We start from the raw sequence: 72089 nt of genomic DNA, 5'->3' as shown, positions 1-72089 counted from the left end.
ATTAGACAACATTCCATTGGAAATACTAACGGCCTCGGGAGAGCCAGTCCTGACAAAACTCTACCATCTGGTGAGCAAGATGTATGAGACACGCGAAATACCCTCAGACTTCAAGAAGATTATAACAATTCCAATCTCAAAGAAAGCAGGTGTTGAGGAGGAGGAGGATATTGGTGTTTAACGTCCAGTCGACAACGAGGTCATTAGAGACGGAGCACAAGCTCGGATTAGGGAAGGATGGGGAAGGAAGGCGGCCGTGCCCTTTCAAAGGAACCATCCCGGCATTAGCCTGAAGTGATCTAGGGAAATCACGGAAAACCTAAATCAGGATGGCCGGACGCGGGATTGAACCGTCGTCCTCCTCCCGAATGCGAGTCCAGTGTGCTAACCATTGCGCCACCTCGCTCGGTAAAGCAGGTGTTGACAGATGTGAAAATTACCGAACTATCAGTTTAATAAGTCACGGCTGCAAAATACTAACGCGAATTCTTTACAGACGAATGGAAAAACTAGTAGAAGCCGACCTTGGGGAAGATCAGTTTGGCTTCCGTAGAAATATTGGAACACGTGAGGCAATACTAACCCTACGACTTATCTTAGAAGCTAGATTAAGGAAAGGCAAACCTACGTTTCTAGCATTTGTAGACTTAGAGAAAGCTTTTGACAATGTTGACTGGAATACTCTCTTTCAAATTCTGAAGGTGGCAGGGGTAAAATATAGGGAGCGAAAGACTATTTACAATTTGTATAGAAACCAAATGGCAGTTATAAGAGTTGAGGGGCATGAAAGGGAAGCAGTGGTGGGGAAGGGAGTGAGACAGGGTTGTAGCCTCTCCCCAATATTATTCAATCTGTATATTGAGCAAGCAGTCAAGGAAACAAAAGAAAAATTCGGAGTAGGTATTAAAATCCATGGAGAAGAAATAAAAACTTTGAGGTTCGCCGATGACATTGTAATTCTGTCAGAGACAGTAAAGGACTTGGAAGAGCTGTTGAATGGAATGGATAGTGTCTTGAAGGGAGGATATAAGATGAACATCAACAAAAGCAAAACGAGGATAATGGAATGTAGTCGAATTAAGTCGGGTGATGTTGAGGGTATTAGATTACGAAATGAGACACTTAAAGTAGTAAAGGAGTTTTGCTATTTGGGGAGCAAAGTAACTGATGATGGTCGAAGTAGAGAGGATATAAAATGTAGACTGGCAATGGCAAGGAAAGCGTTTCTGAAGAAGAGAAATTTGTTAACATCGAGTATAGATTTAAGTGTCAGGAAGGCGATACTGAAAGTATTTGTATGGAGTGTAGCCATGTATGGTAGTGAAACATGGACGATAAATAGTTTAGACAAGAAGAGAATAGAAGCTTTCGAAATGTGGTGCTACAGAAGTATGCTGAAGATTAGATGGGTAGATCACATAACTAATGAGGAGGTGTTGAATAGGATTGGGGAGAAGAGAAGTTTGTGGCACAACTTGACTAGAGGTATCAAGGGATCACCAATTTAGTATTGGAGGGCAGCGTGGAGGGTAAAAATCGTAGAGGGAGACCAGGAGAAGAATACACCAAGCAGATTCAGAAGGATGTAGGTTGCAGTAGGTACTGGGAGATGAAGAAGCTTGCGCAGGATAGAGTAGCATGGCGAGCTGCATCAAACCAGTCTCAGGACTGACGACCACAACAACAACAAGGGTAAAACACTGAAAATGTAACGTTTTGTTCATCTTAATTATGCTTGTAAATGTCTGAAGCTGAAAAATTCAGCTAGGGTTAGGAATTTTTTATTCACATGACCAGTTTCAATACTTGAAATGTCTATTCAGTGTTTCATGTTGCCAAAAATTAGACATCAAAGCTATGCAGTATAGTTGAAGCTCTTACGACAGTAAATACAATTCGAAATATTGAAATGAACTGTCATAACTTCATGGACGGATGGCGGTATATTTTGTTTCAGTATGCGAGATTGTGTTAGCAGTCGTAGCTTACAAAAAAAAGCATGTTCATTCCACTACATCACTCTGAAGTCTAACTTTTGACAAAATCACCCATAAAAAATTTGCAAATAAGACAATAGACGTCATAACTGGTTATATGAATAAAAATAGCCTATCCTAACATTGGCCGTGGAGAGATCATTCAGTGTTTTCCTGAAGTAAATACGAAAGTGAGCTGTTTTACAAGTGTAACGTGCATAAAACGGAAGACGAGTAATTTATCGGAACACTAACGGAAGATGCTCATCACATTCAAAGCGCAACGCGTCTGGGATAACAAGTAGCAAGATTGTAGCACGCAGAAGACGTATTTCTTACAAAGTGATAAGTCTAAATATAACTGTCGTGTTTGCTGAACACATACAAAAATGGCTGAGGCTTCAAAACCGATAAAATGAACTAGCAGACAGGTAAAAAAAACTTTTCTTCTCTTTATTATGATTCAGACACCCGAATACGCCCAACTCTAAGCTCCATTCTTTCCTAGTTCCACAAAGATTTTCCTCTATTATGGGGTCCGCAGCTCGTGGTCTAGTGGCTAGCGTTGCTGCCTCTGGATCACGGGGTCCGGGGTTCGATTCCCGCCTGGGTTGGGGATTTTCTCTGCCCGGGAACTGGGTGTTTGTGTTGTCCTCATCATTTCATCGTATTTCGTGATAGTGGCTAGATTGGACTGTGTAAAAAATTGGACTGTGTAAAAATTGGGACTTAGTACGGGCGCTGATGACCGCGCAGTTGAGCGCCCCACAAACCAAATATCACCACCACCTCTATTGTTGTTGTTGTTGTGGTCTTCAGTCCTGAGACTGGTTTGATGCAGCTCTCCATGCTACCCTATCCTGTGCAAGCTTCTTCATCTCCCAGTACCTACAGCAACCTATCCTTCTGAATCTGTTTAGTGCATTCATCTCTCGGCCTCCCTCTATGATTTTTACTCTCCACGCTGCCCTCCAGTACTAAATTGATGAGCCCTTGATGCCTCAGAACATGTCCTACCAACCGGTCCCTTCTTCTTGTCAAGTTGTGCCACAAACTCCTCTTCTCCCCAATTCTATTCAATACCTCCTCATTAGTTATGTGATCTACCCATCTAATCTTCAGCATTCTTCTGTAGCACCGCATTTCGAAAGCTTCTATTCTCCTCTTGTCCAAACTAGTTATCGTCCATGTTTCACTTCCATACATGGCTACGCTCCATACAAATACTTTCAGAAACAACTTCCTGACACTTAAATCTATACTCGATGTTAACGAATTTCTCTTCATCAGAAACGCTTTCCTTGCCATTGCCAGTCTACGTTTTATATTCTCTCTACTTCTACCATCGTCAGTTATTTTGCTCCCCAAATTGCGAAACTCCTTTACTACTTTAAGTGTCTCATTTCCTAATCTAATTCCCTCAGCATCCCCCGACTTAATTCGACTACATTCCATTATCCTCGTTTTGCTTTTGTTGATGTTCATCTTATATCCTCCTGTCAAGACACTATCCACTCCGTTCAACTGCTCTTCCAAGTCCTTTGTTGTCTCTGACAGAATTACAATGTCATCGGCGAACCTTAAAGTTTTTATTTCTTCTCCATGGATTTTAATACCTACTCCGAATTTTTCTTTTGTTTCCTTGACTGCTTGCTCAATATACAGATTGAATAACATCGGGGACAGGCTGTGGAAGCATTATCCCAAGATAATAAACGAACGGTAAAAATATCGCAACACCAAGAAGGAGTTGTGCGACATAAATGAAGGAGACGTGTTTATACATCTCTAAGATGATGTCTGTTCAAATCTCGTACCAGTTCCATACGAGTGGCGCTAGTTGCGCCACTATGAGGATGCAAATCAGGTTTACTTTAAATACACGCTGTTACTGTCGTGAGCGTTAGTTACCTTTCAGATTGGACGTGGCAAATCGATGTTAGTCAAGAATGCATTTAAGGTGACAGAGACGCCATTATCAATACCTCATTGAGCTTGAACGAGATCATGTAATAGGACTATGGGATCAGGATGTTTCTTCTGCGATATTGCAGAAAGACTTGGCAGGAAGGTAGCCACTGCACTTGACTGCTGGCAACGGTGGTCACGAGAATGTGTGATGTTACAGAAATTGCGGCATGTAGTTAAAAGAAAAGAATATGCAGTGTGATGTTAAAACCGACGATCAATATCGCATTAATTTTTGATTTTACTTAGTAAAATGCTCTGTATCACTGAGTCGCCAGCAGAACGTTGAACCGAACACTCTTTGATGGTTAATTGGTTGTGTAACTTTAGTAAATCCGTGGATCTACGTGCACATTGCCACCAATACGATGTAAAGACGATTCTGCCTCGGTACCAGTGATGGCCGTTTCTTGGTAAGGAAGAGGACAATTGAGGACCTGTAACCAAGACTGGGCCTCGGACGGCCACATGGCACTACCGAGAGAGAAGACCATGGTGTTCAGTATATGGGTCCGACCCTCAGGTTGCATCTGCATCAACCATTTGACCAGCAGTTGGCACGACAATGGTACAACGAACTGTTACAAATCGGTTACTTTAAGGACATCAGTCTGGAACCGAGAGACCGCTACGGTCGCGGGTTCGAATCCTGCCTCGGGCATGGATGTGTGTAATGCCCTAGGTTGGTTAGGTTTAAGTAGTTCTAAGTTGTAGGGGACTGATGACCTCAGATGTTAAGTCCCATAGTGCTCAGAGCCATTTGAACCATTTTTAAGGACAACTTCGATCCAGACGCTCAGTAACGTGCATTCCATTGACCCCAAATCACCACCATTTGCGACTTTAGTATTGTAAAGAGAGAGCTCACTGGAGGGCAGGGTGGAGGTCTGTTGTGTTTTCTGATGAAAGATGGTTCTGCCTCGGTGCCAGTGATGGCCGTTTCTTGGTTAGGAAGAGGACAATTGAGGACCTGTAACACACAGGATCTGCACCTGGAGTTACGGTCTGTGGTGCGATTTCTTAATGCAGCAGGAGCACTCTCGTGGTTATCCCACGCGCCTTGGCTGCAAATTTGTACGTCAGTCCGATGATTTGACCTGTTGTGCAGCCATTCATGATGAGCAGCGTACAAGGGGATGTTTTCCAAAAAGATCATGCCGCTATTGTAACCCAACATGCTCTACAGAGCGTCGACATGTTGCCATGGCCTGCTCAATCACCAGATCTCTCTGAAATCGAACACATATGGGACAGCATCGGACGAAAACTCCAGAGTCTTCTGCAGACAGCATTAACCGTCCCCGCATTGACCGCCCAAGTGCAACAAGCATAGAACTCCATCCCACAAACTGACATTGGGCATCTGCAAAACTCAATGCATGCACGTTTGCTTGCTTGCATTCAAGATTCCCGCTGTTACATCGGTTATTAATTAACCAGTATTTCAGATTTTCAATGGCATACCTTGCGCTTATATGTTGCTTAAATACGTTACCTAGCAAAATGTAAGCCCGAAATTTCTTTACTGTACATTTGTTATTTTTAGGTGTTACGATTTTTTCCGCCATTGTAGGTATAGTGGAAAGCCTGGCTTAACACCAGCCTCAGGATCCTAAAAGTTACTGCTCTAAAGTTGCTGTTAAGTCATATGCAGTTTACCATATTTTCCTAGTTCAGAGTTGTAACGAATATCAGCATTAATTTGATGCACTGATATCACTTAAGGGGTCCTCTCACGTTCAGTACCGTTGTCAATATATTGACAATGTGGCAATATATATTGACCGTCTGAGGGTGAGCACTGACGTACTGTCAATACCAGAAATATTGTCAAAGCAGTATTGATGAAACCAAAAATATTCTCCGGTTTGGAAATACTTGCTGTTCAGCGGAGTGATTGCGTATATCATAGATCTACTGTTTACATTTGCACTTCCTGTCATTCTTGAATACGCGTTGAAAGTTAGGTCATGATGTCTCCACTGGAGTTATCGATATAAGCTATTATAGTATTAGAAGCTTTAATATTCCTAAAGTGCATGGTCTGATGCCACTAGTAGCATGTACCATTGTTAAGGAGATTGTGGATGGCGTTAGAAGAAGTCGGGTGTGCGATGAATGTCAGCTCTACCTCTACGGCTCAATAAGCTTTGTTTTTAACGATGTTGAGTCAACGTCTAATCAAGTACAGTAACATAGTCAGTGAATTTGATTGGGGCTGACAAAGTATATTTTGGTTTGTGATTATCTACACAAACTTAGACGATTGTAGACAATGAGAAAACCTTATGCCATGCGACACGTCATCACTCTAACTCCTTACGGGAAGTAGGCTAGAATGCACTCTGGTTCTCAAAAAAATACAAGACTTTTTGAAGTCTACCGTCCTGAATGCACGAAAGAAATGCATTTTTATCTTTTCCTGAATAGCGGACCCTTCTTAAAAGCGGACACCTGTATTTTCCCCATAGATGTTCGTTATTCTAGAAGTTTTATATGCACGAGTTTTGTTATTTCGACTGGAAAACAACTGACAGTGAACGAACTAGAGAGCGTATAAAATGCGGATTGGCACAGCAAGAAAAGTTTTTCTGAAAAAGAGAAATTTGTTGACATCGAGCACAAATTTAAATGTTTGAACGTATTTCCAGTAGGTATTCGTCTGGAGTGTGGTCTTGTACGGAAGTTGAATGTGGACGATTAATAATTCAGATCAGTCACGGAGACGGAATTAAAACACGTTTAATAACGAAGAGAACAGAAGCTCGTTAACTGTTGTTCTACAGAAAAATACTTAAGACTGGATTGGTAGATCAGTTAGCTATTCAGAAGGTACCCAAGAGAAAAGTAATGTATGTCACAACGTGACTAAAAGAAGGAATCGGGTGACAGGACACATCGTTAGGCACCAATGAATAGTCAGTTGCATAATGGCGTGAAATGTATGTGGAAGGGTGACGGGGGGACGGGGGATAAAAACTGTAGAGGCATAAGCAGATTAAACCAGTGGGTGTTATACGCAATTCCTTTGAAATGATTCTGGCCTAAATATGAAAATGCACGATGGCTTATGACTGATACATGACTGTTGCTGCGTCACAATGGCTACGTAATAAACGCAGGATGTTGTTAAACCGCAGGCGACGAAGGAAGTGGTTATCAGCAGCTCAGGTTGACGTCTTGCCCCAATTGCGAGACTTGAGAGTCCACAACCACGTTAGTGCTACTGTGCAGGTTTCTTGTCAGACGTTTTACCCTTTATTAGTGCTTAACATCTAGTAACTATCTCTTACTGCTAGTTACTTGGTTTATTTCTTCCGCAGATGGTGTTGGAGTTTGCTCCTTGTAGATACCACTTTTGTAGTCACTATCAATCTGCGCATTTTTTAAGTTAACACACTTTTTTTCATTTAGAAGAAGTTCTACATTTACATTTGCATCAATACCCTGCAAGCCACCTGATGATGTGTTTGCGGAGGGTACTTCTGGTACCACAAACTGATTTCCCCCTTCCCTATTGCACTAGAGAATGGCGCGTGGGAAAAATGATTTTCTTAAGTCTCTGTATTAGCTCTGAGTTCTCGAATTTTTTCGCCGTGGCCATGTCTTGAGATTTATGTGGGAGGAAGTAATATGTTGTCCGACTCTTCCCGGAAAATACCCACCCGAAATTTCAATAATAAACTTCTTCGTGATGCACCACGCCTCTTTTGTAACGCCTGCGACTAGAGTTTGTCGAGCACTTCTGTAACGCTCTCGAGCCGACTAAAGGATCCCGAGACGAAATGCACCGTTCTTCAATGGATCTTCTCTCTCTCTTCTATCAGTTCTACCTGTTAAGGGTCGGAGATTGATGAACAATACTAAGAATTGTTTGAACAAGCGCATGTAAGCCATTTCCTTCATGAATGAGTTATCGTTGTTTCAGAGTCTTTATAAGAATGTCAGGCTTCTGCTTCTCCTAGCATTTGTTTCATGTTGTCTTCCACTTACGATCGCTCTGGTATATACCGTTTTCAGCGATTTGTCATCAATAGCGTAGTTGTATAATATCGGATTTCCTTTCGTACGTATGCGCAATATGTTACATTTACTTACGTTCAGGGTGAGCTGCCAAAGCCCGCAACATCATTCGTCAGTCCTCAGCAGCTCATTCTAGAAATCGATACTGTCTTCAGCATTGCTCCTTTCTTATCGACAACCATATTAAATGCCAACAGTTTTCTAGATCATTTATATACAGAGAAAACAGTGACGATCCTATCAGACTTCATTGGGCTACTACTGAAACTACCTTTAATCTGTCGATTTTGTTCCGTTAACGTGTTGAGTTCTATCCGCAAGGAAATCCTGAATCCGGTCGCAAACTTGGTGCGATCGCGGTAATCTCGTTTTTTTTTTTTTTTTTTTCACTAGACGACACTGCAGGACTGTATCAAACACCTTCCCAACTAGTTTGGAAAATTATAATTTTTTTCAAAATTGCCAAGACATATAATGGATCATATTGCAGATCGGATGAAAAAAATAGGGTACTTAGTTACTAATTATCTATTTTAGATAGTCAGGCAGTGTCTTGCTTGCGTACTCTACGAGCAAGTGGAATACGACATCCAAACATTTGAGATTTGACATCCAATTGTTCTTACTGTTATGTTGGGGATTAATGTTCACTACTGGCCATTAAAATTGCAACACCACGAAGATGACGTGCTACAGACGCGAAATTTAACCGACAGGGAGAAGATGCTGTGATTTGCAAATGATTAGCTTTTCAGAGCATTCACACAAGGTTGGCGCCAGTGGTGACACCTACAACGTGCTGACATGAGGAAAGTTTCCAACCGATATCTCATACACAAACAGCAGTTGACCGGCGTTGCCTGGTGAAACGTTGTTGTGATGCCTCGTGTAAGGAGGAGAAATGCGTAGTATCACGTTTCCGACTTCGATAATGGTCGGATTGTAGCCTATCGCGATTGCGGTTTATCGTATCGCGACATTGCTGCTCGCGTTGGTCGAGATCAAATGACTGTTGGCAGAATATGGAATCGGTGGGTTCAGGAGGGTAATACGGAACGCCGTGCTGGATCTCAACGGCCTCGTATCACTAGCAGTCGAGATGACCGGCATCTTATCCGCATGGCTGTAAAGGATTGTGCAGCCACGTCTCCATACCTGAGTCAACAGATGGGAACGTTTGCAAGACAACAACCATCTGCACGAACATTTCGACGACGTTTGCAGCAGCATGGACTATCAGCTCGGAGACCATGGCTGCGGTTATCCTTGACGCTGCATCACGACAGGAGCGCCTGCGATGGTGTACTCAACGACGAACCTGGGTGCGCGAATGGCAAATGTCATTTTTTCGGATGAATCCAGGTTCTGTTTACAGCATCATGATGGTCGCGTCCATGTTTGGTAACATCGCGGTGAACGCACATTGGAAGCGTGTATTCGCCATCGCCATACTGGCGTATCACCCGGCGTGATGGTATGGGGTGCCACTGGTTACACGTCTCGGTCACCTCTTGTTCGCATTGACGGCACTTTGAACAGTGGACGTTACATCTCAGATGTATTACGACCCGTGGCTCTACCCTTCATTCGATCCCTGCGAAACCCTACATTTCAGCAGGTTAATGCACGACCACATGTTGCAGGTCCTGTACGGGCCTTTCTGGATACAGAAAATGTTCGACTGCTGCCCTGGCCAGCACATTCTTCAGATCTGTCACCAACTGATAACGTCTGGTCAATGGTGACCGAGCAACTGGCTCGTCACAGTACGCTAGTCACTACTCTTGATGAACTGTGGTATCGTGTTGAAGCTGCATGGGCAGCTGTACCTGTACACGCCATCCAAGCTCTGTTTGACTCAATGCCCAGGAGTATCAAGGCCGTTATTACGGCCAGAGGTGGTTGTTCTGGGTACTGATTTCTCAGGATCTATGCACCCAAATTGCGTGAAAATTTAATCACATGCCAGTTCTAGTATAATATATTTGTCCAATGAATACCCGTTTATCATCTGCACTTCTTCTTGTTGTAGCAACGTTAATGGCCAGTCGTGTATTTCGAAGTAATTTTTAGCTGCAGAAGCTCACCCCATGTTTCCCCTCACGGTTGGCTGAATTGATTGACAGGTCGGAAGAATAACTCTGCTGATGGCACAGTTCCTTGTAAAGCAGTGTAGTGTGCAAACTATCTTACGGACTGAGAGTTGCTTTACGTAAGGCGAGGGCTGCGTTCGAGTTTACATTGGCCGGTGGAAATCAGAAGAGCATCAGATTACAAGCAAATTGGCACTTTAGAAGACTGGGTGGTCACGGTTAATAACGTACGTATGTCGAAACTGAGCGAACAGCCGGCATGACAACATTTGACACAATACTTGTCTGCCTTCAGTACTGTACAACTCGACGACATTCTACATGAACATTAAATTGTTGGTGTTAACTCGTGTCGCGCCAGGGAATAGCGTCTGAAAAGATTTTTATTAGTTGAAGGACACCGATCTTTTAGTCCAGTGACATTCTACGCCGCGCGTAGCGCCTTGTCACGGCCGCGTGCCTTCCGCCGTCGGAGGTTCGAGTCCTCCTTCGGGCATGGGTGTGTATGCTGTCCTTAGAGTAAGTTAGTCTAAGTTAGATTAAGTAGTCTGTAGCTCTGGGGACCGATGACCACAGCAGTTTGGTCTCATAAATTTCCAAAATTTTGATTTATGTGCTTTACACTACACTGACGTGAGTATCCGAGAAGTATCTGGGTAGCTGACATGAGAACAAAATAATTTTGTACTGTCTATTCCTGAAGAGTTCAGGAATATCAATAAGTAGCTAAAATACTGTATATAGCCTTTATTAACGTTTTTAGATTTTTGTCCTACTATGTCATTCTAGTCAGCTATCAATTCCGACAACAAAGCCAACAACTTAATACCTCATAGATGACACGACACTTCATTTCTCTTTATATGAAAACGGATGGATTACATCTGAGTGGAGCAAACCAACACTTCAGCAAAACGGCCTGCTTGCTGATGCCTTTCTTCTTATCTATATGCGCCAGCTACCTGAAAAACCCTTCTGGGTATCTCGAAACAGTCGAGTATTAAGATTAAATGAGTAGCTGCCTGTAAGACGACAACCATTACGTCACGAAAGTTATATTACAGGAAAAGGTGTAAATATGGACACTTCTGTTTTTGACTTAAAGGTACCTTCTTTTGTAAAAATTCTAGATTTTATACCTCCATTAACAACCATAACAAGTTTAAGAAATGATGAGAGGTGAAACAATAATTAGTATCCATTATTTCTATTCGAAAATAAAGATTTACAAAAACCTTTTAAATGGAACTTAAAAAAAGTGGGTGCAAATACGGGCATCCACAAAAACGTGCAAGAAATCTTTTGAAATATTTTAATGAAATTGATTAAAACAATACAAAACGGTAGACTAGTCTACAAAAAACAACTTTCGTACATTCATGCATGAAACCTGAAATTATTTATAGTAGTCGCAAACGTAAGTAGCTCCTTCAGCGCCACCACAATTTAAGTGTGCCCACATTTGGCACATAACACATTTAAGCCACACATCTCCTCCCTGTCTTGAGACAATTTCTCATCACAAAAGATGCAACTTGAATAGCTTGAGTCTGGTCCATCACCATCGTTCACATCAAGGTCATTATCGCTGTCCACAAGGTGAGGGCTGCAGGAGCCTGAAGAGTCCGATAATGAATCAGATAGTTTTGTGGAAAAAACTTTTTTTTTAAGGTCTTTGGATTTTGTACCTCTGTCCGCAGCACGGCCTCTAACCCCAGAGAAACTCAACGACCTTTTCTTGACAGCACTTTTGTCAAGAGACTTTGTCAACTGATCTTTGTATGGCGTTCCAGTGATGTGGCAGGCGGTTGCTGCTTTTCGTCACCGCGTTGTGGTTCTCTTCTTAGTGTTGGGAACAGGAGATACGGCGAAACTGCTTTTGTTGAAGTCCCTGCTGAACTTCCCGGTGTTCCAATGGCTTCATCAACTGGCATAGCTAGAGCTTGGGGTGACTGTACATCAGAATAACTCTAAGAAGAAGCAGATGATGTCGGTAGTCAAGAGGTAGCAAGCACAGGAGCATGTGATTCAGAAACATGAGGTCTATATTCCACTGCGGGGCATGTTTTTCCTGCAACCAACTCAGCAGCTATGAAATCAGCTTTGCTGAAGATATAACGGTTCAGAAGGTATAACACAGTTACTTTGAATCCGTTTATTTCCATCTCAGCTGATTGGGTACGAAGGTAGGGTTGGCCAAAATCCTCAATAACGTCGTAAGTTGTGAGAGGATGACCGTTGTGATGCAACCATAGTCTTACTGCCTCGTTGTAGTACGTTTTCAGAGGTCCCATGAATGTCTTATCTAGAGGCTGCAGTTTGTGGATGCAATGTGGAGGAAGTGAGATGATAGTCACGTGGTGTTCTTTCGCCAAGTCAATCACATCTGGATTTCGAACGTGGCTATAATGACCATCCAAGATGACGAGAACAGGCCATTGTTCAGTTTTCTCAATCAAGTGAAGGAACCATTCGGTGAACAAATTGTTTTGAATCCATCCTGATGGATGGGCTCTACCAACTGCACCAGGAGGGCAGCCTTTCATTAGAGCTTGGGAGTTCGTTCTAGAGAAAATTATCATTGGCAGGACATAATGTCCCGAAGCGCTCGTGCATGCGATAACGGTGATTGTAGCCCCTCTTTCTGCAGACGTTACAGCCTTTGAAAGGCGTTGTCAAACTATTTCTCTGAGTAAGTAAAAATGCCATTCTTCTCAGATCTGCCAGAGTGCACCCAAAGAATTTTTGCTCCATATCAAGGAGATAAGAAGCTAGCTGTTTTTGGAGGTCTGCATTTGAAATAGGTTTTCTTCCGAGCTTTGTCTGTTGAACCGTTTGCTCAGGGATTTTATCAAGTTTAATAAATCTCTGCAAAGTGGACGAGTCAATCTGAATGTCCTCGCAGCACCTTTCACAGAATCCTCCTTTGCCCTCACAGCTACTATGGCACGTAGCATCTGAGATTTATCCCACTGATACCTCTGATTCTTACATTCATAGCGCTTCTTCGTTCTCGGCATTCTGCAAGGACGAACAAAACCACTATGATCTATTATCACAATTTGAAAATTATATTTGTTTGTTTGTTGCTGTGTGCGTTGTATATATGAACTTTAAACAAAATTCTGCTAACCATGTCCCCATTAAATTATTTAAATGTTTTGCATTGTGTAAGAGAAGCGACGGTGTAATTATGGGCCCCCCTTAAATAGGGGACTGAGAAATTGTTTTAAACTAATCAGAAGGTTGTAAAAAGAAAACGATTTACATACCTCCCAAAAGTTTGCAGTCCTGAAAAAACACCAGTTTACACAATATCCGGCGTTGTAACTACACTGCTTAAAATGATGCTTCCAACTGTTCACTGCTCCGTCTATCAACAACAGGCACCGTTTCCAGTCCTTGTCGCCAGACTGCATCACTCCCATACCCTCTTTGTGAGGGGTGCCCATAATTACACCTGTGCCCATTTTACACCTTTATTTAGCCATTTCGCCGGCCGCGGTGGTCTCGCGGTTCTAGGCGCTCAGTCAGGAACCGCACGACTGCTACGGTCGCAGGTTCGAATCCTGCCTCGGGCATGGATGTGTGTGCTGTCCTTAAGTTAGTTAGATTTAAGTAGTTCTAAGTTCTAGGGGACTTATGACCACAGATGTTGAGTCCCATAGTGCGCAGAGCCATTTGAACCATTTAGCCATATCACGGCGACACCATGCAAGTTACTGTTTATGCTTCTCTTTCTTCATTTTCAGTTTGAATTAGGAGGGAATTCGCAGTAACCAACCATTAGTTACGTTTTGAAGTAAATTTAACAACCTTTCACCAGTTCCAGGTGCTTTTCGACGCATCTACGGAAGGTGCATAGTTAGACTAACGTTACACAAAGTATAGACGAGCCCCACTGTTTTGTTCTCGTTATTCGCATCACCTTTTTTCTCCTCATCACTATGGATACGGGAATCATAACAACATGTATCGTACACACTGTTTTCACCTCTAGTACACACGATTTTACAGTTCAACAAAATGCAGTGCAACTTTTTGCTTACATATTCACTTTCTAACACAAGTTAAACCTGTTGTTTTATTGAATGTCATAGATTTATTTATTTAGTGTATGGCTAGCATCACATCGAAAACATGTTTTCTCTAACAATACATATACACGTACACTAATAAGCCAAAACATTATGACCAGACACGGACGTAGGATCATCCTAGCGAAGATATTGGCTACAAACGGGGAAATCCATTGAGATAAGCGACAGAGAGCAGACTATTATTACGCAAATCCTTTGAACGAGTATCTCGAAAACGGCGAAGCTAGTCGATTGCTCACGTGCTTCTGTTGTGAGCATCTACGGAAAGAGGTAGAATGACAGTGAAAATAACAATAGGTGCTAAACTGTTGGACGTCCATGACTCTTCACAGAATGTGGTGTTCAGAGGCTTGTCTGCTCTGTAAAGTAGGGTAGACGGTGATCCGTGCCATCTCTGCCGAAAGAGCACAATGCTGGTGCACACACAAGTGTTCCAGAGCACTCCGTTCATCGTACATTGTTGAACTTGGAGCTCTGCAGCAGACCACCCTACGTGTTCACATTTGACGCAATGACGTCGTCAATTACGATTGCGGTGGACACAGAACTATAGGGATTCGACCGTCGATCAATGGAAACAAGTCGGCTCTTTGGGTGAATCACATTTTTGCTACACTAGATCGCTGGTCGCCTACACAAACGCCGTCATCGAGGTGAACAGCGGTTCCTAACGTGCAACGCGCTATGGCCGGAGGCTGGTGGGAGCAGTATTGTGCCATGGGAGATATTCTACTGCGCTTCCATGGGGCCAATGGTAGTAATCAAAGAGACGCTGACAGCTGCGAACTATCTGCATTCCTTCATGCTAGATGTTTCCCCCGGCGGCGATGTTGCCTTTCAGCAGTATATCTGTCTGTGACTCGGATCCAGAACCGTGCCGCAGTGGTTTGAGAAGCGACCAAATTCACTTGATGTAAACCCATTTGGGTCCCTATCGGGCACTATCACCGTGTACGCAAATCAGCGGCCCGTTATTTACGCGAATTACATGACCTGTTGAAACAAGTACTTTTTAAATATGATTGTAACATGTACGTTTTTAATATGATTGTAATTACGTAACTGCCAATAGCCTGAAACACAACTGTTACAATGGAAATGACATTTGAACATGTATTTTATCTCGCCGATTATGAGCTTTGCCCTGTGCTGAACTCTTCTGACTGCAAGAATGTAAATTTCCAATAACTTTAAACCAAATCAAAACTGCATGAATTTACGCAACACAGTAACTGGATCCTATGCAGCATTATTGATTTGAAATTGGCCCTCTTAGTAAAACAAAACTTGATCAGTTTGAAAATAATGGTCCCTGTGCTTAGTGAATGCTATCCCTAAAGTAATAAAATTTCTTATCTTTACCTGCGCGATGGCAACGCTCTTCACACTACTCTCCGTTACTACTTTAAAGTTGCTTAGCACACATTCTAATTAAATCGAATGTGACTGAGACAAAAACTTCTTTTGAAAAATAGTTAATCGCAACACATACATGGATATGGGAACTGGCATTGACTTGTGGTAAGCAACAATATGACACTAACTTTACAACTTGTATTTTGACTCTTTGAAAATTAATAATGCTCACAATTAACACACACAATAAACTAATTATACATTAACAATTAACATTACAAAATCATTGGACGTGAGTGCTATACATTGTCTCAATCATCACTTGTGAATACGCGCATTGAATCAGTAACAAAACAACTTTCTTTACCTTAATTATTTCTCGTATAGTATTTTTGCAAACAAAAAAATCATTACTGCCCGTAGCTAGTACGTATATATCCAGCACATGTCAGATACAACACGTCTTTACACCTGAGAGCCCTCCATACTTCTCTCGATCTAAAGTTACTCTAAGACATGATCCATAATACATTGAATCAGCTATCGCTATCGCTGGTTCAGTATAATACACTCCTGGAAATGGAAAAAAGAACACATTGACACCGGTGTGTCAGACCCACCATACTTGCTCCGGACACTGCGAGAGGGCTGTACAAGCAATGATCACACGCACGGCACAGCGGACACACCAGGAACCGCGGTGTTGGCCGTCGAATGGCGCTAGCTGCGCAGCATTTGTGCACCGCCGCCGTCAGTGTCAGCCAGTTTGCCGTGGCATACGGAGCTCCATCGCAGTCTTTAACACTGGTAGCATGCCGCAACAGCGTGGACGTGAACCGTATGTGCAGTTGACGGACTTTGAGCGAGGGCGTATAGTGGGCATGCGGGAGGCCGGGTGGACGTACCGCCGAATTGCTCAACACGTGGGGCGTGAGGTCTCCACAGTACATCGATGTTGTCGCCAGTGGTCGGCGGAAGGTGCACTTGCCCGTCGACCTGGGACCGGACCGCAGCGACGCACGGATGCACGCCAAGACGGTAGGATCCTACGCAGTGCCGTAGGGGACCGCACCGCCACTTCCCAGCAAATTAGGGACACTGTTGCTCCTGGGGTATCGGCGAGGACCATTCGCAACCGTCTCCATGAAGCTGGGCTACGGTCCCGCACACCGTTAGGCCGTCTTCCGCTCACGCCCCAACATCGTGCAGCCCGCCTCCAGTGGTGTCGCGACAGGCGTGAATGGAGGGACGAATGGAGACGTGTCGTCTTCAGCGATGAGAGTCGCTTCTGCCTTGGTGCCAATATGATGGTCGTATGCGTGTTTGGCGCCGTGCAGGTGAGCGCCACAATCAGGACTGCATACGACCGAGGCACACAGGGCCAACACCCGGCATCATGGTGTGGGGAGCGATCTCCTACACTGGCCGTACACCACTGGTGATCGTCGAGGGGACACTGAATAGTGCACGGTACATCCAAACCGTCATCGAACCCATCGTTCTACCATTCCTAGACCGGCAAGGGAACTTGCTGTTCCAACAGGACAATGCACGTCCGCATGTATCCCGTGCCACCCAACGTGCTCTAGAAGGTGTAAGTCAACTACCCTGGCCAGCAAGATCTCCGGATCTGTCCCCCATTGAGCATGTTTGGGACTGGATGAAGCGTCGTCTCACGCGGTCTGCACGTCCAGCACGAACGCTGGTCCAACTGAGGCGCCAGGTGGAAATGGCATGGCAAGCCGTTCCACAGGACTACATCCAGCATCTCTACGATCGTCTCCATGGGAGAATAGCAGCCTGCATTGCTGCGAAAGGTGGATATACACTGTACTAGTGCCGACATTGTGCATGCTGTGTTGCCTGTGTCTATGTGCCTGTGGTTCTGTCAGTGTGATCATGTGATGTATCTGACCCCAGGAATGTGTCAATAAAGTTTCCCCTTCTTGGGACAATGAATTCACAGTGTTCTTATTTCAATTTCCAGGAGTGTATTTTCTTGCAAAACTTAAATTACTTTACTCTCTGTATGCATCTTTCACCGTCCGTAGACATCTAATGCCATATACCGCCACAAACCTACCAACAAACTGTCGGATGCCTGATACATAGAATCAGTGATGTGCTTCGTTCCAAGGACGGACAAAAAAGTTATTAGGCAGGTGGTCATAATTGTTTTGGCTCAGCAATGTACTTAGCACGTAGAAAAAATTCATAATTATAAGTTAATTAAATTTACAATATGTACAGAGCACAGGTCACAGACATATATCCAGATGCTAAACACATTCAGTAAATGTCTTTGTTGCGATCAGGACCTCCGGATCACCAGCAAAGGAGCCTTTTGGGCACGCTCGTATCATATGCTGAACAGTTTGTCGTTCTGCACAATAATCACAGCTGGTCGATGTTGTTAATTCCCGGTTGTTTAGTGAGTCAGCAGACCAGATCTTGCAGTGCTCTTCAAAGTCTGGTGTTCCAGACGATATTTAGGGCATCTACCGTTCTTCTGGGATAGCGTTCTCCAACCATATTTCGTCCATCGGTTTGTTGTTGTTGCTCCGTTTTCTATCAAAAAAAATTGCTCCTTGTAGAGGCGGGTGACAGAAGCGAAGTCTGTTTTATTGAGTGCAGGAATGTCCTCATTAGAGAGAGGTAAGGATCTCCAGCTATTTCTGTAAATTTCTCGCAATTTTATCGCTGTAGATTTGGAGGAGCTATGTGACTGAGAATAGGTAGACAGGAAGTTTGAGTGTTTCTGATTGTTACTGCGATGATTCGCGTAATCTGGTTCTGTGTATCGACGAATCTGGTGTATGGCCTCTTGATCCAGACTTCAGAGTAATATTGCGTTACAGGATAAACCAGTAAAAGAGCAGGTGTTCTTGGTGTTGGAGCTGACGATCCACACGTCTTTCCACAAAGTTTCTGCAAGATGCTGTGTTTTGATTTCATCTTAGTGGCAGTTTTCAGAAAGTGCTCTTTAAAACTGAACGTCCTATCAAGAGTGGTCCCCAGATAACGTGGACTTCTGTTATGGCTCGGCTTCTTCCCGTCAAAATATACCGTGATTTCCTTGTTTGCGAGCTTGTTGTTAAGGCGGAAACTGCTGACTTCTGTTTTGGCGGCACTTGCCTGCAACCTCCAGTTCCGAAAGTATTTGCCAACAATTTGTAGGTCTTCGGTCGAGGAAGACTCGCCAACGCCTTGGTCTTTGTGGCCCGCAAGAAGTCCAATTAACAGCATGGACTAATTTCCTAGAGATATAGAGATTATGCTACATAAAAAATGAATAAGACCTATCGGTACATAATCAAGTCAACAGCATAAAAAGCCTATGTCCAGACAGTGCAATCCGCTTCGAATCGGTAACTACATCAATTAAAACCAAGATGAGGCTGGTGGCGAGAGCAAAACGGCAAGCTATTATTGGTCGATGAGCAACGCTGATACCAGATTCCCTCTACTCAGACGTTATTTCGCGCGAATGAGGCCTTGTTTGCTTCTACGAAACCGTCGAGCCCCCACTGGCGTATTAATATCTAGTTCCACTAACGGAGAAAAACGTCATTGCGGCAACATTGAGACATACGAGTATATCTACCGACCGCATCCTTTGCGGTTTCAATAGGATGACGTCTCTGTAAGGTGAACGAATGTGCAAGAGCAAAGTACGGCAGCTGAATTAATATTTTCTTGTAATCAAAGACGGTTTGATTTAAGACGAAATGCTTTCCCCTAAACAAGGGAAAAAGCTACAAAAACTAAAGAAAACCATATGTGTGGAAAGTAATTACATCACACACATCAATAAAAAATGAAGTCTCAGTTCCAGACAATCACAAATATAACATAAGTAACAAATATGTCAGTTTCTTATAGTACACTGAGCACTGTAATACATAGACTGTTTCAGCCAAACCTTTCTTCGAATAATTATATACAGCGGATAAATATTTGGAAAAATTATTTTTTGTGCGAACAACTGTACAATTTTATTTATTTTTTACCGGTTCCGGTACTGGCTACCATCTTCACTGAATATATTGCAAGGTACAAGACAGAGTAATACAAGCACATGAAAGTAGGCGCAAAAGTGTTTGAAGCATCGCATACTTACATACTGTATATCAGTTGGTCAAAAATACATCTTTATCAAATACAGTAACATCTGGTGTAGATTACCTAGTCGTAGAATGATAATGATGAAATAGAGAAGAGGGGGGAAGGAAGTAGGGCAGGGGACACCAAAAATTATTGAAGGATAAATTTGAAATGAAATCATCTTTGTGCGTTCCAGTGGCGGTTACAGATGACCTATATAAATTTTTTGAATATGAAATTTGCCAATACTTTCACTGCCGTTACACGTAAAACTTGTTACGATTCACAATAGACACTAGCACACTATTAGATACTTGTGTACAACTTTCATAACTAGTTAGTAATCGTCACAGACTGCAGTCCTCCACACGAGCTTGTTACGCTAATTTAATGACATTTCTTATTAATATGTGTTCTTTCAAATAAAATTAAAAATATATTTTGCACAACGCTGTGTAACACAGTAAACACAAAAATGTATGAAGTATTTGATTACCACAGATTCCTCAAATTTGTGAGTGAAAAATACCTATGTTGAGATCTTATTTAGATTTGTATGCAAATGTGGCTTACATTTTTGGGTAGTGTACCCTTATCACTACTGCTATTAGACGCCATCTTAACTTGAATGTTTATCCACTTCGTCGATCATCAGCGAAACAGTACAGTAGATACACTGCAAACACATAACTGTGGCTGATGATTTTTGATGAACATGTAATGTCTTCTTTTAATACTGTAATTTTATCATGGGACTGTCTTATGACCTGTATGCTGACTTGTATATGTTCATTGATGAACATGTGGTGTCTTTTTCTTTTAGCTGTGTAATTTTATGATTGGGCTGTATTATGACCTGTCTACTATGTTTCGATGTAGTGTCTTCCTGTATAGATCATGTTCTGACACCTTGTTATGGTTATTTGACGTTAAGATTAAGTGTGTACGTAATATCTCACTTCAGCTGGATAAATCTACTACAGTGAAAGTTCAGTGAAACAATTATTGTGATAATTCTTCACATTTTATATTTGATGTTGCCACATTTGGCAGAGATGTACTTTTGACCAATTTATATACATTAAGTAAGCATGCAATGCTTCCATAATTTTTTGCACCTACTTTCATGATGTAAGATTGTAGGAAATCACATGCCTGTCTTATCGTGTCTTGTACCTTACACTATCTCCTGTGAATATGATATCAAGTACTAAAACCAATAGAGAATGAATAAAATTGTATAGCTATTGATACAAAAAATGATTTTTACAAATGAATCAGATAATCTGTTCACCTCACGTATGTGGTTCAAATGGCTCTGAGCACTATGGGACTTAACATCTGAGGTCATCAGTCCACTAGAACTTAGAACTACTTAAACCTAACTAACCTAAGAACATCACACATATCCATGCCCGAGGCAGGATTCGAACCTGCGATCGTAGCAGCAGTGCGGTTCTAGACAGTAGCACCTAGAACCGCTCGGCCACCCCGGCCGGCCTCACGTATTTCCTTAATAGGTTGAGGTAACCCCGAGTGCGGTGACCTAGTGGTTAGCACACTGGATTCGCATTCTGGAGGGCGATGGTTCAGCTCCGCTCCCGGCCATCCACATTTAGGTTTTCTGTGAACTGCCTTAACTGCCCCAGGCGAAGGCCGGGATGGTTCCCTTGACACTGCACGGCCTATTTCCTTACGCACCCTTGAAGAACTCCGAGCTTCTGCTGCGTGTGTAATGGCCTCACTGTCGACTAGACCTTACATCCTAATCTTTCTTCCTTCGTTTTAGGTATCGTAATTCCGCTTTCGTCGAAACGAATTGTGGAGAAGTCCTAACTAAAAGATGTATAGTCTCTATTGACAGCTATATTAATTACGGAAATTTCGATATTTTAAAATGGAACAATACTAATTTCTGTTGCTACTGTCGCTGCTTTATATCTAAAAGAGGCAAATTCAAATGCGTTACACGCTTCAGAATCCCTTTACTAGTTTCGGAGTAATTCCAACTCTAAAACTTAGGTTTTATCTATTTTTAACGGGAACGCGATCCCTCTCCTGCGGAACTCCGTGTTGTTAGACGGTCATCAGTGTGATGTGGTGCTACAGCTTTACGCAACTAAGTCAGTTTACGGTATACACTAACGCGCCAAAGAAACTAGGATAGGCATTCGTATTCAAATACAGAGATATGAAAACAGGCGGAATGCAGCGCTGCTGTCGGCAACGCCTGTATAAGACAACAAGTGTCTGGCGCATTTGTTAGATCGGTTGTTGCTATGTAGCGATGAAATGGGGATTTTCGCGTTCGACCATTTCACGAGTGTACCGTGAATATCAGGAATCCGGTAAAACATCAGATCCCCGACATCGCTGCGATCGGAAAAAGATCCTGCACGAACGGGACCGACGACTGAAGAGAATCGTTCAACGTGATTGAAGTGCAACCTTCCGCAAATTGCTGCAGATTTCAGTGCTGGTCCATCAACAAGTGTCAGCGTGCGAACTATTCAACTAAACATCATGTATACGGGCTTTTGGAGCCGAAGGCCCACTAGTGTACCCTTGACTACCGCACGACACAAAGCTTTTCGCCTCGCCCGGGCGCGTCAACAACGACATTGGACTATTGATAACTGGAAAGGTGTTACCTGGTCGGACGAGTCTCATTTCAAATTGTATCGAGCTGATGGACGTGTACCGTGAAGGCTACGTAATAGTGTGGGGCGTGTGAGTGATATGGGACCCCTGATATGTCTAGATACGACTCTGACAGGTGACACGTACGTAAGCATCCTGTCTGATCACCTACATCCATTCGTGTCCATTGTGCATCCCGACGGACTCGGACAATTCCTGCAGGACAATGCGACTCCACCCCCACACACAGATACACGACCAGAATTGTTACACTTCCGCTGGCCACGAAACACCCCAGACAGGAACATTATTAAGCATGTGATTCTTGAGTTTCTCCCGGCGTATTTGATAATCAAAATATCCACGGGTGTACTGCCCGTCTACAGTGTCCAACGGGCACAATATTTCGGCCCGTTGGACACTGTAGACCGACAGTACACCCGTGGATATTTTGATTATTATTAAGCATGTCTGGGATTCCTTGCAACGTGCTGTTCAGAAGAGATCTCCACCCCCTCATCCTCTTATGATTTATGGACAGCCCTGCAGGATTCATGGTGTCAGTTCCCTCCAGTACTACATCAGGCATTAGTCAAGTCCATACCACGTCATGTCCAGGCACTTCTGTGCGTGCTCTCGGTGGCCCTACACGATATTAGGCAGGTGTACCAGTTTCTTTGTCGTATGAAAGAACAGGCACAACGCATTCATACAATATATCGCCTCTCTGGTCAATGAATCCACGACCTTCGGCGCGCATGCGCAGTTGTGTTCGACCTCCTGTGGGAATCCCAAAGTAGCGACCAAGGGAAACATAGGGACTGCGAACAGGTGGCACTGGGTTGGAATGTGGGTCGTCCAGTAGGCTTGCCAAGACAGTACGCGCAACTGAAATGAACACTGTGTCCGGTGGTTAACGCAACCGCGTAGTAAGCAGAAGGTGCTGGGTACGAGTCCCGGTGTGGCACACATTTTCACTCGTCGCCGCTAATCCGCATGAAGTTCTGATGCCGCTGACATCAATAGTTCCTTCCCTTCCTTTCCTTTCACCTGCCTCCATGTTCTAAAACATAATAAAAGTGTCTACTTACAAAAGCGGTATACTGGAGAAACATTTAATTTAAAACTGATACTACATGTCGTTGGACGGACACACCAACTGGAAGACAGAGGACGTGCCCTCTAAGGATGATTCACCACTGAATTACTGCATCAGTTCTGCTCTGGTTTCTGACAGGGCTTTGAAGAAAAGGTGGTCCCGGCGGAGGTTCGAGTCCTCCCTCGGGCATGGGTGTGTCTGTCTGTCCTTAGGATAATTTAGGTTAAGTAGTGTGTAAGGTTAGGGACTGATGACCTTAGCAGTTAAGTCCCATAAGATTTCACACACATTTGAAGATTTTTTTGAAGAACAGGTGCAAAAAACTTTCTTAAAATTTCATTTGTGTCCTCTCTTGTTCGAAATGCCTATCGTCTACTGCAGTATACGGATGGGGCTGCTGATGCAAGGACGTCTGGACAGACGGGAAAAATCCCTTCAGCATCATTGCACATGCTGCAAAAACGCCACGTTTTTAATTTTTTAGGGTCGTCGGAATTTGTTCACCGACTTCATCCCCGAGTTTACTCAGAAGAAAAAACAACTCAGTGGCGTCAAATCAGGCGAAAGTACAAGCCAACTGATAACGCCTTCACGTCTTACCAGCGACTAGGGGAGAGCTGTGTGAGCGCTTTGCTATCCACAAGTGAGTAATGAAATGGACACCCATCATGCTGGTATGACATACAGCTACGTATTTCATATGGTATTTCCTCTGAAAGAGCAGGTGCCACTTCGGTAAGAAATTATGCATATCTTTTATCTTTTACCTGTTAAAGTTTCTTCAGTGAAGCGAGGACCAATGACGTAGTCTCCAATAATCCCTCATCAAACGTTCACACTCCACTAAGCTGATGTTCAGCCTGCCTCAGCCAGTGGGGATTCTCAGCGGTCCATGGCTATAACTGCAGCTACACACAGAGGCCCAATGTGGGCTGTAATTATGGTATGGCAGCAGAACTTGGTAGACACTTTAATGCGTTAACGCGGACCCGATTCACGCTGGAAACAAATTAGTTCCAGTTTTGGCCACCAGGTGCAAATCTGACGCTATGGACACAAGAAAGACTAATAGAAAGATTTCCCTGTGTGATGGATTAAGAATGGGATATGGGCAAAAAAGGTGAAACAAGTGCGAAAGACGTCAGTTGATTTTATTATTAACTACTACTTACACAATTTGTTCAATATGAACATCGACAAGATGCTGTACAGCGCTAGATTTGCACCTGCTAGCCAAAAATGGAGCTATTTTTTTCCAGTGTAAATCGGTTCCATATTTACTCATTAGTGTGTCTACCAAGATTCGCTGCCATAATTATAATTACAGTCCACGCTCAACCTTGCTCTTTAATTATAACCACCTGGTATTTATTATATCCAGTTTTCCAAGATTTGTAAAGGTAGCCTCATCGTAAAGCGATTTCTTTGAAGAAAGAACTATTGTCCTGACATCGTATCAGAACCGCGCAACAGAATTCCATGTGTCTTATGTATTCCTTCTAGTTAAATACGCCTACTGGTAAAATGAAACATGATACGGATACAAGGTATCTGTGGTTGCTGTCAGCGAGAAGAAGTTTCTTAAGGGTTTGAAATTATGTGTAAAATACTTTGGAAGTCGCTAAGTGTTCTCATTCTGAAATGCTGGATAAATAAAGTCCGGGTATTTGTGCGCCTTCAGTTGCATTGCTTCAAGACAAATACACAGTTTCTAACTGTGGTTCTTGTCTCATTGTGTTAAACTTGTAACATAAGAATATGACTATTAATGAGTAGATTATGTCATCATTTTATATTTTTAATTTTATTTAATAATTACGCGCAGTACTGAAAATAAAATTTTTGTTGCCCCTGGAATCCACCAGCTAGGCAACCCTTCAACTGGTATCGGGTTCCGGGCATTCGGTTAGTATTAGACCCATTGCTCTGCTTCCACCGTTTTTTCTCGACATTCGAAGCTTTAATTTAAAAAAAAAAAACTTACAAAAAATTTACGATTAAAAGTACTGGTCTTCGCTGGTCGCTACTCTCTCCCATCTATCGGGCAGCATACGAATCTCGCGGCGGGAGAACTGGGTGTCTTTTGTCAAGATCCATGAATCGATCCAGTTTTGCACTTGTTCGTATAACCGAAAGCAGTGGTCAGCCAGGGTGGGTGCTCTTCCGTGGAGATGCCGCTGACCGCCACCTATCCTGCTTTACAGAGCAGAAGAGCCGCCGAAACGCACGTTCTGTGAAGAATCGTGGACGTCCAAGCACTTGTCGCTGAGTGGTAGTTTCACTCTCGTTCTACCACTTTTCTTGGAAGCTCACCACAAAAGCACTTGAACATTCGACGAGCTACGCCGTTTTCGAGATACTCGTCCACAGGCTTTGACCTTTGTCAAAGTTGCTTACATCAGTAGATTTTCACATTTGAGTCCCTATCCGTCTTTGATCCACTTATATATCTTCCTTATCGTCTCACGTTGCCGCAACGCCACCAGGCGAGATCCAAACTCGTGGTGATCAAGGATCATAATGTTTTGACTTATCGGTACGTTTTGCTGCTCTTTATACCTTTACATCTAAATCCATACACCACAAGCCAGCTACGTTGTATGTATGTTGGGGGGGGGGGGGGGGAGGAGGAACCTCTGAAACCTCTATTATTGTCCCGCTTCCGTGTTCCATTCGGGGATAGTTGGTAGAAAGAACGACTGCGATAAGCTTTCGTGTGAGCTCTGAATTCTCTGATTTTCTCACCGTGGTCATTTCACGAGGGGTATGTGGGAGGAAATATTACGTAAATACGTAAGTAAATTCTAACGTAAGCTCTCGATACCTCCGTGATAGAGAATACCTCTCTTGTAGCAACTGCTGCTCTCAGCCTTACTGAACGATTCTGTGACGAAATGTGCCACTATTCATTGGACATCATTTTGTAAATCCTACTTGGTAAGGCTCCCAGAGTGATGAATAATATTTATGACGGACAAGTGTTTTGTATGCCGCTTCTTTCGTAGATGAAATACTTTCCTCAAGATTCTCCCAGTGAATGTCAGGCTGGCATCTGCTTTTCGTATAATTTGTTTCATGCCATCATTCACTTTAAGTCGCTTGGTACTATTACTCATAGGTGTTTTACGGATGTTGTTGTTTCCAGTGATTTGTCATCATTAGAGTAACTGAAAGGTAATGGATTTGCTCACATACAATCATGTTCAGAAAAAAAAAGAAAAAACAGAACACCTTTAACGACTAGAGACAGGACGTCGATATGCAAAGGGCATGTACATTACTATGTTCTGCAGAAATGATTAACATATCAGTCATCTCGGTTTAGCATGTGTCCTGTTGTCTAGTAGGCACAGGATCCGCCTTGAGCCCGGGAAACCTGTTCCATGCGTGATGACATCGACGCGTATATGGCGCGAATGGCGTCCTGTAGTATGGCCATCGCAGTCGTTCTTTCTACCAACTATCCCCGAATGGAACACGGAAGCGGGACAATAATAGAGGTTTCAGAGGAATGTGAACGTTTGATGAGGGATTATTGGAGACTACGTCATTGGTCCTCGCTTCACTGAAGAAACCTTAACAGGTAAAAGATAAAAGATACGCATAATTTCTTACCGAAGTGGCACCTGCTCTTCCAGAGGAAATACCATATGAAATACGTAGCTGCACCCGTCTTTTCATCATATCCCACACATTTTCGATTGGCGAGAAGTCTGGTGATCTGGTCGACATCCTCTGACATCAAAAGGGCAAGGGTCCGTGCAGCAATATGTGGTCGTGCATTGTCTCGATGAAAAGTGACGTCTGGCGTGTTGTGCAGAAAGGGTATGGCTACGGGTCGCAGGACGTCATTCACGTAGGTCACACGGGTCACCGTGCCCTGAAGATGCACCAGCAGTGATTTGTGATTGTGCCCAGTGGCACCCCATACCATAAGGCCTCGACTTGGTGCTGTATGTCTTGTGCGAATGCAATCACTGATGCCGCTTTCCCTATCTGCGACGAACCAAAATGCGACCATCATTTTCGAACAAACAGAATCTGGATTCGTCCGTAAATGATACCATTCCTGTCTCCAGTGGACGTCGTTCCATACACCATTGTCGTCTAGCATGTTTCCGTACATCCCTCAAATGTAGGCGGAGAAGTGGACGACGCACGTAACCCATGCCATAATAAACGGTGACGGACTGTCACCCCTGATAGTGTACGACGTGTTACCCTGTTCCACTGTTGGGCCAGAGCCGAGGAGGACGCAGATCCGTCCAGCAATGCCATTCGGATGAGGTGTCGATCTTCTCGGCGGGTGGTCTGGGTAGCGCAATCTGACCCATCTCGTCGTGTTCTGCGACCTTCCGTGAAAAATTCTGCACACACACGTTGCACTGCCAAAACACTTCGTCCCATATAAGCAGCAATTTCCCGGATGGATGCATCATACTCTCTCACGCCAATAATGCGCCCTCTTTCAAACTCACTCATACGTTTGCGAGGCATCCTGCAGGTCTGTTCAAGTCACACTGATCCAGTACCTTCTGTTTATAGCGACCACGAGAACCCCAGGCACATTTTACCGGTGGGTGGTGTTACCCCACGATATCGATGTTGACCTTGAACCTGCGGACTGACGTTGTTCAAACACTAATCATTTATGCTGAACATACAAATGTATATGTCCTGTGAATATGAATGTCCTATCTCTAGTCGTTCAGGATGTTCTGTTTTTTCTGAACATGGGTGTATTTTCGAGCAATATGTTAGACTTACTTACGTTCAGGTAAACTGGCAGTCTTGCACCAGCCAACGATCCTCTGCAGGTCTTCCAGCATTTCGCTACAGTCTTCTAGAGTTGCAGCATTATCGTCTGCAAATAGCCTCATGGAACTTCTACGTCAACCACTAAATGAATTCTTTACGAGATGCCCATGAAAGAATGTCTGAATGTCAATGGCATATTATAAAAATTTAATTTATACTATGACCCGTGGGGAGAGTCTTTGGCGCCAATGATTCTCTTACCTAGTAGGGGCAGTAATCCCGTTTGTTCCGGCATGCGCGTTTTCTCTTTGGTTTTCCTCTTCTGGCCGCTATTTCAGCGCGGCGCTTCCGGCTATGGTTCTCTTGGTTTTCCGCTCCGGGTCCCTATTGCTTGGGCATATATTGTGTTGGCGAGTCTTGGAGTGACCGTCAAGGAGGGGCGTTGGTTGTTCGCGGCGCTGTCTTATGATTTGAGGAGTGTGTCGGCGACGGGCTGGTGGTGATGGACTCCAATGCACTAGCAAGTGTGTATACTGTACTACCTGAAGCTGGATGCCTATGTGTGCTATGTGGATTCACGTCCTTTGCTGCTACTAACGGTGGGCATCTGCTATTTCTTTGAAGTTATGTTTCGTGATCAGTCTGATCGTAATTTGTGTTCACAGCCGGAAACAGCTTTAATACGTGATTCGTATGTGATTATCCCTGCCGTGGCGACAATAAGGAATTCACTCTTGGTTCCGGTATATGTTGAGTAGTGGTATTAAGAGTGTAAAACACTTCTCAGTGACGGGGACACTAAGTGTGAGTAGTGTGAAGGCTGCTTGAGTCATTCTAAGATAGTGCGCAGGCCATGTTTAGTGTTAAGAGAGTGTGCTTCTAATTTTACTTGAATATATTATGACTTATTCTGTAGTCTCCGTTTGAAGGGGCCGTGACTCTCGTGTCTTATAAGTTTTTATGCTCTCGCGTCGGCAGGCCGTTTACTTCTCCAGACTTTATGCTTGTTATTGGGGTCTGCCTGGAAGAGTAAAGAATTATGAGTGTAGCCGCTGATAGAAAAATGTTATCGCCAAGTAATAACTAATGAGCCTGCATTAGCAATGAACGTTGTTAAAATGTAATGTAATTGACTTACTCTATTGTATACGGGCCAGAGAGAAGGAGGAGCCAGGTGATCATTGTGAGTTCATCGTATTAGAGGCTAATCTGACCACATATACACTCCTGGAAATTGAAATAAGAACACCGTGAATTCATTGTCCCAGGAAGGGGAAACTTTATTGACACATTCCTGGGGTCAGATACATCACATGATCACACTGACAGAACCACAGGCACATAGACACAGGCAACAGAGCATGCACAATGTCGGCACTAGTACAGTGTATATCCACCTTTCGCAGCAATGCAGGCTGCTATTCTCCCATGGAGACGATCGTAGAGATGCTGGATGTAGTCCTGTGGAACGGCTTGCCATGCCATTTCCACCTGGCGCCTCAGTTGGACCAGCGTTCGTGCTGGACGTGCAGACCGCGTGAGACGACGCTTCATCCAGTCCCAAACATGCTCAATGGGGGACAGATCCGGAGACCTTGCTGGCCAGGGTAGTTGACTTACACCTTCTAGAGCACGTTGGGTGGCACGGGATACATGCGGACGTGCATTGTCCTGTTGGAACAGCAAGTTCCCTTGCCGGTCTAGGAATGGTAGAACGATGGGTTCGATGACGGTTTGGATGTACCGTGCACTATTCAGTGTCCCCTCGACGATCACCAGTGGTGTACGGCCAGTGTAGGAGATCGCTCCCCACACCATGATGCCGGGTGTTGGCCCTGTGTGCCTCGGTCGTATGCAGTCCTGATTGTGGCGCTCACCTGCACGGCGCCAAACACGCATACGACCATCATTGGCACCAAGGCAGAAGCGACTCTCATCGCTGAAGACGACACGTCTCCATTCGTCCCTCCATTCACGCCTGTCGCGACACCACTGGAGGCGGGCTGCACGATGTTGGGGCGTGAGCGGAAGACGGCCTAACGGTGTGCGGGACCGTAGCCCAGCTTCATGGAGACGGTTGCGAATGGTCCTCGCCGATACCCCAGGAGCAACAGTGTCCCTAATTTGCTGGGAAGTGGCGGTGCGGTCCCCTACGGCACTGCGTAGGATCCTACCGTCTTGGCGTGCATCCGTGCGTCGCTGCGGTCCGGTCCCAGGTCGACGGGCACGTGCACCTTCCGCCGACCACTGGCGACAACATCGATGTACTGTGGAGACCTCACGCCCCACGTGTTGAGCAATTCGGCGGTACGTCCACCCGGCCTCCCGCATGCCCACTATACGCCCTCGCTCAAAGTCCGTCAACTGCACATACGGTTCACGTCCACGCTGTCGCGGCATGCTACCAGTGTTAAAGACTGCGATGGAGCTCCGTATGCCACGGCAAACTGGCTGACACTGACGGCGGCGGTGCACAAATGCTGCGCAGCTAGCGCCATTCGACGGCCAACACCGCGGGTCCTGGTGTGTCCGCTGTGCCGTGCGTGTGATCATTGCTTGTACAGCCCTCTCGCAGTGTCCGGAGCAAGTATGGTGGGTCTGACACACCGGTGTCAATGTGTTCTTTTTTCCATTTCCAGGAGTGTAGTTGAAAAGATGGAACTCTGGTTATGAATGCTTTACGTTGTTGAGAGCACTTACCTCTTTTTCCAGCTAATTCACGAAATCTTCAGAGAAGAGAATCCGAGCACTGTGAAGAAGATTTTTATCTGGGACTGAATAGCAGGACCAGCTCGACAAGATGAATCTACTGGCAATCGTAGTGTCCAGAAGACATTAGCAAACAAATCAAGTAAAAAAAAAAGTATTGTGCTATTCTGGGAAGAAGTATGTAACTGGTAGGTTCGCCCTGACCCTGTGAGCAGTAGGCACACAACTGGGACAGGCGCCCTGTATAATGTACACAGCAACGTTTTTATCACATCCCCTTGGGGTAGACCTACTAGAAAGTACCTTTCCACCTGTCGATTTTATCCCATTAAGAATAAGATGTTTAGTTCCATCTCCTAGGAAGTCTTTAATCCAGTCACAAATCTGGTCCGATAATCGTTGAGCTAGAATTTTGTTCACTAAACCGCAGTGTGGTGCTGTATCGAATCCGTCCCAGAAGTCAAGCAAGATGACATCAGCGGGCGCTTCTTTATGTACAGCGCTCTGAATTTCATTGATGGACACATTAGTCGTCCGTATGAGATACTGTCGGCGTGTTTTCCACTCACTGATGACAAAATCTTTTTCAAAGATTACCAGAAATATTACGCAAGGTTACAGGCTGTGTTCTCGAATACACATCCAGTTGCAAAGGCAATGACATTAAGGGAACGGTAGAAAAGAAAAAGAATATAAGCTACTGGACGCTAATTCTTTCACTAGGACACTAGTTCTTTCACCACAAGGCGGTGACGATTAAATTTCCCGCTCAGTTGTTTTTGAGTTTATGTGCGTTAGTGTGTGTACTCAGCAAAGTGTAATGAGTTTTAGGACAGTCGTGCTTCGGACACAGGGGAACATACGAATTTGTTTTGGTAGTAACGAAAATTCTGAACGTGATAAGGCATCACCTGGGCAGTAATGCTTTAAGTGGTGAAACGCTGTGGGATTGAGGGCACAACGCACGGCGGAATTGCGCAGTACTTTCTAACGAGAAGAACCACGGACTTCACTTTATTTCTGATGACAGTCGTGCTCCGGCGCAACCTGCATGGCTGCATCCAGGTCAACCCAGCGGACATTCCCGTTAAGTGCTTTCGCTCTCAGCGTTCAAGCCCAGATACGCTCCAGCAAGAGATAACACACGGCTCTTAGGGCCGTTGTGAAAATGCAAGCCCTTCCATAGGATTCGCGTTTTAAAGTATACGTGTCATACGTTGCAGCAAATAAAGAGGACTGAGACACTTGCACTAAAAAAAAAAAAAAAAAAAAAAAAGCCATTCACTGATTTAGTTCGCTTTCGGCCGAGGGCGACCGAGGAAAGGAGGTTGCAGTAATGAAGGTGAAAAGAAAATGAGTGTTTTCCAAATGATAACTTTCAACGCTCCTCTCGAATACGAATCGATTGCCTTACTTTTACGTGGAGTTGTGCTCCATCAAAATTACCGTTCGGTAGTTTTGGTACACTACATAAACGACGTAGCAAATGCTAGGATTACCAGCAGTAATGGTAGAATTTGTAGGGAAAGAAACGTAAATGAGTGTATAAGAGAGAAAGTGATACTTTTTTTTGTTTGTTTTGCACATAATTAAAACCGCACTGCTTTCGGTGTCAGCCCATTCTTTATTTTATACTCTTACACAATATAAATTGAATTTTACAGGCGATAATTAGTTGATCGCGTAACTTCTGCGCTTTTATGTAACCTAAGCAAACATTTTTGATGCAAGTACAGCTTGTATGCCTGAACACAAAAAATATCTGTAATTATTATTATTTTGTACTCAATAGAACGTTCTTCATCATGATCAAGGGCAAGAGTTTCCTGTTATTATTGATAAATGCGAAAGTTGTTTGTGAATAACACAAGCATGTTTCGTATAAGTTCGACGAAGCATTGAAGTGAGGTTTGATACATTTTAATTTTGCGTTTTTCAAAATTATTTTACCTTTTTGTTGAGTAAATTGTACTTCCTAGTGGTATATGGTAAATCTGTATTGTTTTCTTTATCTTTATTACAACATCCCTCTGTTTTACGATACAAATTAACAATTTTCGAATAGAACCTCAATTAAACACTGACAGTTTCAGTTTTGTTGTGAATACTGTTTGTTCCTAAGTAACAGACAGGAGGACACCTATCTAGAACAAAAATGATCCATGGGTTACCTGGCCCTTAATATATCATCATTCACTTTCTAAACGGTTCACCACTTCCCGTTTTTAATGGAATCTATTAAGTTACTGATCGCATACGTAAAGAAAGCAATTACTTCTGAGGCAACGCCTGATAGGTATGCAACACAGGCAATGTACAGTTAACGCAGACACGACCTTAACTAACCATTGCTACTTGGAAAACTAACGTAGTCTACGCTTACTTATCGTAGTCTATGGTAGCCAACAGTAGTTCTACAACTCTACCAGTGTGCCGTATCTCTCTCAGCAATTAACGCAGCCGGTCGGAGTGGCCAAGCTGTTCTAGGCGCTACAGTCGGGAACCGCGCGACCGCTACGGTCGCAGGTTCGAATCCTGCCTCGGGCATGGATGTGTGTGACGTCCTTTGGTTAGTTAGGTTTAAGTAGTTCTAAGTTCTAGGGGACTGATGACCACAGCAGTTAAGTCCCATAGTGCTCAGAGCCATTTGAACCATTTGAACCAATTAACTCAAATACTGTTTCATCGGTTCAAGTACGGCGTTTCTGAACATCTGCCCTACAGCCCAAATTTGACTTCAAGTGATTTCCCTCACCGTGTAAATGAAAAAGTGCATGGTTCCCGATGCTCTGACCTGAGCAAGGAACTTGATGAAGCTGTCGGAGGTGTCTGCAATCTCAGGTTGCAGAATTTGTTAACTCTTTAAGAGTTGGTAAATACTCAAATTTCAGTAATGATTGTAGAGAAGTAATACAATGGTGTAAATATTTTTCTACTACATCTGTACACTACATCCTACTCAGATTCTGGCATACGAAAGGAGTGGAACATAGCGCAGGTATTTCTGCAGTGTCATCTATGTATACATAATGTACAGACTTCTCATCCCACCTAAGAAACCTGCAGGTAATGCTAAGTTTAATATTTAAAAGTGTATCCGCCCGGATTGTAGCGCTACATGTTTACGAAATTCGTATGCGGTTGATGGTTGTTGCAGTACACTGCCGCTGCCGTCCCAACTTGGAAGATTGGCGCACTTTCTCTTCAGTACAGAAAGCCAGATAGCATTCTCCTTCGCCATGTTGCCACGTCAAGTAACGATGGGAAATTATAAATATTAATGAACTTATGTCCATTATCCCAAGATTAGTACTGAATTACTAAACACAGTTCCGTCACTTACCACTCGTAATTGCAAATACTACTCATAATCCCATCCAGGCTATGTAAATTACCCCCCTTACTCCCTCATTCCCCATTTTTTTATTTCAGTTAATATAATTTCACACGTCCTGTTAAGAAAATTATTTTTTCTCATCAACCGGTAGGTGAACTACCTACTTAATCTCACTTGCTTATTTTATCTGTTCATAATTTACGATCTGTCAAAGACAAGATTATTCTCTTCAGTCAGTCCCTTGGAACGTGTGATCAAAGTATATTGTTGAGTCTATTTTCTTCTAAGAACAGTTGTTGTAATTTGTTACATAGTTCATTAGTTAATCGGTCGCATATTTTATCTTAATTTTGTGTCGTGTTTTCATTGAAATAATTCCTCTCGTTTTAGTGCTAAATCAAATATCAACAATTTTCATTTCTGGAAACCGAGATAATGTGTAGATACACTAGTTTCAAATCTTTAATCGTACAAAAATTTCATGGCACCACATATTTATCTTTGTGCCTGATGATGACGTAACAGCCGAAAACTGGTTTGTGAAATAAATAATGAATGTTGTAGAATATTACACCAGTGTCTGTGAGTTTCCATTGGTAATGAATGGAACGTGTCCCCCCCCCCCCCCACACACACACACACTGCCTGGCTAGCTAACCACTAAACCCCCCAACTCTTCTCTTCCCTGTGTCCGCCTCTAAAACTGCGCGGTCAGCGCGGTGGAATGCAAATCGAAGGTGCCAAGGTTCGACTTCCGGCCGGGTCGTAGATTTTCTCCGCTCAGGGATTGGGTGGTTTGTTGTTCTTACGTTCTTATCGTCATAATTAACATCCCATTACTGAAATGGCTCTATCAGCACGTCCCAAAAACCAATAAATTAAAAAAAAAACACACTTCCAGGCTTCCCTCCAACCTCATTTGACTCTCCTGGTCGAGTGGTGTAATACGTGGAAAAGCCAAGCCACTATCTTCGTTCGCATACTCGTCGTTTCTGTTGTCCAGATTTCCACCTCTTCGCTTACAGCCAATCCATTCCTCTGACTAACTCAGTTAAATACTTAGGACTACCGCTTGACAGAAAACTAACATGGAATGCACACCTAGTTACCATCCAACACAAATTCCGAATCCGACTAAAACTACTAAACTGCGAATAAAGTCTACATCCTTCTATCATTATCGTCACCCATGAACACGTGACTTGCCTCATCCTAACATATGCCAACATTGGCCGGATCTCTGCCTCCCCTAAATTTTACAATCCGCTTGAAATCCTGGAAAGACGTGCATACTCCCTCGAATTAAGCCTCCGCCTACCTTCTTCTCTTGTTGGAATACCTTCGGACCCAATTCATTAACCAAAACACCCAGTCCTAGCACCCAATACCCTGTCCACTAATCATAGGTACCCTGCTGCGCCACTATAACCATATTCCATGCATATTCACGCCTTATCCATCCTCCTCTGCCAGAGCTCCACAAAACTCCCGCTGCTCTACGGTGAAAACCGTCCAGAGACATACACACTTTTCCAGTCCTAGTCACAGCGCTCCACCTCACTCCATCCTTCCATTTTCCCCCCTCCCCCTTACGCACCCGCAAAAACGTCTAGTCGCTAGCAGCACTTCCACAAGGCTCCATAGACGTGCTCATCACCCCACTTTCATCACGAACGTGACCGTTTTTGTGTACCACCAGTATTATAGCGACACTAACGTTATCATCAGTGACTATATTTTAAATCTTTATTCTAAACCACTGTTTAAAGACAAGCATTATGCTGACGTTAATGTTATCATAAATGATTATATTTTAAATCTGTACTCGAAACTACTAAAGACAAGTCGTTGTTACACGTTGTTAACCATAAAACTCGGAAAGTACGTTACCGATTAACTTCAGAGTTTGACACGTTACTCTAATGAACAATCCGAAGGACATAGGCTACATTTATAATATACATAATATATAAATGTTTATGTAATATGTAAACGGGAAACATTATTACCGAAAATCTCGAAAAGTTCTTGGCCGATTGACTTCAGATTTTTACAAGATAACTCAAATGAACATTTGGTCGGACTTAGGCTATTTTTTTAAACGATAATGTGCAGGTTTCCTGTTAAAGCTAGCAGCGAGAAAGAAAATGCCGTGCTTTGCTGTGAAAATATGTAGTTCGTTACCTTGCTTGCACTTAGTTTCAACTACGAAATACAAAGCATATGAACCATTACACAGATTGTTTACCACGTATATATTCTTACTCTTTATATAAAATTTCTAACAAAAATTTTACACGCAACAATGTATTGTTTTCTTCCTTTACAGGAAAAGGAAAGGTGTATTTACGTCTTATAGTCATATGATTAGCACACTATCATAGCCGGCCGCGGTGGTCTCGCGGTTCTAGGCGCGCAGTCCGGAACCGTGCGACTGCTACGGTCGCAGGTTCGAATCCTGCCTTGGGCATGGATGTGTGTGATGTCCTTAGGTTAGTTAGGTTTAAGTAGTTCTAAGTTCTAGGGGACTGATGACCACAGCAGTTGAGTCCCATAGTGCTCAGAGCCATTTGAACCATTTAGCCATACTATCATAAATCTGAATCGTCCGAAATTTTATAATGCTACCCATTATTAAAACAATGTGAAATACTCTCGAGGAAGCTACAATCCTCACAGATCCAGCAGCTGGAGAGGTCTCTCAAGCCCCGTGTTCCAACGAACCCAAACGACTTACCCATTCATTTTGTGCGACTTCTGTTTCCAGGGAAGGTTTCGTTTACAACTACAATAAACAAGGCTCCAGGTCAGAGAGCGGGGTAAAATGACAAGGGGGGGGTGGCAAGAAATGTGGGGGAGAGAGAGAGAGAGAGGGGGGGTGGACAAAGAGAGAGGGGGAGAGGAGGAGGTGGGAGGAGAGGGGGCAGGGAAGAAGTTTAGGATGTATATAATATTATCATACGCATTTAGCAAATGTAAAGCACTGTAGAGTGGCGTAATATAAATCAACTAAACAATTATTAAGGTTCATTAAAATTGTCCACCAAAGCGTACTTTTAAAATATAAAAAGTAGGTGAAAATATAATGTTTTTTAAACTTCTGTTAAATACGTAGAACCTTTGGAGAGCTGGTTCATCCCCTGCCAGCCCGCCTCTTCATGTTGTTGTTGTTGTTGTGGTCTTCAGTCCTGAGACTGGTTTGATGCAGCTCTCCATGCTACTCTACCCTGTGCAAGCTTCTTCATCTCCCAGTACCTACTGCAACCTACATCCTTCTGAATCTGCTTAGTGTATTCATCTCTTGGTCTCCCCCTACGATTTTTACCCTCCACGATGCCCTCCAATACTAAATTGGTGATCCCTTGAAGCCTCAGAACATGTCCTACCAACAGATCCCTTCTTCTAGTCAAGTTGTGCCACAAACTCCTCTTCTCCCCAATCCTATTCAGTACCTCCTCATTAGTTATGTGATCTACCCATCTAATCTTCAGCATTCTTCTGTAGCACCACATTTCGAAAGCTTCTATTCTCTTCTTGTCCAAACTATTTACCGTCCAAGTTTCACTTCAATCTAATACCCTCAACATCACCCGACTTAATTCGACTACATTCCATTATCCTCGTTTTGCTTTTGTTGATGTTCATCTTATATCCTCCCTTCAAGACACCATCCATTCCGTTCAACTGCTCTTCCAAGTCCTTTGCTGTCTCTGACAGAATTACAATGTCATCGGCGAACCTCAAAGTTTTTATTTCTTCTCCATGGGTATAAAAACTTTGAGGTTCGCCGATGACATTGTAATTCTGTCAGAGACAGCAAAGGACTTGGAAGAGCAGTTGAACGGAATTAAAACAACAATAAAGAAAAAATAAAGAAAACGTCAGTCGCATTCGCTAAAGTATTCGTATTTAACCTATGACATAAACTTCGCTGAAATACGCTGACCCTAGCTACCTAGGGTTAGCTTTTAATTATCTTGGATTTCTTAGGCTGCAAACCTATACAAACTTCAACATATAATAAATTTTCTTTCCAAGTCGTCTGCACCATATCTGAAAGAGGTATCAAACTGACGAAAGTAAACAAATATGGAGAAACCAGACTTATTTTATTTATTTATTTATCGTACGGCGACGAAAGCAAATATTAAAAAATAAATATAGTTTGGAATTGTAAATTTAAGGATAAGTTAATAAGTTTAAATTCTGAAAATTAATATTGCAGTAATGCTAACAAGGAGAACATTTAAACCTTAAAAACTGTACTGTTCATCAAAATAGATAAGAGTTCCTGTAATCACAATTCAACATCTAATGACTGTAGCAAACTGATAGTGGATAGAGCAGCTTAATAAAGTCACTGTGAATGGCCCTTGGTACTTTCTCGAGGGCGGCCTCTGACAATATGCTGAACGGTTTGTTCTTGGGCCCCACAATCACAGGCTGCAGAATTTCGGGGCCCAGTGCCTGATAGCATTGCACCTGGCTTGACTGGCTCTTTTCCTGCTCAGATTTCATGTCCACTCACTTCTCTTCACATCAAATCTTGATAGGTTTGCAGATGGGTCCTGAACATGTTGATGTTTTATTGTTGCAGAATTCCATTTCCTACCACACTCTTCTTTAATGTTGGAATTCTTTTTGTTTCTTCCATTATGCCACAGTGGAATGCTTGATATCAAGCGATGTGGAGGACGGTTATTTAAGACCGTATGAATTGGAAAGTCTTGGGGATAGTTGTGGTGATACAGCTTGCTGCATTCTCGATTGGTTGCTTCTTGGCGTCGCGATTCATGTGGTAGAACATTACTAATGGTGTGCAGCCGAAGGGTCGGCGTGGATTTTAGTGTAGCCGTAATGCTTCTCATTGATTCAGTCAGATGTCCCGTTTCCTAGTTTGAGCACTGTATTACCGTACTGGAGCACAGTACACAGCTACTGGGTTTACTAGTGTCAATGCTGCAGTGCATAGAGTGGGTGCTTCAGCATCCCAGTTGTGCCAGCAGGTTTGTTTATGATGTTATTTCGGGTCTTTAGCATTTGTCTAGTATTTTACACGTGTCTGTTATATGTTAAAGGCTGATATGTTACAGGTATTTAGGCTGGAAATTGTGTCCAATTCCCTGTTGGCTGAAGTTCACATTGAGCTGTTGGTTTGCAATTCTGTCGCTTAGGTGGACTGCGCGAACTCTATATTGGTTGCTATTTGTAATACCTGCTGAGAGTTTCCAAGTCTCTAGGCAATATATTTTCTCCTTCCTCGAGCGTGCTGGTTTGTACAGGTACAGCAAGGTCATCGACATTACAAAACTTTTAGCTGGTAGTGTCTGACATCTCAAGAAGCCCATTTTTACAGTAAATGACTTACTCCATTTCTGTCCAATGCTAACCTTGAAGTACTGGTTGATTAACATATTTCCCGCAAGTATCGTGAGTTTCTTATATGGAACGTGCTGTTTTAGCCTGAGCAGTAGTCCATCTAACCACACACTATGACAGATCAACGAAGGCCACCGACGTTTTTAGTTTATTCTGAAATTCAGCTTCAATGTGGGATATCAGTTTGTGAGTACTATTACTTAAAATTCTAGGTTTGGTCTAATGTTGCCTCGGCAGAGTAATTCCCGTTTCGCATAAAAATAGTGACCAGCGGATAGAACTGATTACACGCTCCGTACTCTATCAGTACTGAATCATGAACCAAAGACATTATTTGCGTTCAAATTCTTTATGCGCTGTAACAGAAGAAAGTATCTCAGTCAGCGGTATCGCAATCCCTATCAGTGAAAACAAAGATAACTATGCGGACTCTAAACGGAATAACTACTGTTCCAAAACGTGAGGTTTAGGGACACTACAAACTGCACAAAATTAAAATGCAACCATATTCTCTGATGTAATTTATGCTTCATATATTGTTGCATACGCACGACAATAAGTAAAAAAATCTTGTTGTTAATTTAAGAAGATGACTTCTATCTCAAGCTATTTCTTATAAATGCTTTTCATTAAAAACTGAAAACCGACGTACGATAAAAGGAAACCGTGATGGCAATTTCGCTATCACTGATACTTCGGTAAGTACTCCAAGTTTCTTGGTGGAGAATCACAAATTGGCGGTGATTCACGTAACCGTGCGAAGGCCTTTCCTAGCACACATTCTTCTCTCACGCGGATCTGTGAGTAGATTCCATAGGTGGGAGTGCAGGAAAAGGCAAGGTGTGCTTCGCAGAAAGACTAGCCTTTCCTCACTTCGCGGAGGGTATCTTCATTCTAAATCTATTTGAAAACAGAATGCCGAAGGTCGCAACAGGTAGCTAATCATGTTCACACTTCTTGGTATGAAAATCTAAGTAAACGAAACAATCTCATGAATAAATATTAGCAATTCACACCGTGTCCGTAATCATCACCTCCTTATGATTTAACTATCACGCTAGCTGGATGGATCTTCTATTCGAATGAACGCACTGTGTGAGAGGCTCAACTTTTCTGGAAACTGCTTTGAGTGGTTAGTAAACAGACAGCCTCTTGAGGGTAACAACTTTGTTGCCCTGGTAACCAACGGGCAGGCGGTAGGAAAGTAAAGCAAGAATCGCCGTAGACTTACGTGAAGTAAAAGCTTTGTTAATTAACAAAACATGAAAGCCAAAAAGAGGGGAAGGAGAGCGATGCAGGAAGGATTCAGTTAATTCGAAAGTAAATTTCATCAACCAGTGTGATGAAAAATCTTAAAAGTCTTTGCTCTTACGTATAATAAGCAGACGGATCAAAATTATTACCATTCTGACACCAAAACGAAAGTGACAGACAGAAGGCGGAAATACCGAATACAGACTTCCGATATTATTTCGCTGCAGTTCCTCGTGTTACTCACCCACCGTCAACTGCATTTGTGCACTCTAGGGAGAACATGGTATATTGCTTGTCTCTCAACAGTTCCTTTACTGTACGCATTCGCGAAACCCAAGCCCTTCCATCGGATTGCCACAGCGTATAGCGTGGTTCATCCAAATCACTCTTTTGCGTCTTCCCCTGCCTAGTGACATCGCTCTGCACATCACCTCAAGCAACACTTAGCGCTGATCACAGAAAACTGCGTCTGAGTAGCTGCTCGACCATTAGAACCCATTCTTTTTAACTCACTACGCACATTCGTTGTGCTGGCCTGACTGCTGGTAGCTCTCAGAAACTCGCAAGTGCTTCCTTCCGCTAAAATGTAAATGCCGTGTGACTAGGGCCTCCCGTCGGGTAGACCGTTCACCGATGCAAGTCTTTCGATGTGACGCCACTTCGGCGACTTGCGCGTCGATGGGGCTGAAACGATGAGGAGTAGGACAACACAACACCCAGTCCCTGAGCGGAGAAAATCTCCGACCGAGCCGGGAATCGAACCCAGGCCCTTAGGATCGACATTCTGTCGCACTGACCGTTCCGCTGACTCCCTGCGATTTTTTACAACTATCCTCCGATATGCTCGACATTCCTGTCAGTCAGTTTCCGAGTTCTGCCTGACCTTAGACTAATTGTGGTTGTTCCTTCACATTTCCACTTCACAATTACTCCGACAGCTGACATGGTGCCTGATGGATTTGTTACTCTGATGCCATCCGACAGTCAACATTCGAAGTCAATGAGATCTCTTGACCGAACCAGCTTGCTATTGCTGCATCTCTACTGACAACATAATACTCTCCACCTCCTTTTTACTGGCGGATCCGCCTCTCTTGAAAACTAAAGGTACATTCTGAATTACGTAGGGATGTCCGGATGTGTCTGATCATGTAGTGTAATTCTGTCAGCATCACGTGATTTAATTCCACTATAATTCATTATCACCATTTTACTTGATATTGAAGTTATAACCTCTTTTTAAGACCCTATCCATTCCATTCAGATTCTCCTCCGCGTCCTTATATCGTCTCACCTAGAGTTACAAAGACATCAGCAAACCGCAAAGCTATTTTTTCTCCATGACCTATAATTCCTTTTACAAATTTATCCTTGGCTTCTTTCATGCTTAGTCAATGTACAGATTGTATAGCATCAAGAAGAGGCTACAACACTTTCTTACTCCCTTCTCAACCACTGCTTTCATTTCATACCCTTCTACTGTCATTATTTCACTCTGGTTCCTTTATTTAACCCCAGCTTCCTTCAGAATTTCGAAGAGTGTATTCCAGTCAACACTGCCGAAAGTTTCCTATAAGTCTACAAATGCTTTAAGCGAAGGTTTGCCATTCTTCAGTCTAAGACAAGTCGCAGGATCAGTTTGACCTCACGTGTTCCTATTATTCCGAAACAGAAACTGATGTTTCCCAACATCGACTTCTAGATATTTGTTCATTCTTCTGCTAATAATTCGTCCCAGTATTTTGCGGTCATGAGTTATTAAACTGATGGAAGGTATTTCGCCTGTCTGATATATCTTACATATAGGGAAATAGTTCTGTCCTGGCTGGGTCGACCAAGGATTTCAGTAATTGTGAGGAAAAGTCGTCACCTCCAGGGGACTTTGGTCTTTCGGATTTCTGCCAAATTCTTCTCGCAATATATCTCCCATCTTATCCTCATTTGATTTCTCTTTCTACAATATGTCTTTACATTCATTTCCTTTGTACTGCCCTTCTATAAAGGGCGTTTCAAAGCATTTTCATCAGACATCTAGTTGTGACAAATGACATTACAAGGAACAACTTTCATTAGAGACAAAATGTTCGTCGACGCTTCCCGACAACGCTAGGCATTTTTCTTTTAATTCGCCGGCCCTGGGATTGCGAGATTTCAGTGAACCACCAGGGCTCACTAACCATGTGTACTGTATCTGTGTAGATCCTACCCCAGCAAACTGACAGAGAGATATCAAGAGAACCTTGAGAATCGGTGTCTTTAAGCGAAGAAAAATATTTTAAAAGCGAATCATATGCTTGGCCTGCCTCTTTCACGTGGAGCAGAGCACTAGGTTACAGGCAACAAAAATGGCATATGCACGCTGCAGAGTGCATACTCCATACCGCCAATCAGAAGTATAATTAACAGTAAAAAAGACACCTAGCACCACCAGAAAGCGTCAGCGAACATTTTGTCTCTGTCACAGATAGCGAATCATCACGCACACACGACTGCAGTCTCAGGCAACTGAAGCCACACGATGAGCAGCAACACCAGTGCTTGAAGGGAGTGGCGATGGGGTGGGGGTAAGGAGGAGGCTGGAGCGGCGAGGGGGAGGGATAGTGGGGTAGGGGTGGTGGACAGTGATGTGCTATTGGGGAGCGCGCAGGGATGAGGTGGAGAGATGTTAGGGCAGCTATGTGCAGTCGGGAGGTTAGACGGGGGGGGGGGGGGGGAATTGGAGTGCTGGGGAGGGTGGGAGGGTGGGGGTAGCAGTAAAGGAGAGAAGTAAGAACACTGGGTGTAATGAAGAAATTAGGGCTGTGTAGTGCTGGAACGGGAACAGAGAAGGGGCTGGATGGGAGAGGACAATAACTAATGAAGGTTGAGGCCAGGAAGGTTATGGGAATGTATGATATATTGCAGGAAAAGTTCCCACCTGTGCAATTCAGAAAAGCTGGTATTGGTGGGAAGGATACATATAGCACAGGCTGTAACATGGTCCACTTGTTTCTTGGCCACAGTTTGTCGGCGGCCATTCATGTGGACAGACATCTTGTTGGTTGTCATGTCCACATAGAATGCAGCACTGAGGTTGTAGCTTAGCTTGTAGATCACATGACTGGTTTCACAAGTAGCCCTGCCTTTGATGGGATAGGTGACATTTGTGACTGGACTGGAGTATGAGCCATGAGGTAAGGGGTTGTGAGCAGGGGTTTTGTAGGGATGGACGAGTATATTGTTTAGGTTCAGTGGACAGCGGAATACCACTGTGGGATGTGTGGGAATGATAGTGGGCAGGAAATTCCTCATTTCAGGGCATGACAAGAGGTAGTCGAAACACTGGTGGAGAATGTAATTCAGTTGCTCCAGTCCTAGGTGGTACTGAGTTATGAGGGGACTGCTCCTCTGTGGCCAAACGATGGTACTTTGTGAGGTGGTGGGAGACTGGAAAGATAAGGCATGGGAGATTCGCTTTTGTACAGGGTTGGGAGTATAATTATGTTTTGTGGCTGAGCGGTTCTAGGCACTTCAGACTGGCACCGTGCGACCGCTACGGTTGCAGGTTCGAATCCTGCCTCGGGAATGGATGTGTGTGTGTGTCCTTAGGTTAGTTAGGTTTAAGTAGTTCTAAGTTATAGGGGACTGATGACCTCAGATGTTAAGTCCCATAGTGTTCAGAGCCATTTGAACCATTTTATGGTTTGTGAAGGCTTCAGTGAGACCCTCAGTATATTTCGAGAGAGACCACTTGTCACTGCAGGTGTGATGGCTACAGGTGGCTAGGCTGTATGGAAGGGACTTCTTAGTATAGAAGAGGGGCAGCTGTCAGAGTGGAGGTATTGCTCGTTGTTAGTAGGTTTGGTATGGACAGAGCTACTGCTGTATCCATCTTTGAGTAGGAGGTCAACATCTAGGAAGGTGACTTGTTGGGTTCAGTAGGACCAGGTGAAGCAAATGGGGAAGAAGTCGTTGAGGTTCTGGAGGAATGTGGATAGGGTGTCCTCACCTTGATACAAATTGCAAAGATGTCATCAATGAATCTGAACCAGGTGAGGGGTCTAGGATTCTGGGTGTTTAGGAAGGATTCCTCTTGATGACTCATGAATAAGTACACACAGATTGGTGCCATGCAGTTTTCCATAGCCGTACCCTAGATTTGTTTGTGGGTAATGCCTTCAAAGGAGAAGTAATTGTGCGTGAGGATATAGATGGTCATGGCGACTAGGAAGGAGGTTGTTGGTTTGGAATCCATTGAGCACTGGGAAAGGTAGTGTTCAACAGCAGCAAGGCCATGGGCGTTAGGGATGTTAGTATAAAAGAAGATGGCATCAATAGTGATGAGCAGGGCACCATGTGGTAAAGGGACAGGAACTGTGGAGAGTTGGTGGAAGACATGGTTGGTATCTTTTATATACGAAGGTAGGTTCCGGGTAATAGGTTGAAGATGTTGGTCTATGAGAGCAGAGATTCTGTCAGTGGTGGCACAGTAACCAACCACAATGAGGCATCCTGGATGGTTGGGTTTATGAACTTAAGGAAGCATCTAAAAGGTGGGAGTGCGGGGAATGGTAGGGGTGAGGAGAGAGATGGACTCCGGGGAAAGGTTCTGGGATGGACCTAAGGATTTTAGGAGTGACTGGAGATTCTGCTGGATTTCTGGATTGGGGTCACTGTTGCAAGGTTTGTAGGTGGATGTATCTGACAGCTAGTGGAATCCTTCTGCCAGATAATCCTCACAGTTCAAAACAACAGTGGTGGAGCCTAAATCCACAGGTAGAATTATAAGGTAGGGATCCGTTTTTAGATGGAGGACTGTGGTTCTTTCTGCGGATGTAAGGTTAGTTTGTATGTTGAGGGATTTAGGGAATGATGGTGAGGCAAGATTCGAGGTTAAGAAATTCTGAAAAGTTAACAAGGAGTGATTTGGGAGCAGTGGGAGTGGATCACAGTTGGATGGAGGAGTGAACTGAGTTAGGCAGGGTTCAACATTGGTTTTTGGTTGAGTATGATTGGTAGGCCTGGTGGCGAAAAAGTGTTTTCACTGTAGAGACTGGGAGGAGGAGAGAAGGTCTTTAACAAGTCCTGCATGATTGAATTTGGGAGTGGGCCAAAAGGTAAAGCCTTTGGAGAGGACTGATTTTTCTGTGGGGCTAAGGCTTCTGGAGGAAAGGTTCATGACTGTGTTTCAGGTCTGTTGAAGTTCTGGATTCTGTGCGGTGGTAGGAGGGAGTTTTGGAGGGAGGGGTAAAGGTAGTAGGTCTGCAAGACAGAGTTTGTCAGCTATGATGGTGCGTGGAGGAGATTTGGAGGCTGTTGTACAGGGGGTGGACAGTGGTACTCCAAGGTGTGACTAGTAAATGTGCAAGGTGGAGAGCTTTTTGAGGTGGCATTGTGCATGTTGCTCTAGTTCATGGAGGGAAAGAGTTTCAATGTGTGTTATGGGTTCCAGGAGTTTGGGATTGCACAGCAGGAGAATTTTTCGGATGGAGAAAAGGTACTGCAAGGTGGTTTGGGCTTGGTTGATATAGTTTTGCAGGACTATGTTGGTGAGGGCTAAGGATTGGCGGTATCTGAACAGGTGGAGGTCACTGTGGAAGGAGGGGTAGCAGCTGGAGATAGGTAATTTGATGTAAGGCCACTTGGGGGGATTCCATGTGCCAAGCAACAACGTAGGAACAATATGTGGGACTGGGTTTTGGCTAGGGATTAGGAAACTTTTCTCATTAAAAAAAAAAGTCGTCACATCTGTAGTGACGAGTGGTCTCTCTCGAAATATACTGAGGGTCCCGTTGAAGCCTTCACAAATCGTAATTACCTCCCATCCTTGTACAAAAGCAAATCTCCCATGCCTTATCTTTCCAGTCTCCCCCCACCTCACGAAGTCCCACCTTCTGGCCACAGAGGAGCATTCCCCTCGTAATTCAGTACCACCCAGGACTGGAGCATCTGAATTACGTTCTCCACCAGGGTTTCGACTACCTCTCTTCATGATCTGAAATGAGAAACGTTCTGCCCAATTCCCACCCCTCCCATATTGGTATTCCACCGTCCACTAATCTTACACAATATAATCGTCCATCCCAACCCCTGCTCCCTCATGCCTCATACCCCTGCAATAGACCTAGATGCAAGACCTTTCCTATACATCCTCCTACCACCGCCTACTCCAGTCCAGTCACAAACGTCACCTACCCATCAAAGGCAGGGCCACCCTTGAAACCAGACATGTGATCTACAAGCTAAGCTGCAACCACTGTGCTGCTATTTGACTTTTACTTTTAGTATTGGACACGTGCCACGGGTAAGGGGGTTTCGTATACATTTTAAAAATTACTCCCTGCACCATTCGTTTGCTATCATAGTGAAAAAAATTCGTAAATTTCTCTTGCATTATTATTGTACCCATGTGCTGGAATTTTTTGGTCATAGGATGACCTATAGATGGTACAATGTAAAGAAATCGATACCCAGTAGATAAAAAAATTACGACTATAGACTAAAACGTAAATTTTTGAATGAAGTATAGTACGACAATATTTGAAAATTGTAATTATAGATTTAAAATAATCTATTTCGTTTCGCCATCAAATAAAATTAAATTATGAAGTGTACAAAATTCAGTCTTTGAAACGGTACCCGTAAATAGGTCTCCTGCATTTATATTTTTACAACTGGGAATTATTAGACTAAATTAATTATTACAACGTACATTTTACTGCACTAGAGGCTAGGGCGATTTTAAATGTTTCTACGCTCTGTTATCTCTGAATAAGTATAGTTATATTCTATATAAATTATAAATAGACTTAATATACCAACACGAGTACAGAAGCTTAGCTTCAAAACCAAATTTTTACGCTCTCAAAGAACAAAATAATCCTGAACAGTTCCACGCCAGAATTCTCAACTATCTGTCGAATAGGTCACGTATAATAGCTAGATACAACATTCTGTCTAGCAGCCGGTATCACTATCCAGATAGTTTGCTAGATATGTTAGTGGTACAATTAAAGTGGCAGTACAGTTCGTAAGACTCTATTCTTATAGAACAGAGAGCTGATCCAGCGCCGCCTCTCAATAGTCCCTTTGTCGACTGTGGTGCAATTACATCGCGTAGGCCTTCACACAGGCGAGGACTGCCAAGGAGCGACAAGGTGAATCTTAAAGGAATAGAAGAGAATTGGCCACTGCGTTACTTCGCATGTTCTAGTAAAAGAATGCCTTGCTCAACGCCTCCGACGCTTCTAAAGCCTGAAAATGAACAGAACTCTACCGTCTCAACGGACAAATTAAAAGAAAACATTAATTCAGTATAGAACCAACCCTGGCGCAGAAGTTGTTTCATGGACTATAAGTTGATACTGCCCATGTACAGAAAAGTAAGCAGTACGGAAGAAAACGTAGAAATCGGTGGCAGTCCCAGACTAGAATCGACGGATGTGTACGTCCACGTTCCGAGGTTTCGAAGCTCTTGCGTACAGACAATGTGGATTTTTTCTGTAGAACTGATTGCATATTGACGTGACTGTGTTCTAAACATCGTATTGAAGCCCCGCAGTCCAGGAGGTTCTTTTTTATCCTTACTCCCTTCCTCGAAGCAAATTTCCTTAACTGTGCCACTGTCGGCACCATTATACACGGACAGTTTGGTGTTACTTCGTCTTTCAACAATAACAGTGACGTATAAGCGATATGGATGGCCCGGACGAAACATAAAGACTGGCGTTGCATTCTTAGAGGAAGACAGGTAATCGATCGATTCTGACACCACATACTGGTACGCACATTGCACATGATTTTAAAAAATACTTAAAAAACTGTCGGGGACAATAAAAAATTGAGGAAATATTTAGTATCTCATTACAAAAATAGTCTGCAGGTAGCTACGACATGCAGATCAGCGATGTGTGTTCCACTTGCATCAACTTTGCAAAGTAAGAAAAAATCCATGTTTAAGAGTAGTTTGTGCAGTTAGAGTGTAAGAAGACAGCTGGTGAATCCAGATCGGTCGAAAGGTCTCAGTTACCTTTTTGGGGAGGAAATGGTGAAGCGCTAAATTCAAGCATCACATACTAAGATAACCAGGTGGATGGCGAAGCCCTCTCAGATATTGGTCTGCCCTTACTGCAGCCTCTAGCAGGATTAGTGCCTAAGGCTTGCTGGAGGGGAATTGTGTGAGAGATGTCCAACCACGTTTGTCATTAGAGTACACGGCTGCAGTGGGCGTAACAACATATGCAATGAGCTGCAGATAAGGGATGTTATACAATAGTGGAAATCAGTATAAAGGCACGGTTCCTATGAATGTAATATACAATATCTGAAGCATACATATATCGAATTTGTCATGAAAGCAGTAGACAGATGTAAAGACATAAACACTCGTGGCGGAATTACATAGCATCTTTCAGATCAAGAGTAACAAAATGAGGTGTTTGCATTTTCTGGATGGAAATTGGTATAAAGGCGCTCATTGTCCTGTTATGGAATTGCATTGTTAATACTTTGTCCAACCTCCGTTCTTCCCAATTACCTCGAAAATTTTCTTTGGCATTGATTTTTTTAGGACCTGTCGTTCTTGCAGTGAAATTGTCGCCAATCATCTCGTATCTTTGCAACTCACATACGGCATACAGCCTCAAATTTCCTTCCACAGCGATTTACACATCTTGCAAGTATTCCCCAGAGGTTTCCCACAGGGTTCAAATCCAGGCTACATGCAGGCCAGGAAAAAGACATCGGTATCTTTATCGCCCAACCATTTTTTTTATTTATTTATTTTGTAGCAGGTGGTCTAGGGGTAGCGCCTTTGATTCATAATCAAAACGTCTTCGGTCCCGGGTTCGATCCCCGCCACTGCCTAAATTTTGATAAATAATCAGCCGAAGAATTCCCGCATAAGAAGTCAGCCTGATTCTGCCAACGGCCTTGTCAAAGAGGGCGGAGGAGCGGATAGAGGTTCAGGGCACTCTCTTGTCCTAGGGGTGGGAAATTGCCCCTAAAGGCGGAAGAATCAGCAATGATCAACGACATGAGGATGCAGAAGGCAATGGAAACCACTGCATTAAAGACACAAAACATGTATCCACAAGACATGTGGCCTGTAATTGAAGAAGTGTCATGATGATCTCTCCATTTGCAAAAGATTCCGGAATAGTCCCCCATTCGGATCTCCGGGAGGGGACTGCCAAGGGGGAGGTTACCATGAGAAAAAGATTGAATAATCAACGAAAGGATAACGTTCTACGAGTCGGGTCGTGGAATGTCAGAAGCATGAACGTGGTAGGGAAACTAGAAAATCTGAAAAGGGAAATGCAAAGGCTCAATCTAGATATACACTCCTGGAAATTGAAATAAGAACACCGTGAAATCATTGTCCCAGGAAGGGGAAACTTTATTGACACATTCCTGGGGTCAGATACATCATATGATCACACTGACAGAACCACAGGCACATAGACACAGGCAACAGAGCATGCACAATGTCGGCACTAGTACAGTGTATATCCACCTTTCGCAGCAATGCAGGCTGCTATTCTCCCATGGAGACGATCGTAGAGATGCTGGATGTAGTCCTGTGGAACGGCTTGCCATGCCATTTCCACCTGGCGCCTCAGTTGGACCAGCGTTCGTGCTGGACGTGCAGACCGCGTGAGACGACGCTTCATCCAGTCCCAAACATGCTCAATGGGGGACAGATCCGGAGATCTTGCTGGCCAGTTGACTTACACCTTCTAGAGCACGTTGGGTGGCACGGGATACATGCGGACGTGCATTGTCCTGTTGGAACAGCAAGTTCCCTTGCCGGTCTAGGAATGGTAGAACGATGGGTTCGATGACGGTTTGGATGTACTGTGCACTATTCAGTGTCCCCTCGACGATCACCAGTGGTGTACGGCCAGTGTAGGAGATCGATCCCCACACCATGATGCCGGGTGTTGGCCCTGTGTGCCTCGGTCGTATGCAGTCCTGATTGTGGCGCTCACCTGCACGGCGCCAAACACGCATACGACCATCATTGGCACCAAGGCAGAAGCGACTCTCATCGCTGAAGACGACACGTCTCCATTCGTCCCTCCATTCACGCCTGTCGCGACACCACTGGAGGCGGGCTGCACGATGTTGGGGCGTGAGCGGAAGACGGCCTAACGGTGTGCGGGACCGTAGCCCAGCTTCATGGAGACGGTTGCGAATGGTCCTCGCCGATACCCCAGGAGCAACAGTGTCCCTAATTTGCTGGGAAGTGGCGGTGCGGTCCCCTACGGCACTGCGTAGGATCCTACGGTCTTGGCGTGCATCCGTGCGTCGCTGCGGTCCGGTCCCAGGTCGACGGGCACGTGCACCTTCCGCCGACCACTGGCGACAACATCGATGTACTGTGGAGACCTCACGCCCCACGTGTTGAGCAATTCGGCGGTACGTCCACCCGGCCTCCCGCATGCCCACTATATGCCCTCGCTCAAAGTCCGTCAACTGCACATACGGTTCACGTCCACGCTGTCGCGGCATGCTACCAGTGTTAAAGACTGCGATGGAGCTCCGTATGCCACGGCAAACTGGCTGACACTGACGGCGGCGGTGCACAAATCCTGCGCAGCTAGCGCCATTCGACGGCCAACACCGCGGTTCCTGGTGTGTCCGCTGTGCCGTGCGTGTGATCATTGCTTGTACAGCCCTCTCGCAGTGTCCGGAGCAAGTATGGTGGGTCTGACACACCGGTGTCAATGTGTTCTTTTTTCCATTTCCAGGAGTGTAGTAGGGGTCAGTGAAGTGAAGTGAAGTGGAAGGAAGACAAGGATTTCTGGTCAGATGAGTATCGGGTAATATCAACAGCAGCAGAAAATGGTATAACAGGTGTAGGATTCGTTATGAATAGGAAGGTAGGGCAGAGGGTGTGTTACTGTGAACAGTTCAGTGACCGGGTTGTTCTAATCAGAATCGACAGCAGACCAACACCGACAACGATAGTTCCATACACGTGCCGACGTCGCAAGCTGAAGATAAACAGATAGAGAAAGTGTATGAGGATATTGAAAGGGTAATGGAATATGTAAAGGGGGACGAAAATCTAATAGTCATGGGCGACTGGAATGCAGTTGTAGGGGAAGGAGTAGAAGAAAAGGTTACAGGAGAATATAGGCTTGGGACAAGGAATAAAAGAGGAGAAAGACTAATTGAGTTCTGTAACAAGTTTCAGCTAGTAATAGCGAATACCCTGTTCGAGAATCACAAGAGGAGGAGGTATACTTGGAAAAGGCCGGAAGATACGGGAAGATTGCAATTAGATTACATCATGGTCAGACAGAGATTCCGAAATCAGATACTGGACTGTAAGGCGTACCCAGGAGCAGATATAAACTCGGATCACAATATAGTAGTGATGAAGAGTAGGCTGAAGTTCAAGACATTAGTCAGGAAGAATCAATACGCAAAGAAGTGGGATACGGAAGTACTAAGGAATGACGAGATACGATTGAAGTTCTCTAACGCTATAGATACAGCAATAAGGAATAGCGCAGTAGGCAGTACAGTTGAAGAGGAATGGACATCTCTAAAAAAAAAAAAAAAAAAAAAAATCACAGAAGTTGGGAAGGAAAACATAGGTACAAAGAAGGTAGCTGCGAAGAAACCATGGGTAACAGAAGAAATACTTCAGTTGATTGATGAAAGGAGGAAGTACAAACATGTTCCGGGAAAAATCAGGAATACAGAAATACAAGTCGCTGAGGAATGAAATAAATAGGAAGTGCAGGGAAGCTAAGACGAAATGGCTGCAGGAAAAATGTGAAGACATCGAAAAAGATATGATTGTCGGAAGGACAGACTCAGCATACAGGAAAGTCAAAACAACCTTTGGTGACATTAAAAGCAACGGTGGTAACATTAAGAGTGCAACGGGAATTCCACTGTTAAATGCAGAGGAGAGAGCAGATAGGTGGAAAGAATACATTGAAAGCCTCTATGAGGGTGAAGATTTGTCTGATGTGATAGAAGAAGAAACAGGAGTCGATTTACAAGAGATAGGGGATCCAGTATTAGAATCGGAATTTAAAAGAGCTTTGGAGGACTTACGGTCAAATAATACAGAAGGGATAGATAACATTCCATCAGAATTTCTAAAATTATTGGGGGAAGTGGCAACAAAACGACTATTCACGTTGGTGTGTAGAATATATGAGTCTGGCGACATACCATCTGACTTTCGGAAAAGCATCATCCACACAATTCCGAAGACGGCAAGAGCTGACAAGTGCGAGAATTATCGCACAATCAGCTTAACAGCTCATGCATCGAAGCTGCTTACAAGAATAATATACAGAAGAATGGAAAAGAAAATTGAGAATGCGCTATGTGACGATCAGTTTGGCTTTAGGAAAAGTAAAGGGACGAGAGAGGCAATTCTGACGTTACGGCTAATAATGGAAGCAAGGCTAAAGAAAAATCAAGACACTTTCATAGGATTTGTCGACCTGGAAAGCGTTCGACAATATAAAATGGTGCAAGCTGTTCGAGACTCTGAAAAATGTAGTGGTAAGCTATAGGGAGAGACGGGTCATATACAATATGTACAACAGCCAAGAGGGAATAATAAGAGTGGACGATCAAGAACGAAGTGCTCGTATTAAGAAGGGTGTAAGACAAGGCTGTAGCCTTTCGCCCCTACTCTTCAATCTATACATCGAGGAAGCAATGATGGAAATAAAAGAAAGGTTCAGGAGTGGAATTAAAATACAAGGTAAAACGATATCAATGATACTTTTCGCTTTTGACATTGCTATCCTGAGTGAATGTGAAGAAGAATTAAATGATCTGCTGAACGGAATGAACAGTCTAGTGAGTACACAGTATGGTTTGAGAGTAAATTGGAGAAAGACGAAGGTAATGAGAAGTAGTAGAAATGAGAACAGCGAGAAACTTAACATCAGGATTGATGGTCACGAAGTCAATGAAGTTAAGGAATTCTGCTACCTAAGCAGTAAAATAACCAATGACGGACGGAGCAAGGAGGACATCAAAAGCAGACTCGCTATGGCAAAAAAGGCATTTCTGGCCAAGAGAAGTCTACTAATATCAAATACCGGCCTTAATTTGAGGAAGAAATTTCTGAGGATGTACGTCTGGAGTACAGCATTGTATTGTATTGAAACATGGACTGTGGGAAAACCGGAACAGAAGAGAATCGAAGCATTTGAGATGTGGTGCTATAGACGAATGTTGAAAATTAGGTGGACTGATAAGGTAAGGAATGAGGAGGTTCTACGCAGAATCGGAGAGGAAAGGAATATGTGGAAAACACTGGTAAGGAGAAGGGACAGGATGATAGGACATCTGCTAAGACATGAGGGAGTGACTTCCATGGTACTAGAGGGAGCTGTAGAGGGCAAAAACTGTAGAGGAAGACAGAGATTGGAATACGTGAAGCAAATAATTGAGGACGTAGGTTGCAAGTGCTACTCTGAGATGAAGAGGTTAGCACAGGAAAGGAATTCGTGGCGGGCCGCGTCAAACCAGTCAGTAGGCAGAAACAAGTACTGATGCGTTATCTTGTTGAAACATTAGACTTTCGTCCCCTAGGTCCTCATACATTTTAATCCATTCTGTCTCTAGCATCTCATTAGGGTTCACTCTAGTGCTCACCCAAGCTACGTGTGATTTACCTTTAGTGCAGAAGGCTTCCCATATAACAACACTTCCACTACAAAAATTTTTGCTCATTCTTAACTGTTGCTCCGTTCTGAGATCATGTCAATCACACTGAAATCCATCCAGACTACCTAAATCAGGGGCGGCCACGATTTCGACTCACGGCCGTCCCTGCGGACAAGTGCCAAAGTGCTCAGGCTTGCTTGACATTTCCCCGACCCCAGCGCCACACTCATTGCGAACATGAGGAAGAAGGGAAAGCTGCAAACGCGCCATATTTAAATGAAAATTAAGTCGCACTACGTACTACTTGGTTTTATATTCCACATTTCTCAGCAACGTAGGTCACAAACAAAACAAATTTTCACTATTATTTAATTATTTTTGGCATGGTGAAGACAAAATATAATTTTTATCTAATACAAACTGAGGGCATACTGATAGACACAAACAGTTTCACAAAGTTCTGCACTCAAGTTGCCACGTAATCGTGATTTATTTACTTTCATAATCGAGAAAAGGTGTTTCACACAAATACGTCGATCGAGCTTCAAATGGAAACTTCGAAACTCTACATGAAGAAAGAAATGAAGATGTCCTGGACAGTTTTAACGCTAAAAGATTTGTCATTAAAACTGAAATTACTGTGCAGGTCAATCAGTTACATCTGCACTTGCACAGTGTTGCTTTCAACTGAAACGGCAAATGGTCTCGGAAACAGCTCGGAAACAGATGCAAGATCGATACTGTCCTCACATTTTTATAAAACTATCCTCTTAATTCTTCACAATTAACTCTTCAAACCTCGGGTTTCTTTTACGCCAGTTAGCTTACGGTATGGGACTGTCTTGTCAGAATGTGCCCATCCTTCAACGCGATTTTCTTTTTAAATGCATCCCCATCAAATCAGAAAGACGTTACCTCGCAGTGTCTTAATATGGGCAGTGTACAGTGAAGTTCACTTAAAGTGCTAATTCTACACTACATTCCGAATGTTCTAATTTTCGTTCTTGCACTGTTTTTTCCTTCATAAATTCAACAATAGTGAGTTTTAAACGAAAAATCGTTTCAGGCATGCCGCTTGACTTAACTAACATAGTTTGCCGTAATATATGAAGTATCCATGATCTTCGTTCAGTTCCGTAGAAACTGTTGCAGTTGACAATGGAATAATGTGTGGGACTTCAGAAATTTTACTATTCGTACCGCCATGTTCTTCATGTGCTCAAGATCTGCAAGTTTAGCACAACTTGAATTTTAATGTACAGAACAATGAATCCCGTTCGTCGATCGTTGTAATTTTTTATTGTCAACTAAATCTTTAAATTCTTTCTGCGTGGTACTTTAATGACATTTCATACCAAAGATGCAGTATCTGTTGCTTACGCTAAGTGAGAATTCTCACCCCTCTCTTCTGTCATTCCCATTCATTTTAAAGGATTGCGAAAGCAGGTCGCTAGGCTCCCTCTTTTTGTGCAAAACGCCACTGGACCTGTGAACGTTGATCACACCATGAACGAATAGCGAAGGTTAAACAGCGCTAGCAGTATGAATCTGCCAAAGAGCTGTACCAACAGAAAAATGCCGCACTGCAATGCTAAATGAAACGTGTCGCTGTTTCGTGAACTTCCGAACAGAACCGAGCAAACCCGAGTGACAGGTAGACCTTGGCTTGCCCGCACATGCTGGATGAGTGAAGATTGGCACGCCGTCGGCCGAAGTGGCCGTGCGGTTAAAGGCGCTGCAGTCTGGAACCGCAAGACCGCTACGGTCGCAGGTTCGAATCCTGCCTCGGGCATGGATGTTTGTGATGTCCTTAGGTTAGTTAGGTTTAACTAGTTCTAAGTTCTAGGGGACTAATGACCTCAGCAGTTGAGTCCCATAGTGCTCAGAGCCATTTGAACCATTTTTTCGGCACGCCGTGGCCGACCCTGATCTAAATTGAACTTCATCTAATCACTGTGGATCGCTTTATTCCATTCTCAAGTCCATGACATATGTTTCTCAGCATACTCTTATCTAGCTTGTTTATGTTTGGATGTTGGAGCAGATTGCAGCAGTCGTTTCAGTTGACAGAATTAGTCGAACACGACTGGCAGTTACTCCCCTTGCTTTGCGCAAAAGTAACTGTTTCGGTGCTTCAGGTAAGTTTCTGCTTTGGCTATATTTTCCATTCTGTCCATAAAATGCGTCCAACCTAATGAAATTATAAATCATTGTTCTTGTACGTTGAACTTTACGATTAGAGAGCTCCATGCACCGTCTTTTGCTTTTTCGACGCATAATAACTGCTTCCGTGTGCCAGTGTCACGATCGTGGCTTAAACACACAATGCACACTGTCACTAATGGTGTCTGTTTCCTGTCTTCAGGAACGGCACGTACACGCAGACTAACGCCGCACAGAACTGACTACCTTCATACCAAGTTCCACCCTCAACCACCCTGAATCATTGATGTCATGTTAATATATTGTACTACAGACATCAAATCCGATCAGGGGTGGATCCAATGGGAGGGCGGGGGGGCAATAGCCCCCCCCCCCCCTGGTGCGTGACCGATCTTTTTTTTTCCGACTGATTACGTCGGCCTATCCAGTATGTTTTACTTGAAAGATGTAAACAATGGCACGCAGTTTGATGTAACAACTCAAAAACAGGCCTTGAAGCATCTTCCATTTAGCGAATAAACTACAGAAGAAACAACTATACTTACGAATAAAATGATAATATTCGCTGAGGCATGAGCGATCTGTGTCTATTTTTTAGCACTTTCCCTGCAGTGCGTATGTAAGATTTTGTTTCTAGTGGCAATGTGCAAAGAGATGGTGTTGATAATTAAGCGATGAACACCGAAGGAATACTTGAAAATATTCTCATTAGTTGCAAATAGTGAGAACCTTACGACAGTCCCCTTTATTCTGCAATTGCACGTTTTCGATCTGGATGAACGCTTCTCCCGCATTTTGGCTTTCTTCTCACTTTTGATGCGGAATGTGAACATTTATTAATTAGCCAAATGTAATAATGTACACGAAAATAACGTCTGTGGATTAATTCACAATCCATTCTCTCATACAGTAAGAATATCAATGTTAAGATCAGAAGATTCAAACAGATACTGAAATCTAGAAAACTCAGATTCATTTTTCTTTCTTCAAAGTGCAGAGGGCAACTCTGCCAAAGACTAAGGAAGATGCGTTTTCCTCATCAATATAATTTATTCTGAGGTACTAAGCGTATGCTTCTACCGCAATCTTAAAAAGCATTAATTTCATAACAGTGTTAGAATTTAGAGTGCACGTGTCGTATTTGAAGAATATTTTTTAGGTAATGCAGTAAGTTATTTCATTAAACACACTTAACACATAGCGATACACAATTAAACTAAAAACAGAATATATATATATATACGAGGGCGGTTCAGAAAGTAACCTCCGATTGGTCACAGTGCGGGTTGTGGGGGGAGTAGCGACGCCATCTGTGCGTTCACGCACTCAACAGGTCAGTCGGCATCAAGCCGTGGTCGAGTGAACGTCGTACCTGCGCTAGTTTAGTTTTTGTGGCAGTTTGAAATGTGTGCTGCAATAGAAAACCCCGCCAAATGTGAAGTGCGTGCTGTCATAAGGTTTTTTACAGCCAAAGGATATTCTGCAGCAGCTATTCATCGTGAGCTTTGTGCCGTGTACGGACCAAGAGTTATGAGTGAAGGAGTTGTCCGTGAATGGGTACGTTTATTTAAAAGTGGACGAGAAAACGTTCATGATGAAGAGAGGAGTGGTAGACCATCATTGGTGACTGACGAACTCGTTCAGACAGTTGATGCAAAAGTTCGTGAAAATCGACGTTTCTCAATGTCGGAGTTGTCTACTGGTTTTCCACAGATTTCTAAGACTCTCTTGTACGAGATAGTGACAGCAAGATTGGGTTACCGTAAGTTCTGTGCACGATGGGTGCCCAAAATTCTTACCGACCACCACAAAACTCAAAGAATGGCCTCTGCATTAGACTTTCTGTCACGTTATGAGGACGAAGGAGAACCATTGTTAAACAGAATCGTGACCGGTGACGAAACCTGGATTAAGTACGTGAACCCTGAGACAAAAGAACAATCAAAGATGTGGGTACATTCAAATTCGCCTACCAAACCAAGAAAAGCCTCGCAAGATTTTTCTGCCAGAAAACTGATGGCAACGGTGTTTTGGGATGCCAAAGGGGTGTTGTTGGTTGAATTCATGGAACGTGGTACGACCATTAATCAAGACGTGTACTGTGAAACAATAAAAAAGTTACGACGGGCTATACAGAACAAACGCCGTGGTATGCTGACTTCCGGTATCGTTTTTTTGCACGATAACGCCCGTCCTCACTCTGCTCGCAGAACAACGGCCCTTCTTGAGTCCTTCAAGTGGGACGTTATCAACCATCCACCTTACAGCCCAGACCTGGCGCCAAGTGATTATCACCTCTTCATGCATTTGAAGAAATGGCTCGGGTCACAGCGGTTTGATGACGACGAAGAGCTCAAAGATGCGGTCACAGGCTGGCTCCAGGCACAAGCGGGTGATTTTTATGCAGAAGGAATTTCAAAGCTTGTGAAGAAATACGATAAGTGCCTCAATCGCTATGGAGACTATGTAGAAAAATAGTGCAAAGATGTAGTTGTAAGATGTATATATTAAAATATTTTTATTTAACTTGGTGTATTTTTTTAAATCAACCGGAGGTTACTTTCTGAACGGCCCTCGTATATATATATATATATATATATATATATATGTATATATATGTATATATATATATATGTGTGTGTGTGTGTGTGTGTGTGCGTACCAAAAAATTTGCCCCCGCCCCCTGACCGAGATCCTGGATCCGCCCCTGAATCCGATACCACTGGACTGCATTTGCCAGTATAGTGGATCTCATACTATTGCATATAGGCCTACACTGTGCACCACCATTCCAACCGACAATGTAAGTTCTCGTACAAATATCCTAGCGTTTATACTGATTTTCACTTCTGTACATGTTTTGACTTCCTTCGGGGACCTATTATGATCCGGCTGCGATCAACTGTGCGGGTTTTGCGTTCAGCTCGTACTGCGCTCTGCTTTCACACAAACGGCCAGACGACAATCAAGTCACGTGACACACCAAACTGTTTCAGTAGCCATGATGACAGAGGCGCTTTCTCTCCAACACAGCAAGTAGTGTCCACAGCTGACAAAAGTGCGCGCCACAGAAATGTGGCAACGAATTTTGTAACGTGCCCTGGGCAGGTTAGTGTGCTCCAGGCAAAAAACATTTTCGTGAGTGTAATTGACCTGAAGAGACTCGAAGTAAATACACTGCCTTACAACAAAAGGGGAGGAGGAGATGAAACGAAACTGCACAGTTTTAGAGGATGTATGATGTTATTTCGGCGATTACAATATCGAGTCATATTTACGAAGAACTTCGTAGTATGAACCCGCTTCTCAGTATGACATTGCGCTCTCTCTGGCCTAGATCTACGCATTCATTCAGTTGGGAAGGGTGTCGTAATATCGTTGAACACTATGCAGAGGCAATGTGGCTCGCGAATGTTGTATGTGGTCTTTGATATCCTTGATAATGGAACTGTAACAGATTCGACGTCCGACCTGGTGCTGCTCATATTCCGCCAGGAACAGATCCTGCAATCATAGTGCCCATGGGAGTACCTCAGCATTACGCAAACTGTTCATTGAGACACGTGTCAAGTGTGGACGAGTATTATCCTGTTGAAGAGTGGCACCATGATACTATCGCGTGTGAGGCAAAAAATCAGGGCACAGGGTGTCCTTGACTTACTGTTGTGCCAACATTATTCCTTCAGTCACTACCAGCCCCGACCTGAAGTCACTTCAGCATGACGCCAGTGGTAATACCACTGTGCCCCTCCAAAACTTTGGAAGATAGGGACCTCTCCCCGTATCTCTCCATACTCGCTGACGATAGTACAGAGTTATTCTAAACGATGGACCCAGTTTCAAAAATTCGTATGTATTCAAGTACAAATCCAAAATGAACAATCTTTATACCAATGAAAAGACGAAGTGTCAAAGTTTTTGGCGGGTGGTGATGCTTCCAGAAGCGGCCGGTAACGTTCGCACGGCAATAGGGCCGTCAGTCCGTTTCACTGTTAATTGTGAGTGAGATGGTGACAGTGGAGCACAATGTTTTCTACGTTCTTGTGTTCGCGAAAAGTGAGTCGCAAATTGGAGTGCAGCGGGCATTTCGTACCAAATTCGGTATTCAAACACCAACTCGCAAAAGCATTAGCATTGGTTTAAACAATTTAAACAGACTGGCAGTGTGTGCAAAGGAAAAAGCACAGGCCACCCGCGCGTGTCAGAGGATGATATCCGGCGGATTCAAGAAAGTTTTGTGCGCAGTCCCAATAAGTCTACCAATAGAGCCAGTCGAGAACTTGGAATAACCCAACCTATTCAAGCCCTACCGATTACAGCTTTTACAGGCTCGCAACTCCTATGACAAAGAGAAGCGTCTCGCATTTTGTGGTTATGTGCTAGCAAAGATGGAGAATGACGCGTTACTAGACCGTGTTATTTTTAGCGACGAAGCAACGTTCCACCTTACTGCAAAAATCAATAGACACAATGTTCGCGAATTTGGTTTGGAAAATACACTTTCACCACTGCAACACGAAAGAGACTCATCGAAGATCAACGTGTTCTGTGCCGCATCCCGTACAAAGGTTTATGGACAAATTTTCTTTTGGGAAAGAACTGTAACGGAATCACGTACCTGGACATGTTGGAACAATGGCTGTTCCCTCAAGTTATGGAAGATTCCCAGGACTTCATTTTCCAACAGATGGAGCTCAGCCCCGTTGTCTCCGTGATGTACGAGACTTCATGAATGATTCCCTTCCTCAGCGCTGGATCGGTCGCAGGGGAACTGAGTACCTGGCTCTGCACTTCTGGCCACCGAGATCTTCTGATCTCACCCTGCGACTATTTCTTATGCAGTTACGTGAAGGAACCTGTTTACGTTCCGCCTCTGTCAACCACTCTGAACGATCTGCGGAACGGATCACTGCTGCCGTGCACCCACTAACAGCAGATACGCTTTCGCGTGTGTGGGACGAGTTTGGCTATCGCATCGATGTTTGCCGTGCAGCCAACCGTGGCCACAATGAATGTTTATAACATTTATCACATTTCTAATTATTAAATGATTATTAAAACCTAATTAATTACCACACCTACTACAGTAGTACAAGTTTATATGCCAACTAGCTCTGCAGATGACGAAGGAATTGATGAAATGGATGATGAGATAAAAGAAATTATTCAGACAGTATTTGAGACTATGTCGCAGCTGGTGATTTCATTAATACTGGTGCCCTGCTTATAGCCACTGAGTGCGCTTTTGAGTACGATGCTCGAATTGTTTTTTCCACTACAATATCATTAATAGCAGAATTTTCTTGCCTGTTTGTAGCATACAATGCTGACGCGAAGTCTGCATGCACATTTCTCTAGAATTTTCATCTTTCTCGCTGGCCCTGTTGGTTCTCTATTAAAAATATAAAAGAAACTGAGATACCATGAACGGTGAACACAACAAGGCTGGCAATGAAGTTTGCTGGTGAGACAATATTTTTCGAACGACCAGTAGGTTGACCGTGGACAGCTGACGGACGGAAGAGAGCGATGGAAACGACTATGAGGGGAACTATTCCTTATGTTTAACTGTCTTTTAGCAAGAAATTTAACTAAACCAATCCCAATTTTGATTGTACCACTTTTTTATTTCACAACTCACATTTAAAATTTTTATTTTCAAAAGGAAAATGTAGACGTGATAGCAACAGGAGAGCATCATAGTATTTTGCAAAGACATATTCGTAAAACAAATTAACATACAGTTATGATTTCCTTTTTAGTCAGTGTTTACATTTCTTACATTGTTTCCCAGCTCCCAGACTCACCCCTCTCACTCATTCTTCTCAGCTGCCTACAGTAACACTACTTGTTCAACAGTAAATCTTTCGATTTTTCTGCTTTTTTTTTCATTTTGAAGTATTTTGTATTTTTTGCACCATGGCTAAATTTCCTCATATTCGATAAATGTTAGTTGTCGGGTTTCCTTTATTGTCCAGTGTATTGAACGGTAACTTGTGTGGTAGTTGAATTTTTAGCGGGTTTTAAATAACTTTGTGTTCTCTGTGGGGCAATACAAAGATTTTGGTGTCTAGCTAACACCGTCGATGCTATCTCAGAACACTAGAAGTTGCCTTGCTTTGCAAGTACAGTAATGAAGCCGAGGAAGGCACTTTAGGTCGTGAAGTGAGACGTTCCAGCTAACATCTGGGTTACTCTGGATGGTTGACAAACATTACGGACTGTTTACATCCGGTAGGTATTGACGGACATCGCGTTTAGTCGCACCAGCGCATGATTCATAGCAGATACGAGAGCTCCCGGGACACGTACGCACGCCCAACCCTTGCTTTGTGCGTGCTTCTTTTAAGAATCACGCGTTTAGTCACCATGTCTGCGACAGGTAATTCGATGAAAACGCTAGCCACACTGCCGAAGGAAGCAAGCGAACCGCACGGGGGCTCCCCACACAGAAACCTGTTCCTTCTTTCGTTGAGTATGCTGCCAAAAGGATAACGATAGCTACACGGCAAGTCGTTTCGATCAGTTAAAGTGCTACTGACGTCGCACAAACGGGGCGGCGGAGATACTGACTAAATTGACAGGTCAGAACAAAAATTTTACTCTCGATCCAGGATTTCGGTTTATTCCAAGACCATCTTCAAATCTGTCCACTACAATCTTAACAAGCCCATAAATTAAGGATAATACGAGCAAATCAATTAAATGTACAGTGATAGGTAGAAATCTTGTATGTCTTAGTGTCCTACGGAAAAGGAAATATGTCATTTTCGGGTATCAGTACTTCACATTTCAAGCACCCATTTAAGGTAGCGTACATGGCAGTATATTGTGAAACAAACTTTCTTTTCGTCAGTATTTGTATCACATCAAAAGAAGAATGCAGGCTGCTGTTGCTTTTTCAGGTGAGTCTCTTCTTGTTTTGACATAGGAGCTTGTGGCAGTTCCTGTGACAAGCTGATGTTAATTACACATTCTTATTTAATTTCCACTTACATAATTTCTAATTGTAATGTTGTAAGCTAATATTTGACTATCCACAGACGACACAGCTCACTAACCGTGACACACGAAGAATCTACTGCAACAGGCTATTAGCAACATAGAAAGCTTTCTCACAGTCTGGTGATCACATAGTAACATAAAAAAATGAATGCTCTGAAATCACCGTAATGTATGCTGTAATTTATACGTTAGAAGCTCTTTCAAATTGCAGTTATTGGGAAGGCCCACCAATGAATAAAATACGAAATTCTGAGAAGATTCGTGTTAAATATGCTTGTAGACACGAAAAAGTTCAACAATAATAGCTTGAAGGATTCCCTACGTCACTTCAAACCGACAGTCACGTTCTTTTTCGAATACTGCAAATCGAGCTAGTCTTTGGTAAACATTGCAGGGACATGGGTTAAAAATTTTAATCCACCTCGGGATATTTCCAGAATGAAATTTTCACTCCGCAGTGGAGCGTGCACTGATATGAAAGTTCCTGGCAGTCGGTAGAGCACTTGCCCGAGGAAAGCAGAGGCCCCATTTCGAGTCTCGGTCTAGCACACAATTTAAGTCCCTGTCTGTCTTGCCTTAGTCATCTGCCTGTGGTTCGTTGATTATGGAATGTTTTCTGCAACCCATCTGCTTGGACTAGCCCTCAGGTAAGCTGACGTTATCACGTCTTTCCGTCCCAGTGACACTGTAGAGGGCCACACTGCCGAACACAGGGCTTCATACCAAACGTACCCCGTTCCTAACGGTGTACGACAGATCACGATCGATCTCCGTTGGCACGTGCCGTCTTATCTACAAATCAGCAGGTGCCGCGTGGCCAACGCAAGACCTGTTCCGCGTGCGGCAAAGAAGGCCACCTCAGGTCTGAGTGTCTTCAGTGGCGCATCGCCCAATTGCAGGTCGCTACCGTGGCGCCTCCGACGACGGTTTTACCGATCACCCACGCATAGGCGCTCAATTCTACTCCAGCCGACCGCCGTCAGTTGGACCACGTACCAATGTCCCTTCGAGCTGCCATAGACAACATCAACATGTTACGCTCATAACCTGACGCGACTCCAGGGCCACTACCAACAGCGACGACAGCTGATCTCCTTCCGACAGATGACATGGGCGTCACGTCGCTCATAGTCCCCACGACGGGCTTAATTCCGGACCGCTGAGACTCCCTCCTGTCTTCCAACACACAAGGACAGATACGCAAACAACATTCTCCAAAACGGCGCAAGAGGATTGGTCGTACAGTTTCGACACGAGACAATTCAGCTGCTTCTGACGCTCCAGAGACCGTCCGGCCCGACGAGGCCTTGGAGAACTTGCCCGACGACAAGAGTCACGACAGCTAGGCGCCGCATCTGGCTGCACTGGAACATACTCCGCCGGCTCGCCCATGTGCCCCTGAACCAATGGGCTCCACTCTCACAACTACCTCCAAGAGGTACTACGCTCCTACAGACGAGGTGGAACATATGAACGCCACAACGACAGCGTCCTCACGACATCGACGATGACCCGAACCACACGCTGGGGAAGGGTTTACCGCAGATGGAGACCTAGTTACGCCAAAACCAGCCAAAGCCAAAGCATCAGGTGGCGTACGGCACGGTTCGCCGTAGCCTCGCCCCTCCTCACTGCCCGCTGATGAAGTTTCCCAACATGGAGGGACTCTGCTCCAAACGTAGCGAACAGCAACGTTCAACACTAACAATTTAGCTCCCGAGTGATAATTCAACTGCTGTGAAGGATGATATGTATCGATATCGCACTATTACAGGAAGTATGCTTGGCCACTCTTCCAGGCGTCGCAGGCTATACGACTTATCCCTCCCCTGGTAACCACCTCTGTGTGATATATGCCTGCGCGGGCATCCCGGTAGCTGATTCTGTCAGAGGCATGCCGATCATCACCATGGGGGTGCGTATCATAAACATTCAAGCCCTGCCAGGCTCCACCTGCAGCCATGACAGAACACACTTCAGTAGAAATCGCCCCTTTGTTTCTTGGGTGCTGTGACCATTATTTGCTTGGAAGTGGTTTTAATTGTGTCCTGCCCCACAACATCAACTGTCAAAAACTGCGCCCTGTCGACCGTGATCGGTTGGCCCATGAAGCTTGGTATGTTCGACAAGGTGACCGACCTGGACTTACTTACCAGGTGGGTCACTCTGTGAGCTGCCTTGACAGGATTTACGTCTCTTGAGAACTCACACCTGCACTCCAAGGTGCAGAACTTTGGCCCTTGACCTTTTCGGACCACTGTGCCTACATCTGCAGTGTTCTCCTCCTGCAACAAGTGGTCTGGTGCAGTCGTGAACCATGGAAGTTAAACACCTCCAACCACCACGATAGCAGATGTCTTCAACGTGTTACATAGACAGGGTCCATCTGTGAACGTTACTTGCGCAACTTTGACATTGCAGCTGGAATGTACCAAACCTGCCATTCCAAGTACCATGATTCAGTACAGCAAGGAAGTAGCTGTTTGGTGTTGGCACGCTTCCGTTTATTTCTAAGGCGTTCTCCACAACCAAGAAGCCCAGCCGCCCAAGCCTGAAACCCAGAGGAAACGCAATAGGATTAAGGCACAAATCATGATACTGACGTGCTGTAGGCTGCAGGTTGCGGTGATGAGGAACAGACGTGAAGATTCGGCCGAACAGGGACAAGATGGGAAACAACGACAACGGGACCTACACCTGTCGCACCCAGCACGTCACTTGTCAGGCTGAAATCGTCAGTGCCTTTGTAGACGACTAGCGTATAACATGCCAGGAAGAGCCAACCGACACCCGTGCTGAGGAGGTTGTGTTATCACATGTCACGCGCGACCTCGGCAGCGACGAGGAGGACGAGCTGACGAATCCTGGTACATGCGACAAGGTCCAAATGCAATCAGGAAAGGCACTTTGAATAACTCACGTGGCGCCGACGGATTGCCGATAGAATCTTATCGCGCCTGTCTTGCGCAAATGACGTCGCAGTGGAGGACAGTGATCCATGAATAGTTGACGACGGACAGCCTTTGTCACGGGAACTATTACACCCATCCTCAAACTGACACCAGCGGCGACGACTGCACATTATGGCTCCATAACTCTGCTTAACAGAGACTATAAAATTTTTGCACGACTCCTGGCAACGCGTTGCCGCGAGATATCCATTGCATTCTCTTCCTGGAACAAACAACTCCGGGTGGCCCCGTTGACATGCAAACGGCCACAGGCGAATGCCATGATTTAATCGCATTGGCAGCAGTGGGCAGACTCGGAGCTGCAGTGGTTGACATTTTTTCTGATAGCGCATTCGACAAGGTTCAAATGGTTCAAATGGCTCTGAGCACTATGGGACTCAACTGCTGAGGTCATTAGTCCCCTAGAACTTAGAACTAGTTAAACCTAACTAACCTAAGGACATCACAAACATCCATGCCCGAGGCAGGATTCGAACCTGCGACCGTAGCGGCCTCGCGGTTCCAGACTGCAGCGCCTTTAACCGCACGGCCACTTCGGCCGGCATTCGACAAGGTTCAGCATCTTTTTTTATTCTGTGTAATGGGCCGAATGGGTTTACCAACTGCCTGTTATTGCTATCATTTGGAGCCAGTACGGCAGGGTCGAACCCCTGATTCAGATCAATGGCCATGTGGCGGGATCAGTGACCACACACTGCTCCACAACACAAAGTTGCCCACTTTCGACATTCGTCTATGCCATTACCATGCATCCGCTCATCGAGAGCCTGACGATCCATCTTTCTGGTCTCACGTTGCAACAGCAGACTTCCCGTTGTCGTGGATATGCGGACGACCTCCTCCTCTTAGTCCACTCGCAGACTGAAACACAGATCATACTCGATTTGATATCAACGTATGGAACTGCAACGGGCAATGTGGCTAAATCCTTCGCGATACCCACTGGACGCGGTTTGTCACACGACGACTTAGCACCCCTCCTGTGCGTACAAAACCTACGGTCCTTGGTATCATTTTCGCCTCCACTGTGCACCGCTCTGCTGTCATAAAATTTTGGCGCTCTCTCCAATTATCCGCACGGCACTGCGAGAAAATCTACTGTGCCGTCTCGATTCAATACCACGTGTCGAATACCTCAATCAACATATGGCATTCAAGATGGTCCACATAGTACAGGCACTCCCACTGCTATCAGCTATTGGATGCAGCCTCCAAGCCGCATTTGGAAACTTTCTTAAGGCCGGTACTTCTTTAAGGTCCGTTATGAAACGCTCACCTTCCCTCCGCGAGCGGGATGGCTCGGCCTTGCTAATGTGCGACTCCAAGTGGCGCCTTTGTACATGGCCACCATGCGCAAACAGTGGAATGGGGCGTCTCCCTTGTCCGCACCTTGCTGGACATTCTTATACCCCGCTCGTGCCAGTAGGCCATCTGGCGCACATTTCTGATTTCGTTGTTGACTTCTGTTATGCCCACACTCCGCACTCGCCAAGTACGCGCCTTCCTGGAACCAAACATTTCTGCAACAACGTCGAACTTACACATCCATCGACGCAGTAGTCTATGGTTTGTCGTCATGTCCTCCAGCCTTTTCTTCCCTCCAACGTCCAGGCAACATGGTGCCATGTCGCATGCTGAAAATTCGCCATAAATCAACGTCTTCACGCAATAAGACTCTTGGACACTCCACTTTGTACAACTTGCCACCTCATGGATGAGTATTCCCACCACCTGACTTGTGCTTTCACCAATGGCGTCTGGAAACAGGGTCGCCATTTCGTTGCCTGGTACCTCCGCGTTCCACTATGCTCGATTGACCCACGGACTTTTATCTATCCTGAGGAACTCATTTCCCCACCACCAAAAATCGTGCCATTTTATGGATCAAGGGATGGGTGTCACTTACCAGTATACGATGGCGATAAGTTATGCCTTGACTTCTGGCAGTATTTACAAGCCACTCACAATGAAATAGAGTACCTACTGCGCTACCTTCTTCGCCAGTCACCTTAGCGCAATCTTTACGTCAGCCCCGCTCAGCTGGATGGTGCCACACGCGGACGGGACTCCCAATCCACCTTCCACCCCACCCCCCTGCTGACGTCTGAGACTGCACGTGCTACATTTCTATATCGTACACCACAGCGAGATGGGCGCAAGCGGCTCTTTCTTTTATGCACTATACCAGAAGAAGCTGGGCATTCCCCTAGCTTTATTGTCCCCTCCCCTTTGCTTTCAGTTCTCCTTTCGTGCGCTTCTGCCTGGTAGTGGTGCCAGGGACGCTGTGGCCAGACCTCGCTCTTTCCCCATCTGCCAAGCAGGAGGTTGCACGCATGTCTTGCCATGCCCCAACCCTTTTTCCCTCTCTCTCTGTCAGACCTCTTAGCTTACTTCCAGCATTTTTTTCTCATTGCCCCATTATCTCGTTAATGAAGTTCGATTGTTGTGTCTAATGTTGGTTCTGCAGGAAGGACGGCTTTTACGTTGTATTTACGCTTGTACGAATAAAGATGTTTTGTTTAACCTGTTTCCTGTCTTCCTTCCCCCCCCCCCTCCAAAAAATAAAATGACATCAAAGGAGACCAATTCAGGGATGGGAAGGTGGAGGTATCGTGGCCCAGCCTCGAGTTTCGACCCCTGCCCACACTGTCTCCACCTGCTCGAAGCGGACCATTCCAATTCCCATTTCATTCTCAAAAAAAGAAAAACAAAACGTCTCTAGAGCACTTGCCTGTGGAACCATAGGTCCCAAGTTCGAGTTTCAATCCGGCACACAATTTTAACCTGCCAGGAAGTTTTAGGGCATCTGTTCTTTATAAGTAAGTTTAGCAACCGTACAGGATGTTTCTGCAGGATATTTCCGGAAATGGTAAAATAGACTAATTCGAAGAAAACATACAATATAACATGTGTCCAGTAGGTATAAGTTTCTATTTCCGTGTTGGGTGCATTTAGCGATTTTCAGTTCTGCTTGTGAAGCTGTGCGTGAGTTTACATAAATAAATTTTTCAAATGTAATTGTGATTTATTGGCATGTTGTGTTACCGCGTTGTCTTACAGGACCAATAAATACTGGACACACGTCATATGGCCTCTTTTATTAGAATTCATCTATACTAACACCTGAAATACACTCCTGGAAATGGAAAAAAGAACACATTGACACCGGTGTGTCAGACCCACCATACTTGCTCCGGACACTGCGAGAGGGCTGTACAAGCAATGATCACACGCACGGCACAGCGGACACACCAGGAACCGCGGTGTTGGCCGTCGAATGGCGCTAGCTGCGCAGCATTTGTGCACCGCCGCCGTCAGTGTCAGCCAGTTTGCCGTGGCATACGGAGCTCCATCGCAGTCTTTAACACTGGTAGCATGCAGCGACAGCGTGGACGTGAACCGTATGTGCAGTTGACGGACTTTGAGCGAGGGCGTATAGTGGGCATGCGGGAGGCCGGGTGGACGTACCGCCGAATTGCTCAACACGTGGGGCGTGAGGTCTCCACAGTACATCGATGTTGTCGCCAGTGGTCGGCGGAAGGTGCACGTGCCCGTCGACCTGGGACCGGACCGCAGCGACGCACGGATGCACGCCAAGACCGTAGGATCCTACGCAGTGCCGTAGGGGACCGCACCGCCACTTCCCAGCAAATTAGGGACACTGTTGCTCCTGGGGTATCGGCGAGGACCATTCGCAACCGTCTCCATGAAGCTGGGCTACGGTCCCGCACACCGTTAGGCCGTCTTCCGCTCACGCCCCAACATCGTGCAGCCCGCCTCCAGTGGTGTCGCGACAGGCGTGAATGGAGGGACGAATGGAGACGTGTCGTCTTCAGCGATGAGAGTCGCTTCTGCCTTGGTGCCAATGATGGTCGTATGCGTGTTTGGCGCCGTGCAGGTGAGCGCCACAATCAGGACTGCATACGACCGAGGCACACAGGGCCACACCCGGCATCATGGTGTGGGGAGCGATCTCCTACACTGGCCGTACACCACTGGTGATCGTCGAGGGGACACTGAATAGTGCACGGTACATCCAAACCGTCATCGAACCCATCGTTCTACCATTCCTAGACCGGCAAGGGAACTTGCTGTTCCAACAGGACAATGCACGTCCGCATGTATCCCGTGCCACCCAACGTGCTCTAGAAGGTGTAAGTCAAATACCCTGGCCAGCAAGATCTCCGGATCTGTCCCCCATTGAGCATGTTTGGGACTGGATGAAGCGTCGTCTCACGCGGTCTGCACGTCCAGCACGAACGCTGGTCCAACTGAGGCGCCAGGTGGAAATGGCATGGCAAGCCGTTCCACAGGACTACATCCAGCATCTCTACGATCGTCTCCATGGGAGAATAGCAGCCTGCATTGCTGCGAAAGGTGGATATACACTGTACTAGTGCCGACATTGTGCATGCTCTGTTGCCTGTGTCTATGTGCCTGTGGTTCTGTCAGTGTGATCATGTGATGTATCTGACCCCAGGAATGTGTCAATAAAGTTTCCCCTTCCTGGGACAATGAATTCACGGTGTTCTTATTTCAATTTCCAGGAGTGTATTTACTCTCGAAACACCCTACATACTAACTAGAGATAGAGAGAGAGCGAGAGAGAGAGAGAGAGAGAGAGCAGCAAAGGTCTCTACAAACCTCACAGTGCTCACCTCAGTTTTTCGCTTAAGCGAGATGTTATATTTACAGATCTTCCGTCTTTTCTGGATGAAGTCAACAACGGTGAACAAGGCGTAATCAGCTCAGTCGAAGAAACACACTTTTTAGCTGCGACTAAATGGCACGTTCATTGTATGGCTGTGAAGAGGTATCCATTTTCCACGTTTTTCAGGAGAATTAATTACTCTATGATAAAAGAAATTGCTGTGAGAATCTTTAGCTGAAATACTGTACACCACCAAGTTCCAACTCTGTCAGTTCCTCCTTAAAGAGAACCCAACGTAAACTTAACGTATGCTCTAGCTGCCTTAATAAATTACCGCGCTGACGACAGAGCTCTTGCGTAGTAGCAAACGGTAGTTCCCCTACGTCCTTTACAAGCGTTGCCTCGCGATTGCTGAAGACCGAACATCGCAACCATTCAGTTTCTTCTTTCCGCTCAATGACTGACAATATTTATTAGGACGTATTTATTACATTCACATCTATCATGTGCATAACAACAAATGTTATCAGTACTTTGCAGCTAAATGTTTATTTGATTATTACCAAACATAATTTACATATTTATTCAAGGCATAATCAGTTGTCTATAGAACTAAGAAAATTATTTAATTATGGTTATCTTATTAGGAGATACGTATTGTTGTCTGACAGCAGTTTTAAGTTTTCTATTTACAATAAATCATAACCCTTTAATTGTATAGAATTAGACAATTTAATAGGAGATACTACATATCTCTTAACAAAAGATAAATTTCCTTATTTTATAGACCACTGCAGATACTTAGACGAATAGTTGAAATATATTTAGCACAATAAAAATTCACATTTACTTGCAAAAGACGGATAACAT

Source organism: Schistocerca nitens, chromosome 8 (genome assembly GCF_023898315.1).
Source record: "Schistocerca nitens isolate TAMUIC-IGC-003100 chromosome 8, iqSchNite1.1, whole genome shotgun sequence".
Taxonomy (NCBI): Eukaryota; Metazoa; Arthropoda; class Insecta; order Orthoptera; family Acrididae; genus Schistocerca; species Schistocerca nitens.
The sequence above is the reverse complement of the archived record's forward strand: the minus strand, read 5'-3'. Positions refer to the sequence as shown.